Genomic DNA, 72,089 nt, shown 5'->3' with positions numbered 1-72,089 from the left:
GTGACAGTCCTGAGCACATCTGTCCATCATTGTCACTGACCTCCACTAGGTTATTCACTTTGTTCAGCTCAGAAATCACAAATAAATGTGTTCATTTGTGCCTCTCATCATATGCCCAAGACACTTGTAATGCTATAAAAACAGTATTTTTAAGCAGAAATCTCCTGTGCAATCTCATCACATCTGTTCTTTGGTGCATATATGTCTTTCTCCTTCCTTTTTTCTCCAAATGTTTTCAAACAAGCACAAACTACAAATACAGTGAAACTGGCAGTTCAAAAAAAGGTTACTGTTCTCAAAACATAAAGCAGATGATGACATTTCAGTAAACACTGCATTTTGTAGCTTAGAGCATCAGTTAGAAGTAATTCCTTCATAACATCTCATGTCAGGAAATCAGTTCAGCAAAAGCTATTTTCAGCTGATAACTCTGAAATAAGACATCAAAAATTATACTCTAAGTTCAAAAGCCCAATAACAGTAAAAAGATAGATTCATGTGGAGCTGGTCCAAACATTTTGGCTGTATGTGTTTTTTGTTGTTGAAAAAATGTCGCTGAGGAGCAAAAGGGTTTTTTGGGGGGGGGTTTTGTTTGTTTTTTGGCTTTGCATTAAACCAAATTACTTCAAAGATAAATAAATAAAGATATTGTACTCTTTTTTTTTTTTTTTTTTCTGCAAGACTAGAGCAGGCTAACTGGGCATGCAACCTTGCTTTTTTTTCTAACCAGCATCGAATCTTTAGAAAGATAATTTTTTATTGCCAGCTTTTTACCTCTTGAAACTGCCTTAGTTTTGCAACCATGTGTCCTCCTTCACAAAGCAGCAAATGGAAAATCTCAGTGGATTAAATGCTCTATTTTTTCTCCACATCAATATGTCATAAGTGAATTACACTGACCATGTTCCACTCTTCCTGCTCATTGTGCACAGACAGGCAGGCAGCAACAGGTCAGTACTCATCCCCCACGATGATGCGCATCAAGTAACACTGACATTACCTGGACCTTGCCAGCCCAAAATTGTATAATTTCTCACTTGTTTCCTGTTATTCTTAGCCTTCCCACTCTCTCCACTTACACAGCATTAAAAATGTAACACTTAAAGAAATGCAGCTTTTTGGAACCAAGGGGTTTCCAGCAGCGTATTTTGAGCAGTTGGCATTTAACGTCACGAAAACTGAAATAACCATCTCTTTCACTGCACTTTTCTCTGGAAATGGCAAAGTCTTCAAGGAAACATTACTCTCCTCAGTTTTCAGATGGGGAGAACGAAGCACCAATGGAAATGAGATTCAGCAGCTCTAGGAAGCGATGAAGTTGAAGGAAAAGTGCAGCACCCCCAACTCCTGCCCCAGCACTCTCTGCTGTGTCTGGGCTTCTCATGGGCACCACAAAGGTGACTCGCTGGAATATCAGGTGTACAAATTATGAAGAGCCCTGAGCATCAGCCTAATTTGGAAGAAGTGGAAATGGTCCTTTCTCCAAACTAGCAGTTTTGGGGAAAAACCACCAAAGGTAATAATGAACATATGATCCAGACATGGTTAAGAATAAGCAGGAATGCTGATGAGCATCTGAGGGCAGTTGTGGGAAGATACACACTTTCCTGGAGATATTTACATTGCATCTGGGTAAGACTTGCCAATGCAAAAGGTGTCACATGGAGATGGTCCTACTTTATGGAGCAAACACAGAAATCTCTGAAGCATAATCCTTAAAGGTCTGGATCTTTGAAAGACCCTTTTGGCACCATGAACTAAGCCAAAGCTGCAGGTCAGAGAACAGAAGTGCTCAGTTTCAGGGATAAGGAAAAAGCCAAGAGAAGCCCTAACACACAGGTGGTAAAAAAAAACACTTGCACATACACAGAGTAAAATTTTGTGAGATATTCTGTATGTAATTCAATCAAATTTTAAACTGCAGATATTATTATGAGACATTCACGTGAAACCACTGGAGGGCTGAGCCTGGACGATGGGACCCGAGTTTCCTCAAGACTCAGCTCAGGCAACTTGATAGAAAGAGGCAGCCTTGATCCAACTGTCCAGAAACAGAGTTTTAATAACGTAGAAACAACTAACAAGAAGGCATACACTGTATGAGGAATGAACTGAAAAAAAGCCAACAACAAGGGGCAAAAAGCAGAGGCACAGGGGTATTTATATATTCTGGTGTAAGGTGGAGTTAAGGCGGGGTCTGAGGGAAGGGTCCAATAGGGGAGAACAATTAGGAGTATTAAAATTTCTGCACCAAAAATCCACCTATGGTGACACAAAGAACTTAGGAACCTTCCAGCAATAATTTTCATACTTGAACTGAGGGAGTAAGCCCCTTGGATACTATACTTAGAAAGGGGTTTCCCAGGCCATTAAGCCGAGGTTTTCCTCTTCCCTGAGAAAAAAAAAAAACCAAAACACTCTCTACATTCATGCTTTCCAGAATGACATCTTTATTGCAGCTGTCACTGAAGCACAAGGTCTGGTCTTAAAGATAACAGTTGATGTCAGATCAAAGTAGCTGTCTTTGAGCAAAGCATGAACGTTTCCCTTCTTCTGTAACTTCTCCACAGTCTGTCTTCAAAGCAGAAATCACACACATTTTCCAACACTCCCAGGAATATGCAAAAAACTGATTAGCAAATCAAATTATCTTTCTCCCTGTTCTGCAGGCTGGGGAGTAGCTCTCAAGACAAGCTATTTTACTCCAGGATTGTTTTGTTTCCTTATCATCACTCTTCTTGTGGGACTTTGATCCCTGAACTGCATCCGATATCAATATAACCATTTACATAATATCACTGCAATTGCTAGGATGCTGAATAATACCAGGAGTCCACATCCTCACACCAAGGGTTGGATTTGCCATTTAATCCAGCAAAATATTTCAGTATCTGAGATTTATTTTTTCCCAAAGGTGCCTAATTAGCTTTCAATACTGTGAAATGAAAAACAGAGCAAAGATATTTTGTTCTGCATTTTGTGTTAGATTTAACCTTAGCAGCCTATCTGTTCTGCAAAAGCTCTGAAAAGCATACAAATTAATGACAGGATATGTACCAAAAAAGCTATCACAACTTCAGCATCTAATTAGCACAATGTGGCAACATTCACACTGATATCCTATTCACCACAATCTTCTTTGCAAGACTTTATTTTCCACTTCCAAAGTAACATTAAGGAAGACAGTTGCTCTCACATTCTACACATCAAGCCATAAACATTTATCAAAGTGTCAACAGAGAGCAACACTTCTGGGTTGTCAATATTTAATCTGCAGTAAAATTAAATCACGGGTCATTAGACCCAGTTCATCAAGTCAGGAGTTCAGTGCAGATGCTGGGCTGGATGTCAAGAAGCTTCTGAGCAAAGCATATGGAATCTTCTGCCACATTTGACCACGGAAATCTCACACAGTATCTGTATATGCACCTTACAGATGCACAGCCCACAGCATCCCTCTGTGTTTTTAGGAACGGGCTGCATCAGTGCTATCAGTCCTGAGGAATCACCACACTGCAATTGTGAACAGGCAGCCTTGACCCCTTCACTGATGTGGCAGAGTCCGGCACAGAACAAAGGGCTGTCATTAGCTTTCAGTAATAGAGTGATTTCCATGAGCTCTGTCCCAAAGAACTTCAAGCAACATGCCAAGAAAAACGACACCTTCTAAACTACCAAAAGGCTCTGCCCCTTGCTGCCCCTTCTCAAGGTCACTGGAAGACGAAAATGAAAGGACTTACGATCCTCTGTTAGAAACATGATGTGGTAGCCCTCCTCTTCATTAAATGACTGAAAATGGCACATCACTGTGTAACCCTGATTTCCTGCACCCTTTTCCTTTCCAAAGGAGGACCACAACCGTTTCTGGGTTATTATAAAAGTCTCAGCCATCAGCAGTGCAGAATAACAACACTCATTTGTCAGACTATTAGAACTTCTTCCATTTCAAAGACTTCTCCATGCTGTCTAAAGTTTAACAAACTCCGCTTGATAGAAGGTCCTTCCTCAGACCATGCTGGGAGAAGCACATAAAGAGAAAACCTGTCCTTGGGCTGACTATCAGCAGGGGTGCCTTCATACCCTTTGTGCAGCTCAAAAATGATGCACAAAGTGGTGAATGCTGAAGCAACTTGACCAGGTCTAAGAAGAGGACAGAGGCTCCTCTGCCTTATAGCTGTAGCCTTGCCACATGACTTCCCTTTACTCATTTAAGTAGTAATAGGTTATACACCAATTACTTTCACTAAAGGAAAATTTCCCAACCTACAGCCAAAAAATCCTTTTGCTTTCTCCACACATTCTTTGCAAATAAGAAAAAGAACACTGCAGTTCTTATACTAGCACAGACCTGAGGGCAGAATGTAACTGCATACAGTTCTTCATATTTCCTTGTTCCTCATATTTCCCATTGGTTTATGTTTGTTCCAGTTCTCTCTTTAATGGGCTATTTTCTTGCAAATTTTTCCCCTTCACAGCACATTACTGCTCTTAATGAGAGCATTCCTAAACAATTCCCATTCAAACTTCTGTTCACCACTGACAACTCACAGGGAGGTATCATCCACCACTGCCATCATCGGAAAGGTGTTTGGGGAGCTGTGATAATCTTTGGAAAGCCCTCTTGTCAGAATATCAGAATCAACTCTGCCTTTCAACTCTACGCCATTTCTTCCTTCTTGCAAAGTTGAAATTTTTCAAAGTAGTGTCATCAAAATAAAGTTTTTTAAGCATAATTAGGTGACTTAATTATTTCTGGGTATATTTTGCAGTGTACATGCGGTTGGATTGTAATTTTCACCTGCTTTAAATCACATAGAGTATGTACCTTCCAATTTGATTTTTTTTTTTTTTTTTTACCATGTCAAAAAAGGAAAGCCAGACTGGCTTTCTCTGCTTGTTCTGTTAATCTGCACCTACCCTACTTACTGCCCATGTGTCTAATTTGGCACAAGGAGACACACGTCCCTGGCATAGGCATTTACTTTTTTACATTATTATGGCTTGGAAAGTTATTTTTTGCTTAGATGTGTCCTTCTTAAATATGCTAATGGAGGAAATTTACTAATTTCACTACTCATTTTATCTCATGAACCTCAGTATGTTATAATTTGCTGTATCCATTTATGACATCTCTCCTTGTATCAGGCATGTCCTCTCTGGAAATGTTCTGCTTCTGAAACTTGTTTTATTCTGACTTATCCCTTTGAAACAGAGTCACATTCATTATCAAGACTTCCACACAACTCCAGCACTCAGAAGCAGCAGAAATGTAATTGCTTGTGAACTGTCTAACTAGTTGATGTGAGTAAGGCAGGGAGACAGCAGAGAGAGCATGGTTTGGGGGATTTAGATCTAATAGCTTTAAGCATGCTCCTGTACTGTGTTGGAATTTCAGAAAAATTATTCATATAATAAATATACCATTTAAAGAACCTTAAAATTATTGAGAACACTAATAGTACAAAGTGAACCTCACTCATATAAGCACCCCAAGTATCATCAACATTAAAGGGAATAGCTGGATTATTCCCTATAGTAGTTCTCAAAGCCTGGCAAATTCCACTGAAAAGGAGTAAGGGAGAAACAGACAGTGGCTTCCACTCTTATTCAGTCAATGAGATCCAGAGTCTTACACTTTTCAGAGACAAGTAAATGTGCTAAAATCTATATTCCGTAACAGGAGAACAGAGAATGGAAACCAAAGTAATAAAACCCCAAACAGATGTTCAAAGTATCTAGAAGGGGAAATGGGAATTTATACAGAAATGCAGTTTTATTACAAGTGCTCTGCTATTGCTACCATTTAAGTGTGTTAATGCAAAATGTATTTATTAAAGAAAGACTCAATTAAGAAAATTGTTTAAGTAACTCTCAGTAGTGCAAGCAACACAACTGTGAATGATGCTGCAGCTTTTACATTAAAAATATATATAGATAGATAAATAGTATGAAAGCCTACATATGAACTTGTAGGAAAAAAGAGCAGAAATGAAACAAAAAATTACTACTAAAATTCTATATAGGTATTTTTTAATTTGATGCTGGAGACCTGTGAACACTTCTGTGATTTCTTAGTTTAGTCCAAGAGAGTGTTCACTAACTGTGAGTGCAGTTCTCCAGTCAGTGCTGAGGAATTGGGAATTCTGCCTCTGATTTGAGCAGACTGAACCTGGCACATACAAGTTGCAGCTGCTGAAAGTTGGAGCAGGACAGAGGTGAAGTGCTTTGGAAAAAAAAGGCAGAGGAACAGCTTTGTTTTGATCATTTCACATATAAGGAAATCAAGGATCACAACTTTTTTTTTTTTTTTTTTTTTTTTTTTTCCCAGAATTATTGCTGTTTTATTGACTACGATCTCAGTTTCAAACATTTGCACAGAGACTTCTACTTAAGTAAGAAAAACATTAAAGACCTCTTGCGGGAGTATTAGCAGTATGTTGATCTCTTTATAGAAAGAATTAAGTCTCCACATTCACAGGGATGTTTAGACAAAGAATTAATGTAAAATATTTGAAAGGAAACAAATTTAAAATTTAAAATACATTTAAACGTCTTGATCACTATGACAAAAAAGATCATCAAACATAGCTGAAGTTAAAACAGCAGTAAAAGGGAGAATACTGTTTGTCCAGAGTTCATCCATTTGCTAATAAACTGAGGCACACACACACAGTTAGTAAGACCTGAGACAGTCAAGAAACTGTGCCAAACACACTGACGGATGGGCTGGAGCTCCAAGCTATGGCAGACAGTGTGGAGTTGCAGGACACGGCGGGCGGGAAGGTGTTCACAGCACCAGAAGGAGAAGGCGTCCAGGTGACAGCGCTGGCAATGCTGCATGCAAGCCTTTTAGCCAGAGACTAAGGCTTTTCCCACGAGGTTTTTTAAGTTGTCCTACGGCTTATTTTGGCTATTTTGTTTTGCTTCGGTTTCACTTCTTCACAAATTACTTTGAAGTCGACCCCACTGCTGTCCTGGCCCCGCTGTTGGCCCAGCACTCTAGTTCTGCCGGCGGTACGGCTCCCTGTGGGCCGCCCCGCTCTCCTCCGAGCCACCACCTCGACGCCTGCCGGACTGCCAGGACACGCCGGAGCCACAGCTCCCCGAGCCTCCTCCCCCGGCCTGCCTCGGCCCCTCACGGCGCTCCTCCAGTGCCCCGCTGGCGCCGGGGAAGGCGATAGCATGGCCGGCCTGCTGAGGGGCCGCGTAAAAGTGGCGCCGCGCCAGCTCCCCGCACTGCTCGGCGGCCACGTCGAGGAGGTGCCTGACGAAGGCGGCGGTCTGCCCCGCCAGGAGGGGCCGCAGCTCCCGCGCCAGCGCCTCCTCGTGCAGCCCGAAGCGGCACAGGCTGCCCACGATCCTGCCCTGCGCGAAGGCCACGTCCCACCAGCAGTCTCCGCACAGCACCTCGTTCAGCCACAGCTCCAGCGGCCGCAGGACCTCGCTGTGGTTGCGGAATAAAGCTGCCCAGGTCTCAGGAGGGAATCCCGCCACCTGGGCCTGGCGCTGGGGTCCCTCCCGCGGGGTGGTCCTGCGGGGTGTCGAGGGCTGCGGCACCGCCGTCTCCGCCAGGCCCTGGCTGGGCGCCGTCGGGTAGATGATGGTGTGCACGGTCTGCCGGCACAGCGGGCACGAGGGGTTCAGCCTGGCCCAGCGCACGATGCAGCCCCGGCAGAACTGGTGCAGGCAGGAGCCCACGTAGGCGATGTCGGCCGAGGCTTCGCGGCAGATGGGGCAGCTCCATTCTGACCCCGTGGCCATGCTGGGGATGGCTGAGCCACGGGAGCCGCTTGCCCTCGCACGCTGTGGGGAGGGAAGAGGCAGTGGTCACTGGCTGTCCCAGGGAGAGGAGGAAGGAATGGCCAGGCCCTTGGAGAAGCCACACTCTCCCGGCTCCCCGAGTCCCGTCACCCACCCGGGGGCTCAGCTCACCTCAGTTCCCTGACCCAGGAGCAAAGGCCCCGGGACTGGCACTGGAAGCTTCCAATGGCAACCACCCAGTGCAGGAGGAAGCCTCATTTTCTCTCCTTTTTCACTCCATTTTAATTCCAAATAAACAGCGTGAGGGTGAGGGAAGAGTGAGTGTAACATTTTACCAGGTGGAGGGATGTATGTCTGGCGTGGTGGGAGGCTGAGATTAGTGTTTTTTGGTTTGGCAGTGTACTGAAGCATACCGAAAAGCTTTTGCAGACGACTGGAACTAATGGCAAATCCACTCTTCAAAACAGCAATAATTTAAAAGTTTCGGGCTCAACCACAGGCCTGCAACAGGAAACAATGGTATTTTACTGGTTTTGCTGTGGTGGTGTGTTTTTGAGACAAGAGCCTCAGGGACAGGTAAAGTTTTGTGCATAGTGGTTTACAAAAGTGGCTAGTCCTAAAAAGGGAGCTAGACAACATATATATAGATACTGAAGGAGAGTTGTGCTTGAGTAAATAATTGCCAGAACCAGCGAATTCTACACTAACTTTGCTTCCTAAGCAGAAGTACTCATCAAAGGAAGTTCTTTCCTACTCTACTTTTGTGACCAAGCTGATAATTTTATGATTTCTAGTACGTGAATTAGCCTTAATAACATGTAATATGAGTTAAATTTCAGGATATGCTTGAGGCCTAGTGAGGATTCTGCTGAGATCACGGAAGACCTATGACCAGCATTAAATCAGCTGTCAAGCTGCCAAATCAAAACCTGTCCAAAGTTTTGTTTGGGCAACAATTTTCTCTTGGTAAACAGCCCTAAGTATTTTGTGCCTGGAAGTCTTATGTCAAATGTACATCGCACTGCCCTGAAAGCGCCTGTTTTAACTTCCTGAAGTAATCAGATTACCTAGGATAGACCCAAATCCTCCATGTGCAGGCCCTGAGAAAATACCAATTTAACTTCAGTCCTGGTACTGTACCTCTGAACCTTGGAGACGTATTTGCACATTACTTCTGTAAGCCCCTACAAAACATAGGCTATAATTACATTTCTCTTAAACAAGGCAGTAAACAAGCCATAGCAATGGCATTCTTGAAATCAGCTTTGTTCAACTAGAATCAAGAATGTAGTGTTGATTTAGAATTTTGAATTTAATGTAACCATGCTTCCATGTGGCTGCCTTTCAGCAATGGGACACAATTCCTAGAGAGAGATGAGGACCTTCTGCTCCTACAGTCACTGGCCTAGTGGAAAATAGTGGAAATACTGCCACATCCCTGACGGGTTCTCAGACAACTCGTCACTATCGTAAGAAATAATAAATGTCAAAGGTGTGTTTTTCATGAAAGACTACTGCCTATTACAAAAGTAACTCTCCATGTTCTGTTTAAAAACCAAATAGTTGCATTAAATTTACATAGAAGTACAAGTCCAGTATACACATAAGCACAGTTGATTCATGCTGGGTGGGTGTGTTGGTGTGATCACAAACCTGTAAGGGGAAGGAAGCATCTAAAAAAGGAGAAAAAAACCTCCACAACATCAAATGTAGAAACAATGTACAATGAACTAATCGTGACCCCCTTTCCCCATCACCCTGTGAGCACTGAGGGTCATGAAGGTAGAGAAATTTGGAATAAAATTAAGGTTGGGAAGAAGGTGGGAAGTGGTGGGAGGATTTTTAAGATTTGGTTCTAATTCTCATTATCCTACTCTGATTTGAATGGTAATAAATAAACAAATTCCCCAAGTTGAGTCTGTTTTGTCCATGAGATGATTGGTGAGTGATCTCTCTTTGCCTTTATCTTGACCTGTATTTTCTTTCCCCAGACCAGCTGAGGAGGGAACTTGATAGAGTGGCTCTGGTTTGCACCTCTGATCCAACCAAACTGGGGTGGTCAGTCCCCACCACTGGTTTTCACCAGTGAGCAGCCTTTTATCATTGCACATGGTATTGTACTGCACACGGCTGTAAGCACACCCACCGCAGCTGAAATGCTATTTTTGCACCAGTCCATAGCTTTTCTCTTCCCATGTGTCATGATGGTTTCTGCCAGACACTGAAATGTAATTGGTTTCTGAGTGCCCTAAGGCAGCAGAGGCATTTAAGGAAACTGAAAAAATTGGGAGCTGTTCTAAACTGAGAAACTTCCACATAAGCTTTGTTATTCATTGCACTGTCCTCCAGAACCAGCAAAAGCCCACAGAAATATGACAAACTAGCTGACATTAAAGGCTGTGTCAGGACCAGCTTCCTCAGTCCCTGTGATCCTGACATAAATTCACCAGAGTGCACCACGGTTCTCATAGCACCAGTGCCAAGACCTGCTGTTCTGCAGCAAATAAGGTAATTAAAAAATCCCTGTTGGAGGGAGGCTGTGGGTAAAATACTTGTTTAACATTTTCAACATGTTTCCCCTTGAGGGCTTTTTGATAGACTCTAATGTAAGATTGTCAATAAAAGCTTAGTGATATCTTTGTAAGGGGATTCACGAGAATGAATTCTACCCTACAAATCAATCCTATATACTTTTGCAGTTCCTATGAAAGCCAATAGAGAAATGCTTAACACAAGAATTGATTCATCACTAGATAGTTTTTTGAAGGGATGTGTTAATATACAGACCAAGACACCTCTGAAAATTCCCTGCATTGTGGGAGAGGTGATAAATATCAAATGAGCAGACAAAGCACAGTCAATGTGAAAAAGGATTTGAAAGTAAAAATCTGTTGAAATCCCCTGAAATACAAATGTGAACAGGAAATGTAGATGTTAGTAAGGACTGAAGGAAAAGTCTAAATGCTGTAAAATCTATGCTGTACTCACAAACTCAGATTAAGGAAAATTCAACATTTTCCCATGGAACTGAAAAGTGACAGAGGATATTAATGAGAATAAATATGTGATCTTTAAAGTTTTTCATTTAAAAATCAATAGTAATTAATAGTAACTATGTCTAAAATGCTATTAAGGCTGCAAAAACAAAATCACTACACTTTTTCTTCTAATACCCCAAATAAAGAAAGTCAAAGCTCATTTAAACTGACCAGATTTGAGGGTTTTTTTTCTTTTATCAGACACAATGTCACAGCAGGAGAGGAAAGATTCAGTTTCCAGTCCTTCCCCTCTCAAAATCAGTAAACTCAGCAGAGTATGGAGATAGGGACTGGCATTGTGCTGGTTTGTGTCAGGGAGGAGGCAGGAGAGTGTTGCCAGCAATCTCCACCTAGAATAAGCCTGAGAAGAAGCCCTTCCCAAATAAAATCTCATTGAAACCACTTGTAAAATGAGCTGGTCTACGTGAAGGAGAAAAAAAAAAAAAAAAAAAAAAAAAAAAAAAAAAAAAAAAAAAAAAAACCACCCCAAAAGGCCATTTTTCATAAGAAGCGTATCTGAGAACTCCCAGTTTTAACCTTAAGTCAGCTTTAATAACAGGCTGGTGAATTGCAGTGCCCTGCAGGACTTCAGGCTGCAGTACTGCAGCAGAAAGGAAAACAGGACTATATATAATTCAAAGAGAACCCCCTAAATTCTCTCTCTCTCAGCCTTTTTTAGAAGTGTTTCATCTCTACAGCAGAATTCAGCTATCAGGGGAATCCCTTTCATTATTTTTGAAATATGTTTGTCACTCGGCTCACTGGACACTTCCACAGTGGACACACTTGTCCTGCTGTGTATAGTCCCTGAAACAAAAGTGTGTAATATTATGGAGACTGAAAGCTGAGTTTTAATTTCACTTCCATGGGCTGTTCACTTAAAGGTTAGACTCAATGTGACCTTGTGGGTCACTTCCAACTCAGAACATTCTGTGATTCTTTAAAATAGTGGTAGACTTGAAAGAAGATGGCCTAGTGGTAAGAGATAAATAGCAAGTAACTGAAAAGGGACCAGTGTAAATATCTTGGTAGCTGATCCTTCTTTGACCAGATTAGGAGAGCTCCAGAGGTGCCATTCAGCCTCAAGGTTTTTTGATTCTATGTTAGCTTTCAAACAGGCAATAATTACGCCGTCCTATTAGTGTATAAGTGCAGGTTCTGTAGTGCAGTAACAGCTTTCAAAACCAAGTTTTCCTTAGTAAAATGCCTAAGGTCTGGCTCAACTGCTTGGCAAAACCAAAAGAGAAACATTTGCTGAAAATTATTCTTAAATTGCATAAATGAGAGGTGTGAGGCTTCTCTGCCTAAAGTTGTTCTGTTGCTGGTGTTAAACCTGAGTCCTCAGCAAGACCATTCACTTAAGTCTAAGGCTAAATCCTACCCACAAATACAAAACCAGAGCATGGAAAAATCTTCTCAGGCCTGAACATGATGTGCAATAGACTACATTAGATCGAGAGCACTCAGTTCAAGGCAGGATAGATTCAGACTGTTTGTGAAAATAATTTTGCCACATCTCTTCTTCTTTTTCCTGCACCAACATTTGCATAGCTGATGTGCTAGACCAGGGTTAATACTTTTTTTTTTGCTTTTTTGAATGAAGTTCATTTTTATGCCTGAGGATTTCTCTGAACTAGCTCAGCATGCGGTCATGAAAGGTGTATGAAAGGAACATGGCATCTAGAATGTTTTCCCAAGTCAAACAGGGAACAGAACTTCCACCTACTGTGTAGTCCCAGCACCAGGCAGGTGTCCTATCTATGTACTCTCCCTCCACTATTTTGTGCTTCTCTGCAAGAAACTGAGCAGGACAGCAGTAATTCCTTTACCCCACTCCTGTTAAAAATTCCCACTTGGAATTTTAATTTCTGTGTTGGCAGTTAATTGAAGATGAGCAGCAAAGTGGGATTTTCTCCTTTAATTGACATTAATTAATATGGGATTAATATGGGAATTAATATGCACTAGTGAATTCTGGGTTTAAGTTACCCCTTCTTCCGCCTTTCTTGAACCCATCCAAGGCTGACCAGGTAACTTGCTGACCTTATAAACGCCATGTCCAGCCTGCTCAGGTAGCAATTAAATAATGAGCAGATGATGGAAGAGTAATAAATTAACTGTGTAGAAAATCATCCTTTTCCACTCGGTTTTTTGATTATTCCTTCCTTGTGCTTCTGTGGTAGTTACAGAGTAGATCAGTGACCTCAGGATTGCTGGAACTGCTTATAGGTCCCTACAAAAGCCACTGCAGGAGGGGTGGCCACACCCTCACCTCAGGCAATCATTTTTGCAAAATAAATAAAACTACCAAAAAAAGGTGTCTTTTCTCCAGAAGCTAGACACATGTCTTGCTCTTTCTGCCCCCTGTTCCAGGACATCATGTTGCCTCGCTCCCCCTTTTCTGCTGCAACTGCATTGTAGACACCTCCACAAAGATCAGTCATGGTATAACTAATTACATTGTGAAATTGGTTGTGCTCATTTTCAGATTTTGCTAAAATAATATCCTTGTTGTAGGCATAGCAACCAGACTGAGAAATACGTTAGAAAGCCTGTTAGATAAGTTCACCTAAGGTGTAGCTAAAAGACTTAATGGTACACATCCAAGAAAATCTTCCAGCTAAAGTCTCAGAACAAGAAATGAAACACAGTCTGTTGGTTTTTGCAGCTGAAGGAAATCAGTAGCTAAGTGCAAGTTCCTGTTGCCATTTCACAATGAATAGCAGGAATGCAGGAGGAAGGATAATGTGCCTTTTGTTTATACACGCCCAGTGAAAGTCCATGGAAGTCACAGCCAATCTTTCCTCCACACAGCATCTTTGCCTGGCAATCACCCTGAGCTAGACATAATTTGTCTTCCTTTGTTACTGCTAGGGTAGATTGAGATATTCCTTTGCTTTTTCCACTGAACAAACAAAAAACCCAAGCAAACAAACAAACAAAAATGCAAAATAAAAAACTCCACACCAACAGTGACTGCCTTAAGGCTGAGGACCAGATGCTTAAACAGTGCCAGTCCTTTCTTTGGTGAAAGAATTGTTTGATGAAGTCTAGTATTATGTTTGTAGTGTACTCAGGGGATTATTTAATAGTAATATAAACCTGCAACATAGTATTTTAATACATTTGAAATGTATGGTGCCTTTTAAAATGAAAACATGACCATTGAGAACAAGAAGTAGGTTTTTAACCCACACCTCTAACACTTATTTTGTATACAAAATCAGGACAGCTTCAGGCTAAATTTTTCTCTCATTAGTATGATGGCTGTTTGAATATAAAATAAGTCAGTCTTTATGCTAAAATTCAGTGTTTTCCACAGTGTTAAAGGATTACAAATGGTATTTCTCAGGTATTCAAAAACCTAAAAATATAAACCCCGAAAATCGAATTCTATATTTTAAATCATGAATTGCAAACATTTGAATTTAAAACATTTTTATATCTATGATTCAAATAAATTAGATCTAGGAGAAACAATGATCATAACTGAGGGTGAAACAATTATCTTTCACCCAGAAGTGTGCATCATTTATTAACAGTAAAGGTAACAGGAAGGGAATATATTTTGTTGAGTTTCGGGGGGAGGTTTGTTTGGGTTTTTTTTTCCTATAAGGATGAAATAGTTTTCCTTCTTTTCTTTTTTTTTTTTTTTTTCCTCATTGCATACTAGCACTGAAACAATATTAATGCACTGAAAACTCCTTTGAAGTATTCCCCTTTAGGTATCAATAGATGATGTCACAGATTCCTTTCACTGAATAAAACACTGATTTAAAGAGATTCTATTACTGTAATAGAATTTTGTTCTGTTACATTAGTTTGTGATGCTTATATTCATACCTGTGTTTTAAAAGCTCAGTAACGCAGGAGGAATATGAAGCTGAAATAAAGGACAAATTGGATCATCAAGACAGGGGATCTAAATCTAAACTTCCATTTTGACTCAAGGAAACAACATTCTCTGGTTCAGGTAAACTTTGGACTCCAAACAGACACAAGTAGTATGAGAGTTGTGAATTCTTCTGGTGGAAGTCTTAAGAAAATCAAACCACCTGTAGTGAACCTAAAAAATACCTGCACAGGAAGCACACATAATACAACTGTATTGATATTTTTATGATAGTCATGTCCAACACGACATGGATAATTTTCTTTCTGGAGGAAGCAAACACAAAATCTTATACAAACTGCACAAAAAATGAGTTTTAGCTTGTTTATAAGATTTGTGCTACAAATGACTGACCTGCAGTGTGTCTCTATGGTAAAAGAAAGAACAAGTCTCCTTGTACAGAGGAATTGAAAGCTGGCTATTCTGCAGCTAATATGCAGAGTCAATTATTGGTTTAGTGACAATCCAGAGGTGAGATGCTTTCAGTTTCTATAGGTAGGGAGGAGAAGTGGGCATGGAATATGTGTCAGTAAGTCCAGCTCGCTATCTCATACATCACAAGCCTCCATGATCACTCAGCTCCTTCTGGTGCTGCGGTCCTTTAAGATGGCAGTGTAAGCATCCATCAAACATGTTAAAAAACGCAATTTCTTTAGAGTCTTCATCACTACATTACTAGCACTTATTAATACTTCATTCATTTGTGTTCCTAGGCAATTTATACCCATCTCTTACAAACATCTTGATGTCCTTTTGACTAGAGTTCTGTAATCAAAAATATATTACAAAAAAAAAAAAAAATTGTCCTTGCTCTGTTTTTAATAGCTTCTAAGTTATAGAAGGACTTAGGCTTTGAATTAAGGTCTGCTGATAGAATCTAAAGACTTTTAAGCTATTGTAACCAGTATGAATATTTGCTGAATCATAAGTAGGTTTCAAAGATCTATTTACACTTGCATTTTCCATCAGATTTCACTCCACTAGTATGGCATCTGCCCTTAAATTTGTCCTTACAACTGTGTGAGGGCACATATATCAATGCTTGAGGCTTTCCCCTCTACCCAAGAATGTTTGCAAAGCAGACAGCTATTGAACTACTGTGGATGCAATTTTTGTATTCTTCTGTAACAGCAGTCATCAATTGACTGTTGTAGATCACAGACTATAAAATTTGTTTATTACTAGAAAAGTTATAAGTGTAAGCACCATTTATCCAAACTCTAAATATTTCAACACAGAAAAAAATGAAGCTCCAAAGGAAACCCAGGCCATGGGAAGCACATCAGCCCCCTGACCTTACCAGAGAACTGTGTCAATTCTACTAGTCTCTCCTTTGTGCAACACCAACTCTCTGTCTCCTCAAGGCAGGACTGCACTATGGAGCATCTGAGTTCCTTAAAAAAAAAAAAAAAAAAAGTGCCAAAGTCAGAATAGGAAACATAAATCCCCCTTCTCTCAGTCTTGTTATATGAGATTTTGATGTCACTGTGGAAAAATCTTTGCATAGATTAATGCTATCAGGTGATTTTCTAAGTACCAGTAAGCTTTCCTGGATGCCCTCACTCATCAGAAGATGTTGTTTACTCTCATGGAATTCAGGCCACTGCTGTAGTTGCTAAATAACTCCTGTTGGGACATACATTGGTAACCTGGGATACTCTGTGTGATATGGAGGGAGGCAAGTAGAGTCCCACCATCCTGGTTGATTTAGTTCACTGTGCTCCTGTGTGAAAAATCTTCTGCTAGCTAGTTTACTGTGAAAGCATTCTGAGCTCAAGCCATGTTGAGGAAAAATGCAAGTAAAATCATTCATTGCATTCAGTATAGAAGCAGCTACAGAGACTTAAATGAAGACGGAAGGAAAAAGCACTTTTAAACTACTTATGGCTAAATTCAGTTAGAAGTGATATTGCTCCCCCACTGACTGACTCATCACTTTTCCTTACACTTTGCTAGAGAATCTCTTCTTACTCTTTTTAAGGAGAACAAGTCTTTTTTCTTATGGCACATTCTGCTTTGTACCAACGACCTCGCCTTCTGAAGACCTGTAGGGCTTAGACAGACTAGATCTTTCTTTACAAATCTTGGCCATTCCTTCATGTCCATGAAATGATCTGTCTTTTCCTCTCTGCTGAAATAGTTTCACTTCCTTCAGGGCGTCAAGTTTAACACAGGTGTTAATTTCTGTGTTTGGTTAATTAACTCTCACCCAAAAAATTGAAGTCTCACCTTTTAGTAACTCCTAGATCTTTACTTATGAAGTGCCTTTGCCGCTAAATCTCTTATGAATCACTCTGTGAAGACAATAGATTTGGGGTAATCCCCACCAACACCTCACATCTGAGCACACTGAATGCAACATCCACTCCATGGTGTCCTTTTGTCACCACATCTGATTTTTCTTTACAGAAATGAAAATAAAAAGTGGCAAAATATCACTGGTGAAGTACACTAATGGTTGCCTTCCAAAAGGTTCAAATTCAGCCAGCCAGAAGTTAAGGAGTCTTAGAAATAATACCTCCTTGTTATCTTCTATTTCTGGCTCTCCTTGTTTCTTACTAAATGGCACCTGTGCACTATCACATTTGTTATGATTTCTTGGCTTTGTGTTACTTTCTTTGTTATGAGAGTTACAATGTCCAGGTGTGTTAAAGGACATTGTGCTTCTATGGAAATACAACAATTTTAGCTGTAAAAGGAGCAGTGCCCCTGTCTTGAAGAATGTCATCTTTTATATCCTGCAGCTCCCATCTAATTAGTGTTCTTTTCCTATATCCATTTTCTTACCCTGAAAATTAATAGACTCCATAGTGCACTGGGTAGCTAGGAGGAAGCAGAGGGTCACTAAAAAGATGATCTGATATAGTCCAGCAAGCCCTTAGGACAAACTGCAGAGATGCTATTAATCACCATCAGCTTAAGAGGAGCAAAAAGCAACTCCCCAAAACAAGAGTTGAGTGTTTGCAACAATTCTGTTCTAAAAGTGAGGCAAAAAAAATAGAATAATGCAGTTTAAAACTAGGAGGTTAAGAGAAGTGAACAGCAAGCAGACTTATTCACTGTTTAGCCATTAGAAAAAGTTAATTCCTTTGACAGGGCACTTTGCCAGCTGTGACTTACCTGGCTGAGCCATTTTGGAGTAATTAGGACCATTTCAGAGTAGTCCTGTCCCACTGTTGCTGCTGCTCCTTGGAACAGCCAGCAGCTGAGAGTTTTGCAGGATGAATAATGAAAGAAAACTGCAAACCTGGTGGATTCTGTTGGTTCATATGCATGTTAAAGCACAGAGAACTGCACTAGGGTAGAAGTGGCATTTTCAGACATCAAACACAGAGGTAACTACTGTCAGGGGAAAAGGTGGCACTGCTTAGAACTGCCTGGTAGGAGAATTTAGGTGGAAATTATTAGATAGAAGTTATTAAGTGAGGAAAGAAAGAGGCATAGGAATTCTAAATTTACCAATCAAAGCAAATCAGTATTTTCAGAACATTTTGGGAGGAAAAACACTTGGATGATTTTTCATTAAGAACTTAATTTTTTTTTTTTTTGTTACAAAAGATTCACAAGTATTATTTGCTCTAGCTTGGCTCTAGTTTGACATACCTGGGCAGCTGCCACTACATGATTGTCCCACTTGGAAGAATAATGGGGAGTGGGGGGGGGAAACCTCAACAATCAAGTTATAGCAAATTACTGTCTTTTTCCTCAGCACACTCCTCTCCCACTCTCTCTGTCCCTGATAAGAGCAAAGATTTTTATATTCTCACAGCTGCTGCTCAGCACATCTTGACCTACAATGGCTGCTGCAAGTATTGGTACAGATCATTAAAAAACTTAAGCTAGAGATTTGGATGAAGCCCAAAAATTCCCAGCCTGTGAATTGTAGACAAATTTGTTGTGTGATTTTTTTTTTCCATTATGCCTTTAATCATTCTATTTGTATGCAACTTTACTCAGACATAACAATAGAATTGTGTTTATTATAGATTAACAAGAATTTTGTCAAACTTCAACAGAATGTGAAGCAATAGTGTCATCAGGCCCAGCATGAGCAGTTTCAAGTTCACTTTTAAAGTAAATTGTATAACAGCATAGCAAAAGACACATTTCTGCAGCCCAAAATTCTTTACAAGCATAGCAGTGCTTTTTCTCACAGTCTTCTCATGCTTGTCTCAAAAAACTTACACTGTCTGGAAAAGGAAACACTCTAAGGTATATGATTAGTCATTAATTTTAAAAGCTTCTAAAATTCCACAGTTCCTCCTGTTCAAGAACAAGCCTTTTACTTCAGTAATTCAGAGCTTTCTTTTGAGGGGGGAAAAAAGGAGAAAAGAAAAGAAAAAAACAGAACAACAACATCATCAAAGCAAAAAAAATCTAATTCAGAATTACTACGTTTCACATATTTCATATTGGTTTTAGCAAAACATCCTAATGAAATAATGATATAGCAGAATTAGAAGGAGACCCAGAAGAAGCAAAGATAACAAAAGGGGATTTTCACCTTTAAGAAAATTACCAAAAAGAATAAAAATTCACAGGAGTTCTAGACAGTTCCCATGGAGGATTCCTAGAATTACAGCAAAATCATGTTGCACAAAGGAGGGTTCAGAATATGGCAACATAGCAGAAGTCAGACTGATGGAGGGATGAAGAGATAAAGGATGAAGGTTTTTACAGATCATATTTGACCTAGAAAGTCTTTATGCAAAGCTGGGGCTGCAGGGAATTTTGCTAAATACCTGTTCTCCAGTGTGTTGAACTCCAACACCACAGCTATTTGGGTCCCAAGATCTTCATGTGTGGATGATCACATCTTGGTGCATAGAATTAGGAGATACAAGGGTGGCTTAGACATCGTGCAACTGGTTTGCAAAAGAAGCAGCCAACTGCAGACCTGATGCTGAAATGGTTTTCATGCCCTTACAACCCACGTAAGTTACAGTTCCCAGACCGTGCTATGCTTACTCAACGTACAAAAAAAGGAATAAGTACTGTGTTTGCCACAACTGTACGTACTTCTGATGACATTCTTCTGAAGACAACCTGGTACACTGAGTTCCAGTGAGGGCCTTGATACATAATACAAAAACATCCCAATGGTTTCTAAAGGCAACAGACAATTGAATCTTACGAGCTCAGAAACGAACAGGGGAAATCTAGAAAAACAATCCTTCAGCAAGTAATGCAGGGGGTTTGTGCCAACTGTAAGGACTCTGGAGATTGTGCTGAAATTCACAACAAGAATATTGTTGAGAGAATACTGAAAGAAATACTGAAAGACAAAGCTCAGCAAGAAGTGTCTGTGAGGGCAATAATTCACCAGAAACAAGATGTCTGCAGCCCTGGGAGCAGGGACACTGAGGGAGCTTGGTGTGCTGTTCTGAGAGAGGCAGAAAACAAGGGATGGAGTAACACAGAGGGGTTGTGGTCATGCTCTGCTTAAAACAATGCAGCCAATGGGAGCTAAGCCAAGGAAGGGTACAAACAGTGACCAGAAGTTGAACCTTGCTTCATTAACTGAAATATATATCTATTACTTTTCACACTCCCTCATATGCCAACAAAGTAAAGCCTACATATTCATTACATGTGTGAATAAAGTCCCTCAAACTCCACCTGGCCATGAAATGACATTAGTTAGAAATTTTCCTCTTTCCCATTCTCAAAGTAAACAATAGACATGTGACTTAAGAGGGAAAGGAGGTCAGAAGAGACTCCACCTTCCTGTTCTGGGGCCTTTGAAGGGCTGTGCCCATCTCCTCCCTCATAAGGAGACCTACAGAATAAGCTTCATTCTGTGGTGATACCACTGACTTACCCTTTCTGATACCAGTGCCATGGCAATTTCTGACCCATATTCTGTCAGAGCAATCAACAAATCAACACTGTTTGTGAAACACCATATTGAACATGACCAGACTTACAGCACTGAATTGGTTCTAATCAGAAACGGAGCCAAGCCATACCCAGCCCCTTTGATCTTTGAGTTGCAGCTGAAGTACAGGGCTAGTGTGGTATGTTCTGCCAAATTTCATACTCTAAAAAATATTATCTGTGAAGTATATTATTAAGTTCTTTCAGGTATTTGGACAGACAAATAAGGGGAAGATCTTGCTGCCTCTGGACCCACTATGTCTGCTTCAACTCTGCTCTGATGTTTTCTCAGGGAGTGGCTTTTTGGCCTCCTCAACTCTTCAGCTTTCCTTTCCACATGAGACAGAAGGTATATGTACAATCTGCACATTTTCAGTGTGGGCTCTGCCTCTTTCTGGAGGCAGGGAAAAGCAGAACCCTTTACAAAGGGAATACAGTTTTCCCTTCTCTCAGGTAGCAGCACAGCCCGACCAGGACAAGAGCATCACTTTGCAAAGCATGGCAATCACATGAGAGAAAAAGTTGTCATCACTCTGGGAACCAGCTGGTCACATAAATAAAGCAGAACACTGTCAGGAAACCACAAACATACAATCAGGCTTCATAAAGGAAGGGAAATCCATCTCCTTCGAACAGCTGAGAACTGCTCAAGGTTCACTGCAGATCCCACTCCCAAATTTGAGACTCTTCCAAAGACAAAGTGGGAAACTGAGATGGAAATTCCTTTCAGTTTTGGGGTGATTTCATCACTAAATAATCTTCCATTTTTCACAGAGCAACGTGGAGGTCACACCTCATGCAGATTTTTCTGGTCTTTTGGGTCTGTTCTAGACAGATCTATCTCACAACTGTCTCCAACGTGAAGCCCTATCACTGCTATTTTTTGACATCTGAATCCAGTTCCTCCAGGTACCCAAATCTGAGAAGATCTTGGCATCTACTGGTTTTATTAGGGCAATGATTATGCACATGTTGTTACACTTCTTTCAGACTTCATTTTCCAATGTTCAGTTTACTCGTCAAAATGAAAACAATGACACTCGCTGATAATACAGAACTCAAAACATCTAGAATGGAGGAAGAATGTGGTTTTCTGATTTATCTTTAGTACAATAAAACTACGCTGTTCATGGTTAGTTCAGTAGATTGTAAAACACTCATTTTCAAATGCAAACTTTGGGTATTACCCTGCTGGCTAAATTCATGCCCTGAGGTACTCAAGGGTTCTTACTTTGCCCAAATCTTAAATCTCACAGCCACAACTTAGAACTACAGTGAATTTAACAATTCAAAACAATGGCTGCACAAAATCACTGACAATGGGTAAATACACCAGGAAAAAGAAGTGATTCCAAATGGTTTTGTTGCATCCATAAATGAGCTACCTTTATAGAATTCTTTAATCTACTAAGCATTTCTAAATGGATTTAGTATAATTATCCTTCAAATCTTGAATTTATTATGACTTTAGTTGTAACGGACTTATTCACTGAATTCTGAGTGTTCTGAACAGATTCAACTAAAACATTTACTTCAAAAAAATGTAAATTATACACTGCAAACATACACTTTGTTTTCTTCATATTACACTGTTTTCAGTTTATTACAAAACAGACTTTTTCCCCTTGCTCTGCTATTTCAGTTTGTCTTTTATGGATATAGCTGATTAAACTTCAATAACTTAAGGATAGGGTTTACATTCTCCCTGTTGAGGCTTTATGTTTGATAAATTTCACAGTTATTTCCACTCTGCAGACAAATGCATTTTGTGCTTCAGTATTGTCGTCTAGTGTTTTCCATGCTCTTTACTTTTGTGTTACCACTACTAGTTGCTAACAGCTTTTAAAAAGAGAAACTGGTTTTTTATTTTCTTGATTGTAGGACTCAAAAATCTGGTTTATTGCTCTTTGAAAAAGCATCTTTTCTCTATGGCTCTGTGGGCTCTGTGCTAACCCATTCCATTAGTCCAGAAGAAAAAGATAATTATATTTTTATATTATTACTATATTATACATTTTTAATACTGAGTTGACAACCTGTGGATCTTCTCAGCTCTTTTCCAAACAATTCACCAAACAATCAGTGTCTGAGGGCCACAGCCATGTGACAATCAGTCAAGTCAGCACTTTTTAAAGATCAAAATTTTCTGCGTAGCCCAAATAAAAGCTGTGACTTCCAGTACTGCATTACAGGGGTTTTGTTTTCAAACAGGAGCATCAATGCTCTAAATATCTGTGGATAAACTAGTAAGGGCTTTACAAGGACTGACTCCTGATAAGATGACCTGTCTCTCCATCCCTCCTGCTGCCTGGACTGTCCAAGAAGCTGTGGAGCTTCTCAGGAAAGGGACATTTTGGCTTGTGAATCAAAGAGGTGTTCAGGCACCACAGCTGCATTCTCAATTGCTCTGTGCTCAGCCACTTCTGGTCCAGTCTGGCAAGGACCCAGATATAGGCTATGATTGATGAAGCCTGAATTTCAGGAAAGCATTGAAGATTTTTCACCTAAACTAACATTTTGGAAACAGAGACATTAGCAGAGCACAGCTGCCTGAAACTTTGGCTCTTTCTGTGATGTTTTATATCCTGGTAGCCAGAGAACACTAGACAGAGCTAAACAGAAATTATTTTGTTTCTGAATGAAAGCTGAAATTAGGGAATACCACTTAAGAGGAATCAGTTATGGTATCTACATGTTCCATTCATGAAATCAGAATAGCCTGAAGGAAGAATGAGAAAAACCGGGGAATTACCATAGGAAGATGAAGAAATTCCTTTCTTCTATGTCCTCAATTAACCTTAGATGGATCACTAGCTGCAGGCTGTGGTTTGTCACCTTTGAATTATTTATCATTTGTTGTTTTTTTAAAAAAATATATAGCTACTATTTGACAAATATCTTCTGGACAGGGACTCCTCAATCTTTGCATGCTCAGAAGTTTCCATAGCAACAAGAAAGTTCTTGGCCTCAAAAGAATAGTTAAAGGTAAACAGTTTTTTGTATGTATGGGATGCTTCCACTGACAGAGCTTCAAAAGAAAAAGTGGATCCTCTCAATTACCTGTCCTTCATAAAAGTCTCATAAGAAACAATTAACAGACAGAAAAGAAGAGCTTTTTGTTCAGAATTTCCAGCCAGTTTTACATGTTATGTTTAAGCACAAGGATAAACAATTCTTCACAAGCCAGAACCCCACGATTCTAAAGACTGTCTCTAAAATAGGCCCTGAAGAGGATGAATATCGTGCAAAACTGAGCAATTAAATGCCTTTCACTTAATTCTGAAAACAGTATACATGCTCTTACTCAGTTGTAAAAGTGGCAAGGTTTTAAATATCCCATTGAAGAATTGGAGAACAGACTTTCCTTTTTCCCCCCTTTTAGTCCTAACAAGTGCAGAAATGAAACTGTGAAATGGGGAAAGAGTTCCTGCCAGACCAGGGTTTCATTTTCATCTAATTCCTGGTGTAAATGGAACTGGTTGAATTTTCTATCTCTGCTCCCCATCTAACCATTATCAGTGTTCAGCTGTCCAAGCTGTCAGATCTCCTCTCCAGGCAGCATTCCTGCAACGCATATCCGCAGTACCTCATCATCAGACTCAGGAGTGGCTGGTGACTGAGACAACACAAGGATTTAGTTAATAATGTGCAGAAAAGCTCTTCAGACACATTGTTTAAAGCCTTGTTTAAAATTACCTAAAGTTGCATGCTTTGAGTGACAACTAACAAAGACTTCTCCAAGATGCACGCATAACCTGGTCAAATCAAATGTAAAGAGAGAGGAGCACTTTTGCGAAACAAATCCTAAAACTAGGTATCCTAGAGCAAGGATGCTCTGAGAAGGTCTCTAGATCAGTTAAGCAGCTGAAAAACTGTTAAAAAAGTCATCAAGGAGCATGACAAGTAACACATGGGAATTGTGATAAATTTGGGGTAAAAATTCGTGTATGAAATAATAATCCGATGTGTAATAAGAACAATATTAATGAAATGTAAAATCCAGTAGGAGGCAAATAGTTTCCCCTCCAGCCTGCCAGTTTCAGTTGCAAAGACAGGACAAGAATCATCAGACGAGACAAAGACGCTAGCCAGCCCCCGTAAGAATCACTTCCTCGCCAATGCAAGGAGAAATTCCTTCTTGACGATGCAGATTTCATCAACTCCCTGGCACCACAAGCAAAATGAAATCAACATAAGACTGACCTGTGAAATTGACATAAGAAAAGAACCTTCCCAGAATGGAACAACGGGGCTTGACAAGATCCAGGAAGGCCATCGAAAAGAAATTCGGACTATTCAGCCCACCCTGGACACCTGGACTGCCTAAGGGCAGAAAAATCCTATAAAACGGTGGACTGAAAGCTGCACAGGCGTGGATTTGGGCGTCTTGCACCCTGGTGTGCAGACCCCTGTCCACCCAGCGCGGCGCTGATATTCTCCTATTTTGTGGTTTTCTCATTTTTCTGGTGTTTGATATTCTGTTATTAATAAATTGTCTTTTATTAATTCGATATTTGCCGTTGCACTTATAACAGGAATAAAACAGAGAAGCAGGCGTAACTGGAAGAAGATCATTTGTTCTCCGTGGCTCCTAAACATTATTACAACAAAAATCATAAATTTTCACAGCAAGAGAAGGGCCTGCTCCATTGTCTTGGGCATTTCAAACCCTGGAGGAATGGGTGTCTCATTTCAGCAGAGATGACTGCTGCAGCAGTTTGAGTGATCTTTAGAAATGCCCTTTAGAGGACCATGGAAAAGGCAGCAATTTCTACTGTTTGTTAAGGATTATCCCATGTTTATTTATGACAAACATAAAATATGCAAAATCCTCTGGAGACCAACCAGAAGAGGGGAACTTTATTTCAAACAAAATTTAAAATCCTGGTGAATTTCCGGTGCTTGGTCTCTGTTTAAATTTGTCAGGCATTCTGAGGGATGTAGAACTACATAGTCAGAACAATTGACACTTGCTTTCCCTCTTTATCAATTTCGGTATTTTAAGGTAATCTTTTGTGGCCCAAACGAAATGCATTTAACTTTCTGCTGTGAGTTAAAACCGTTATTGCTAAGTTGGTCTGTCCTTCTTACTGCTCACAAGACACGTGACTGTTTTGTTTGTGTCATCCAGCTAGAGGCCATCAAAAAGACTCTGATCACACCAGAATGAAAGAAAAAATTTCTTCCACAGTGAACTCTCATAATTTTCTTTGTTAAATATGGGGTATCATATTGCCTGAATTTGTTTTATCAATGAACCCTAAATCCCTAGCTACCTTGCTTATGAGTTCCAAAAGACATTGGAGGAGAAAGTAATAAACAATGTTATTGAAATCAGGCTGTTAACTCCAAGTTACTCTTTAAGAGTGATTATTTATCACTATATCAAATATCAAGAAAATATTAAACAGTAACTGAGTCAATGAGATGTAAGTGCATCGTGGGAGTTAGATTTCTTCCTTTTTTACTTACAGAATTTTTTCCCGTAAGTTGCTAGGAAACTAACTACTGGGTACTTATGTGTATTAAACAAAACAAAAGAAGAGAGCAGGGTAGCACCTGGCTACACTTCTTTTGTCTCTGGGAGTTTCTCTCCGAAGGAAGACATACTGTAAAATTTGGGGGGCAGGTAAAGGACGAGGCTGGGGGCAGCTGCTCTCGTGCTCAGTATTGGAAGGAGGAGGGTGAAGCTGTTGGTTACTGTAGGGAGAATCCTGATCTGCCTTTCCCTGCCCTGCTGGAGCCGCCGCTGTCCCGGCCCCGCCGCTTCTCCACCCTGCCCGGGGCCTTTGCCCCGCTGTAGCCCCGCAGCCCCTGCCCTGCCGGGACATCCCCACGGCTCCAGCTGCCCCCCAGGAGCTTCTGATCCATCTCATCCCCCGGCTGGGACTGCTGCTCATTCCTGCCCTTCCAGCTGGGGGCTCCTCAGAGCCCTGCAGGGGCACAGGGCTCAGGCTGCCCCAGGGTTTGTGGGGCAAAGCCTCTCCCCCATCCCCTCCCGTCTCGCCGTGAAGGCCCTCACGGGGTTCCTGCTTCTGTTTTGGTGTTAGTGCCATAGTGATTGTTGCTTGTTTGCCTTGTTACACTAGTAAATAACTGTTATTCCTACCCTCATATCCTTGCCTGAGAGCCCCTTAATTTCAAAATGATGATAAGTCAGAGGGAGGGTGTTTTACATTCTCCATTCTAAAGGAGCCTTCTGCCTTCTGCAACAGACACCTGTCTTTCAAACTAAGACAGTGCAATAAGAATTTGAACTGTAGGAACTGAAGATTTTGATCATTCAGCATGCCAATCTCAACGCTGCTCTCCAGTTTTTATGTTTGCACTTCACATAACCTAAGAAAAATAATCCTTGTCAAACAAAGACATTAGCAAATTTCACTGTGAACTTGAATATATCCCCCCATAATAATTTTTCTTGCATTACTTGAACTGAAGCATTTACACTGCTAGCATCAGCTACCAACTGTGTGCCCTGTGGCAGCACATCAAGGAATTGAGGCCATCATTGATTCCTCACGCTCAGCTCCATTCAAACCTGAATGAAATTGCAGTGCATACTCGGAAGTCTGCACATTTTAAATCATAAGAGCTTTTCCATTACTTTTGATGTTCAAGTAGCTGATCCTTGGTCTTCTTTTTAGATATTTTCAGGTTTATACCAGCACGGAGCAAGGGTCTGACTGACCAAAGTGACTGGAGAGAGAAACAAGGATATGTTTTAATTAATTTTAACATTTTATCCACATCACACTTTTCAAAGGGTTGTTCTGCACACTTAAGATCATAGTTTTGTAGCTTTAAAGACAATTACTGATTGATGCAGCTGTACCAAAGTCATTCAGTGAAAACTGGGGGTGGTTCTGCAGACATAAAGGACTGTCCTGCCCTACAAACTAATCTATGCAAAGTATGGTCATGCAGCTGAAAAGGTTTTCTTGTGAGGCACCTAAAAAAGAATGAAAATTTTTAAACTGACCTTGACCTCAGAGCATGGCAATTCACAAATTATCCAGGAGACACTGGCTTGTAAAGATGCAGGGTCAGTGATCAGCCTGCAGAAAACAGATCAATCTACTTCAAGTTCTTTATGAAAAAAATTGCCAAGAGCCATCTGATTGTTTGCAAGTGCTAGGAGTGAGCTAAAAAGCATTCATGTAGCAACACCAGGCATTCCACCCATACTCAGTAGCATTCAGTGTTAGTCAAAATTAGGAAGCCTTTTCAATAAGGAAAAGCTGGAGAAGTCAGAGATCACCTGTGCTGAAGTGGAGAAATGTTGGTGTAGTCAGGGAAAAAAGGCTGAAATAATATCAAGGTATTAGGAAAATAACCAATGCAGATAAAAGATAAAAAAAAAAAAACTGATTCAAATGTGATTCTTACTGATTGTTTTTTACTAATGAGCTTTCTTCCTAATCTTTTTTGTTGGGTTGTGGGGGACATATTTGGTTTTTTGGTGTTTCTTTTTTGTTTGTTTGTTTGGGTTTTTCTGTTTGTTCATTTTCGTGGGGTTTTGTTTGGCCTAGTTTGTTTTTTTTTTTTTTTTCAACTAAATGGTTTTTACTAATATAGTTTGAAGAAATCATGAAAGATATGAAAGTTAAAAAAAAAATTAAAAAATTAAAAAATTGAACAGTTTTAGGGTAACTGAAACCAGGTCAGAGAAACCCTGGGGAAGGTTATCCAACTGAAAGCTAAGAACCTAGCAAATGATTCTGAGGACATTATGACAAACCAGTAACTAGAGACATTTCTTCTGGAATGACTTTTTTTTAAAAAGCCCTGACGTGTATACCCCACAAACTTTATTAGCAGAGACATGCTAACCCTCTGCTATTACCAAAACTATTGCAAGAGCCAGCAGCATCACAACAGGGTTTTCTTTTCAGAGCATTTGATTTGAGCCAACCCAATGTTTCCTGTAGACTTTCATTTACAAACTAAAAATCTTTATAAGGCATTGGGATACAGGTTGCAAATACTGTATGGGACATCTGTTTTTTGGGACTGTGTTTTGCTTGTTGTTGTCACTTTTGACTTACCAGACCCACAGATGTTTGCCCTGGCAGAGAAGCAAATCAGGTGACAGATTCCCAGTGCATCAGGATGCTCAGAAAATCTGGAGCAGTGGGTATGAACTGCACATCCTTGGTTCTTCTGAAAAGGACCAGTGGCTCAGACAAGCTGCAGGGTTTCATGTCCTTAAATGCTGGTTTCGTGAAACATAGATCCTACAATTGTCTCAGTGTAAGTACTAATTGAATATCTGATTTTCCAAGAAGTCAGTTGAAACTTCCAATTTATTCTCAGTAAGTACTAATTAAGTTTCTAAATTCCTCAGCAAGCTTGATAAGTAACGCTTGGGGAGTGTGAAAGTTGTTAAAATACCCTTCTCTTCTCTCTAGCCCAGAAAAAAACATTATCTGATGATGATACAATAGACTTCAGATGAAGACAGTGAATTGTGCATGAAAGCCATCATGTGACACTGAAGAGGGCATCACCTCCCTCTCAGCTCTGGCTTCAGCTTCCCTCATCCAGGCCTGAGGGAAAGCATCACTCAGTCCCACTCAGGACTCTGATAAATGGAAAATAATTATTTTTCATTTGAATCTTACTACAGCCGGTGGATGGCACAGGCACCAGAGGCATGCCATCATGGAGCTGTGTGTTTCTGCAAAGCAACACCGAGCAGTTAATGAGTATTTCTCACAGCTCACTAATGAAGTGCTGGCAATTACATTGATCTCTCCCTCTTTTCCTTGTCAAAGCTGAAACTTCACTGGTACAAATCACAAGAGCAGCCTCAGTTCTCACACAGCCAAGGGTTGTCTTTTCAAAGACAACCTGACTTTGCCCCATCTTCTCCCCCTATGTTTTGATTTATGCCACTTCATCCTTGTAGGAAACTACTCGCAGTTTTCCTCTGGCTGGACTTTCAGGGGCTGCAGAGCAGCGTCCTGTCAGCTACACTGGTGGTGGCAGGGAGCATGTGTCAGAGAAATTATGAGAAACATTAATCAAAAAGTCAGGCAATGGCCTACCACAGAAACTGTTATCCTAGTTAGTGTGGGGACTGAAAATTAGTTTTTTTCCAGACTGGCCATGTCCTCTCTGACCCCCTAATGGTCATTTTTCATTGGATTTGCAAAATAAATGGAGGAAAGACTTCTCAGCAATGCCCAATCTCTTGATTACTATCATAACAGATGAATGGCCAATTCAGAATGACAGTCTGGCATCCTTTTCTTGTACCACAGAGATCATTTGGAGAGGGCAGAGGACACTGCAGAACTTTCTATGTCTTATGGCAGTTTCAACTTCAAGTAAACATGATCCTAAAATACCAGAGTGATAAAAAATACTGCTGAGAGAAACACAAATAAGTCACCATGTCATAGTATGTAGTCATCACTTTGTGCAATGTTCATTGACTTGAACAATATGATGAAACTTTATTCCCTGGTGAGAAGTTGAAGTAGTGCAAGCATATTTATAGCCCACGAACACAAAACGAAAACCTGTCAATCTGTACATTGCAACTTCCATCTCGCCTTTCAGTTGTTGTGAATATTTTTGGTTACAGAAGGCAGAAATAGATGGCAAACTAATTAACTCACTGACTTGGTTCTCCCATTCAAAATGTTGCCATCTCTAGGAAAGAGCAGAGGACACAGAGGTCATCCCTTATGGCAGAACTCACTGTATTGCACATATTTTGGGTTACACTTCAGTTGAACTGGGTGGCTTTTCCTTTTACAAAAATATGCCTATTAATGCAATACATAAAATAATCTTCTGCTCCCAAAAGTTTATGTTTAACTCATGCAAATATTTAATCCACTATTACATAAAACATGAGCTGACACTGCACTTATTGTCATAGGCACTTCATTAAACACACTCTTGATCATGTATAATGTAGTAGAAATTGTTTGCTAAAGGAGGAGATCAGTTTGCATATATTGGCTTACACTTTGAATCCCCCCTAGTCAGGCCATGAAAATAATTTTCAGTCTGCTGGTCAGACGTAAAAAATGGGAGGAAAAACTTGGAGATATAGCAGAGTTACTCTTGAGCAAATTATTGCCCAAATTTCAATTGGCAATGTTGAAATATCAATTTTAAGATGTACTTGCAGATGATTAATTCATCAAATTTGATTAATCGTATACCTGAAAATGACAACAACAATTTTGTGCAGCTTAATAAACTAATACTTTTTACTTTTCCTCAAGACAGTCATCCAGCTGAGCAGTCACACAATTCTCCCAAGGGTTTCATTAGAGTGATTCTTGTTTCTCCAGGCTGCAAAAAGATAATTTCCCAACTGCTCTCTCTCTTTAAATTACTCAGGAAAAAACCTCTGGATTCTGAAGAAATCCTTCTTCAGACTAATTAAGACTAATTTCTATATGGTTTAGTTAAAGTATAGTTAAAGTATTGCTTAGTTAAATTATGGTTTTTTTTTTTCTGCTAAGTTTGGCCCAGTTAAGTTTAAGTTAAATCTAAGCTTAAGTTTTATAAAGTTAAGTGCTAATATATTTATATCCTATTGATTTAAAGACTTTAAAAAGCTCGCTCTGCATTCCTCCAACTCTGTGAGGAAGGCTTGGAAATTCACAGGTGTGTCAGCACTCCAGCCAAAGCAGAGGTTCGCCTGCAAATCACAGAAGTACCAATCTGCATAAAATTAATGTCATTTTGGCTTGAACTTGGATAGAAGTGTAGCAGAATGGAATAACAATAGGATCCAAGGTTTCTCTAATCCTGGAAGGCAGTTTTAGATAAGGATGTGACTGGTGCGATCATTCCAAAAGGCAACAGTGGGTGAATTTACACAAGAAAGTTGAGTGTGAAGAAAAAAATCCAAATAAATGGAAGAGTGAGCAGAAGAGAAACCTTCCCCCCATGGACAGGGAGGACAGAGTAAATACAGGTATGAGGAAGGAGAACCTGAGAAGAAGGAAATCAAATTCAGCTTAGTTCTGATTTTTCTCCTTGAAAATTGACAGCACTCTCAACCCCACTCATCTCGATTTCAGGGCAAGCACCCACAAAGGACTCCAGCCCTCTGGGCTCCCTGTTTGGCATCAGCTCCACAACACTGTAAGTGCCACAGATAATTTAGAGTACAATTGCTTAATTTACTGGTTCAGTGTATAATAAGTGGTGATTAACATGGTGTGAGAACTGGCCACCAGCAACAAGGGCATTGTTAATTAATTAGTTCAATAAAGCTTAAAACTGGCCTGATTGGTCAGTTTTCTAAAAACTCCCATCACAGCAATCCCAAATTCCCTGAGATAGATAGATAGACAGACAGACAGACATACAGATATGTACACATATATTTTGTTGCAACACTATACATAGAAATAGATATTTTAGAATGCACACACAGTTTCTCCCCCCAAAAAGAGAACCAGTGTGAAAAATTTTGGGTTCAGTCTGCCTAAGGCAAAGCTGTTTTTCTGATAAATCTCATATGAGAGAGAAGACCCAGTGATCTTCTTCTGCCAATAGATCCTGACTCTGAAATAATGATTGGATTTCTCTCTTCCCTAAATGCATTGAAAGTGATCCTTCCAATTCTTATATATAATTATAACATACAGTTGATTTAAAATTATCTGTGAAAGCAAAGAAAACAGACACAGACCTTTCAAGAGCACCTAAGCTAGTTAAAACTGGGCAAAAAACTTGCAGCTTCCAGATGCAGTCCTCTTCAATAATCCAAGACAGAGTTAAGACTGCAAGTCATTGTGTAAAGACAGATCATATCAAACTTCCTGTGGTAATCTCACTTGCATATTTCCTTTCAATTGTTTAGCTTTCTACCTACAAGGAGAAAAAACCCCAAATCTCAAATAATTTCTAGCAATGACACTTGAAAAGAAAAGAAGAAAGAATGTTTAGAAACACATTTCAGGATTTCAGGAGGTAGGCCTCAGCACTTCTCACATTTAACAGATCCTAATGTAGTTTGCACAATATTTTAAACAAAAGTATAAAATAAAATCTGCTCTGAATTGGGTTTGATAATTTTTCAAATTATGCTTAGAGCAAAGGTTTTTTCTGTATGTAGACTTATAACCATGGGATTTTTTTCAGCACATGTAATTCACTCATGGATCTTCTGAAGTCTTTTCTATTCCAGCCTCTAAATAAATGTACAGTCTACCATCCAAGCATGACCATCTCTCAGAAAGAAAAATGTGACGACACTTCTACCTCAGGTCTTCTCACATATGTGAAATAACGAGGTCCAAAGACTCTGAGGTTGGCAGGCTGCTTTACTGCAGTTCAGGATTTGGTCCTATTGGCCATGACAAGGTGCAATCAGTGAAGCTGTTAGCTAACAATTGGCTGTCCCACTTAAGAAATCAAGCAGTAACTCTGCATTTTCTCACCTCATATGCCGTTAGAAATAACATTTTTTTCCAAATGTACAGGAAGCTAACTCGCCTGGATCTCCCCATGATTTCACAGGAAAATCTCCGGAGGCTTGGACTGTGTCTGGTTTTCCACCTCCCCTGCAGCTGAGCCCGCAGCCACTTCTGGCCTGGGGGCAGATCACTGGCAGTTGCTCACCAGCGGAATAGTGAGAAAATGGCACAACTTAACCTTAATCACAAAGTCAAGGTTCCTCGTCACCTCCAACAGAGAAATTCTACTGAATTTCACTCAGCATTTAGCCTGTGCACTTTGTTTTTTGGCAAGCAATGTTCATTCTGACACACCCTCGCTGTGTGAGTACACAAGTGAATATATATTTGCTTTAAAGCAAAGCCTTGGCTTAGAACAATATATAGTGTGCTGGGAATGTAACTTGTGGGAAGAAGATTCAATGTCTTTTTAATGAAATCTGTAGATTCAGGGAGTGTGTTTCTCTTACAAAGCCTTACAAAGCTGTGAGAGGAGAAATTCTCCACACAAACTATGTACTTCAATAAGAGGCAACAATTCTTCCTTAACTTTTTCCATCCTTCTATCTCCTCCTTGTAAATGAATGTAATATACTTTTGCAAATTACAAAGGAGGAAGTAATTTAATTTACTATCAACAGAAAATGTTGTATTTCTTAATGCTACATAAGCTCCTCTTAACATTGAGTAATCCCACCCCCATGAAATAGAGTTAGCAAATACCTACTACCTCCTTTTATGTGTCCCTATTCATTTCATAATTGAGCTCTAAACTTAACTATTATTGGAAGCAGAAGCGGAAATAAATACACACCAGTAAATGTCTGTACACACCCCCAAAAAAGTTGATTTTACTTGTGAAACCATAGTCACAAAACTCTGATGTTCAGATTTAGCAACAATAACTGAGCAGCTGAGACTCAAATATGACTACTGCTGTGTGATACCCCACATGCCATTAATATGTGCCAGTCATGTGAAACCTCCATTAAATTTCTCCATTAAAAAATTAATGTTACGGCACAGCAGGAATACACATCTCAAGAATATCCTGGACCCACTGCTGTGTTGGACTTGTAGTTACAAATGGAAGCCAATCAAGTCCTGGAGCAATGCAGTTTTACACTCCATTACCAACCCAGAGGCATTGAGAACACCTAAGCTGGTTATTTATCTAAGTGGGTTTTTATTGGCAATAAAAATTTCAAACTCTAACTTGTACATTATTGACTATTTTCTTCTCATTTGTTAATTGCTTAATCATTGAGTCCAAACAGGTGGAGCAACAACAAAGAAACATGCTTCTAACCTTCTGTATGTTCACTGTGAGTTACTAGAATACACAGTCTCAATATCTTAGAATTCCAGCAAATGTGCAGAAGAGGTCAGATTTCATTAAAACCCCATGGGGTTTAGGGAAAGTAATTTAGGAAAGTAGAAAAAGGTAAGTATTCTTTCTACATCGATGCAAACAGCTTAAAGAGAAACAGACGAGGCAGAACACTTGGTGTCAAGAGAGACTATGTAAAGAGGTGTTTCCAACTCATTGAAGGGTGACAGTAATAAGTAAATTTTTCAAGACAAATAGATTTGATAATGAAATGGCTGCTTTTAAAACCAGTCAATCTGGCAGGAAGACTATGCAGTGGAAATTCAGCTTTCTGGGCAGTCAGTGGAGACAGGCAATTTCAAAAGGGTGAACCTTCTGAACAGCACAGAAAAGAGCAGCACCTGTCTTCTGGCAGCTTCTGAATATGCACTTTGTTCAGAAGCACTACTGTGATCCAGAAGGATGTGTTTTCAAAGAGGCGTCTCATATCAGGCATTCAAAACCTGTCCTTCCCTCCAAGTGTTTTAATATTCTTGGAAAAGAGGAACTTTGGTGAAAACAAAGCTTACAAATATGTAATTATTTTTTACTTCTTTTTTTACTCTCATATTCTGTTTAAAATTGTAGTTAGAAGCTACAGATAAATATTATAGGAGCCTTTCTGAAATGAAGTGTGTTTTGCAGACTGACAGCATGATACCTTGATGCTCACAGGGAAGAAGGGGCTTATAGAGGAATTCAGCAGACAAGATGAGTGTGAACTGTCATCACATCCTTCTTGCCAGGACTGACTAAAGAAACTTCACAGGACCTGCTGTATTCCTGAGAATCTCACTGTTTCCTGTGAGCTGCCTCCCTTTGGTCAGACACTGTCAGCATATTGAGTCCTTTGAATCACAACAAAGCGTGTCATTCTAACTCCTTTGACAGCAGTTCTGAGCCAGGCATTCCAAACAATGCTTGGGTAAGGCCATTAGGTGTTCATTGACACTTTAAATAATTGAATTTTTGAAAAATTTTTTGAATTATTTTTTAACAATTGAATTTTAAACTTCCACTCAATAAGGCTCTTCCAACTTGCTTGTGGTTTGGATTCTTGCAGAGTGCAAGAAACTTCTTATGCATTGAAGCCTGTCTGCTTCTTTTCCTAAAAACACTGTTTTTTTAATCAAAGACTAGAACAGCAACCCATTAAATAAAATGCTTAGATGTAGCATTTCTCCACAGCAGGCATATTATCTCAGTGCTTTAAGGAAGAGGACTTTGTACGTGCCAGATTTATCACTGACTGGCCTATAAGGCAATAAGTAATTAATTTATCAGAATCAGAAAGAGGTTGTAGGTTTACTCAAACATTGCAGCAAACAACTCAAAATCCATTTTTGCAAGAGATGTGCAACATCAGGTCTCTTTTTGCTCAAAATAATTAATGAGCTTCAAGTTCACAGTTCTTTTTCATCTGCATCTGTTGCAGTGCCTGCACTACAAAATGTTTTACTTACACCCTGTGTGCTTAATTAAACCTTAGTGACTATTCTACCAGTTAATTAGGAGTAATTTAGAGGGTACCTGTAAAATGAATTAGTAGAACAACAGTATTAGCTTGGCCACAGTTCTCTCTAAACCACTGCTGCTGCTGTAGCACCTCTGTCATAACAATTCTGACAAAATAGTAATGTTATCAGGAAGTCAATAATAAGCTGCTCAAAGCTGGTGATTTTGTACTTTATATTAATTTCCTCTGCTTTACACTCCCTTTTCTTCCCTCTCTCCTTTCCTACCCATCTTGTCTTTTGATCCCCTTTCACCACTGTCTCACCCTTCCCTCTCCTTTTTCCATTACTTCCTTTCTCTCTCCCTCCTGACTCATGAAATTTGAAAATTCTTTAAACAGAATCTGAGAAACACAAATTCCAAGACAGTAAAAATAATTTTAAAAGCCTGAGTGTTTAACAACCTATTAAATTTTCACACCAGCATATCAGGTGGGTGAATCACTTTGTTCTTTCAGATAAGTCTCACAGATTCAAGCCTGTCCTGCAGGAGGATTTGGTGCTGTGACTGCCCTGTCCTTTAACCCAGTTTACACATCCTAAGTGCCCCATCAGTTGTCCATGGACTGAATCAACCCTCCCATGTGCAGGATCAGGAAACAGCAGCTCCTGAGTCCATCTCTGAAATGCCTTGGGGGAAGTTCACTGTCTCTGCTAACTCTGAGTGAGAATCCAGCATCTTAATTTGTCCTCCTAAGAAAAGGTCTAAAACCTTCTCTTTCTGGCCTTTCTCCCCTTTTCCCTCACGGGCTGATCATGCTGGGAGTGGGCACATCTTTAATCTCCAGGGTGGAAGCTTGTAACATTCCACCTCACAAATTAGGATTTGCTCCAACAATACGTCATGTTGCTGTTTTAAAATAAAGCTTCCTATTTCATGGGTGGCAAATACTCAGGTAATGTGAAAATAGAAACATTGATGGGTAGTTTATGGGGTGGGTTCTCTTTAATATCTTTAGTGAAACAAGGTCAACTTAATAGGTTTTCTTGAATGGGACAGAACATTTTTTAACTGTAATTTTCTCCATTGCCAGGGAATCTACAAGAAGACCAGAATCTTCTTTTTCTTCTATAGATTTATCTGACTTATGCACATTGCAGGTCTGCTTTTGATCAGAAATAGTTTGTTGACTTTTTATTGTATTTTTGTTTGATAATATAAATGCAAATTATCCTTTATGTACCAAAGACGGGGAAAAAGTGATTTATATTTTAAAAAGCTCCTAGAGGAAAACATTAAAATTTATTATTGTAGGAAAAAAAGTGTAAGTTTTCCTAGAGGGCTAAAGGTTGCTCTTGAGCTAATTATTTTCAAACTGGACATCTATTTTCTAGTGCATTGTTTCATGAATGTTTAATATACTGAGTTTGCCCATGCTAAAATTAATTACCATCCTTTGATAATCTACAAAACATTATAGTGGATACTAATCTTGTTAGCAAAGGAGTGTTGGAAGCATAATGTTGAGTCATATGTGTTTAGTTTATTCACAGCCAAAACAGAGAATTACAGGCCCATAGAATCAAGTGAGATTGGAAAAGCCATTTAAGACCATTGAGTTCAACTTGACCATCTAATACTGAAAATTTAATGGTGCAAATCCTTGGTTCACGTATGAGTAAATACTGAAAAAAGGCATGAAAATACTTCAGCTAACATTCTGCTGAAATAGTCAGTGTAGCAATATCACCTGCAAGGTTTAAGCTTTTAAAAATAATTTAACATCTCTCTACCAGATTTCCTAACTTCATTTTAAAAATACTTTTCCAACCATTGAAGTAAAGTGATTATCAAAATGTTTAAAATGCAGAGCACTGACATGTTCCTTGATATCATGGCTTAGAGGAGTAAAAAATATTCATTAAACCTAAAAAAAGCTAATGCCAGAATATTTTAAAATCCGCAGGATTTTGCAGGGGATTGATAATAATCAGATTGTAATAATTTTCTCAGCTGCTCAGTGATTATTCATAAGGAAAAAGACTGCAGCCATCTACTTAAGGACACGACCTATAAGAGATGTCTTCTGCTTCACTAATTTTGAGAGCTGCAATCAGTCTGTGAAGACTTTTTTTTCTATACAGGTACATAATTCTACTTATATGCAAGATTTTTCCTCATGCAAAAACATGTATGACCTGGCTTTTCTTATTACTCTAAAGCCAGACAAAAAAACCCCAGGTACATTCTAACTGTCCAGGGTACATGAAAGAGCACAAAACTGGATTCACTAGGATGAGACGTAGGGGAACTGTCTGGGCCTGGCTTGGGAAAAATTCTTTATCCTAAAATGTTTCATATTTCAGCAGTTAGTTTGCTTCACTCTTGAATAAAATCCAGAGGTTTTCATTATGTCTAAAACAAATTAATCAAAAACAGCTGCAGGCACAGCTGCAAGGTTTTTCACTGTCGATACAATCACAAGTTTAAATGTGGGTATTTTTACAGTTGATTCAAGCAATAAATGAGGCAGTTTAAACATCCCAGTGACTAAAGCAGGTTCTCAACCCTCACTTAGAAATGACTGTTCTAAGTTCCTTGTCCCCCACCAATGCTTGGTTTAGATAAAGTAATCAAAATTACAGAAAAAATTTTTCCTTGTCCCCAAGATGCCTGACAATTATGATACGAAAAACAATCCATGTGCTAATGAAAATAAAATAAATGAGTGTGAAAAGCAGGTTTATTAAAAAAAATAATAATAAAAAAATAAAATAAAAAAAGGTCTGAAGGTTTTATGGCAAAACATTCTACTCTCTTCACTGAGTCACCCTCCTGTAACCCACATGGTTACAAAACAAAGCTCTTAAGGGCATCACTTAGTGCACAATGATTGCACAACATGTTTTTTGCTTCTACTGGGACGTGGAGCAGAAGTGAGCCAAAATCTGACAAAGGTAACAAGGAAAGGAAACCTGTTAGCACGTTGTGATAAAATGCTGTGAAATGGTCAACATGATGTCTGTATTTGAAAGTGCAAAGACAATGTATCTGGGAAAGGATGGAAGTTGTTCTTTTTTTTGTGTATAAAATATCATCTAAATGAGTAAAAAAATTATAAATAGGAGAAATTAGAGAGAATGCATTATTTTCAGAAACACAATTTACAAAAAAGAAATTATTTTATAAAAAGGATGGTATTTATAAGGCTTTTAATGCATCACTACAATGAGACTAATAAGAATCCATATGCAGCAAAATCTGTGGAAAGTTTATGCAATTTACACTGAGTTTTTCTTCAATGTAAAGTTTTAAGCAAATGTCAAACAGTAAGTGCTACAAATTTACCCACAGAAAACTCTGTAAGAAAAAACATAGACCCTTTTTAAAAGCCTTGATGATGTCTACAGTTAGCAAACACTTTAAGGGCAGACTCATGCTTCTAATGATAGTAACAAACCACTATTTTTCTCCATGTCATAATGCCCAGAACATCACATTTGTCCATCTCCCAGGGCTGGATCAATAGTTGTTAGTGTGAGATGTGGCATGGGAAAAAGAGAAAAGAGAGAGAAGTGTGTTTCTGTCCCCTTTTGCCACACAGATCATCAGGCTGCCCCTGCAGGGAACGTACCCTGCCACAACCCTGTAAACCCTCTTGGGTTACCTGTGTGACACATGGTGCTCTGTTCAGCCAGCTCCACATGTACACAGTCCATGAGAGAGAAAAACATTTCCAAAAAACTAATTATGGCTTCATTTATATTTTTCTATAAGTACTCACTAACTCCGTTTGAAACACTCCCTTTGCTCTTTGGATTTATCCACAAGCAACTGAAGCAGAATTTTACCATGGGCACCCTTGACTTATTGATAAATTCAAAACAAAATAGAACTAAAAACTACCCAGATGAGAAGGAAAACTTAAGCAGCTTTCATTATAAAGAATAATTAAACCAGAATCGTATGTGAAGGCAGCCTTCACAAATGCAACCACAGCTGTGTGTTCACTGTCTGTGGCTGGGAACAACATCCATTTTTAAGTTTGTTTAAATAAAATAGTAAATTAAAAGCTAGCATGTCTCCAGACACTGGTCTGTGCTGCTCCGTTTCCAAGGTCTTCTACATTTCATACCACCCATCCTCCATTCCTTTCCTTTCTGGGATTTGTTACCCTCTATTTATACAAAGAGCTGCTTCTGCCTCAGGAGTCCTTGGGAGCCACCAGTCAGCTGCCTGAGGAAATCCCCAAGTTTCTTGATGAATTCACTCTCCTCTAGTTTTTGTCAAGCCATCCAGTCCCCAGGGCTCCATCTTCCTCAAGCAAGTAAATTTGCTGCTGACAAAGCTACCCTGGGAAACAAACCTGCCCTCTGCCATGAGCCTTGTCCTCAGCACTGTCTTTTAATTCCATGCCCCAGGCTCCCGTCCTAAATCCAAGTCCTTCAAGATGTTTTTTGCAGACATTTACAAAACAGAAAGAGAGAGCATGCAATCAACATCCATTTTTGTAATACCACCCTTTCAGGGTGAAGACAGTTTGAAATCAAACCAGCTGGAGCTTGACTTGTCAGTCGAACCAACTTGTGAAGAGCTGTGTTACTTGACTGACACGTATCTCTGCCATGGATCAGCACCAAGGTACATCAGCTGTCAGGGAAGTGTGAGGCTCTTGAGGCTCTCAGATAAATCCATTCTGCTAAAATCAGTCCACACAATCCACACGTCAAGGTCTCATTTTCACCTACACTGTTAATGGTGTGTGGTTTGGGGTTTGCCTTCATAACAAGCATAAGCTTTACTTCTTTGTGTATATTTAGCATTTCTGAAGACACAACAGGTCAGCTTCTTAGCTATTATGAAATGTGTGCAATGCCAAAAGGGGCTATATCCTGACCTGGCTGTCTATGTAAGAAACCTTGGATAATTATCTGGTTGACAAAAGCACATGGAAAACTGTGACTTCAGATGTTGAAAATTTAAGCTGCTCATCACACATATCTTGTATCAGAAAAGAGTATCAACCACTAGAACACTAGTAGGTGGAATGGCCATGGAGAATATCCCATTGCCTGATCCTTTGAAAAAAACAAGTGTTTTTCTGTAACATATGCTCCAGTTCCAGTAAAGGTCATCAGGCTTGACACAGGAATCATCATCTACTGAAATTCTAAGGTTCATTTTACATGGGAAGAGAGGAAATTATTACAGTAATGGCCCATTCTCTCTCTAAAATCTATGAAATTATTAAGTCTGTGGAGCAATACCAGCTTATATCCACCTGCTAATGTGAATTTGAAGACAGTCCTATAGTGGGGCTGTGCCTCATCAGCTCTAAGAGTCTCTGTAATGTGTTCCTCAGTTGGTGGATGCAAACACAAACTCAGCTGTTCAGGTCACTTTACAGAGAGTAGCATTTTTTAAGGGGACAACTAGGGAGGAAAAAAAAAAAAGTATATACTATTCTAAAATCAGATCTGAAAACCTTAAGAGAGAGCCTCCCAGAAAGGGCAAGGACCACTTATGTAGAAGACACATGGGAAAGAAAACAGGATTTTCTTGCCCCCTTACAGTGGGTGTCCAGGGTTTCAGAAGAGCACTTTCAGAAGAAACTCCTGCGAAAGTCCTGCCTCACATTAGGCTGTGATGTGTCAGAAATCTCACTTCAATGTGTGTGAGCAGCACATGGTGACACACCTGGCACAGCGAGGAACAACCCTCTTCTCCTCCACACTGAAGTTCCCAAAGCCCAGACTGCTGGTCTTTGCTAGAAATCCAGTGTGACATTCTAATAACTTTAATTTCTCCAGCTTGTGCAAGCTGATTATACCACACAAATGAATGGATCACTGCAATAAAATAACACTCAATGGCAGAAAAGGTTAAAATACAGTTTTTAACCTGTATTTGCTGATTATAAAGCACAGCAAATAAAAATTGCATTCAGAGATGCATTGCTACATAATTTTTGTGACACTTGATGGTGCCTTTAATACTACTCATGTCCATGAAGTGTTCATAAAAGGAACCTGTTGTAAAGTAGTTTCATGGTAGCCTGACTTCAATCAGCTTTGAATGACAGATTGGAGCATTGTTAAATGCAAATAACTCTCATCTTCCCTTAAGGTGTAAAATAAAAACTAGGAACTTCTGTACAGTGCACAGGAATTATACCACACTGTTCTTTTGCTTAAAGTAATTTCAACTCCTGATATTCTCAAAACTATTTTGACCCTTTGCTTTTAGCAAGAAGAATTTCCCTCACACCTTTTTTATCTTTAATGACTTGACAAGAAGTCCTGGTCTGATGCCACTCTGAGTAGACTTGAGCTACACACCTCTATTTTCTCATAGGCACTGAGCCTTTTATTGTGCTGGAAACAAAACTCAGTAGCCTTTAGGATGCTAAAGAAAACCTGACCTGTTCTTACAAACATTCTGATGCAAACATACCCAACATCTAAACATTATTTCATTCCATCTTCTTTTCAGCCATGTGGCAGCTCTGCACATAAAAGCCTGTCCTATGCACACACTGCACTCAATTCCTGAAAATAAAGGACACACTAAAGTTGCTTCTTGTCAGAGCTCATGGAAGCTCTTGGTCTATAACTCTGCATATCTTTGAACCATGTAAAGCAAATATCTTCCCACAGTAATTTTACATATAATGATATAATAATAAAATACATCAAATGAAAGAGGATATGACTTATCTGCTCCAAAGGTCATAAATGAGGATTTTAATGATGTGAATTGTAATATCTGAGCTTGCAGGCATCAGGAGGAGCATTTAATTGATGAAGTATTTATGAAGTATCAAGCATCATTTACTGAAAATGCTTTTATTTATGACTGATATAAAATCCAACTTCCTAAATAGGTTAACAATTACAGCAATTCTGTAGGAGATACTGCTGCTGCCAGCCCCTCTCTGCAGATTCAGCTGCAGGGTTTGCAGTCTGTTATTTCATCTCTTCTGGGGGAAAATAAGAATTATCTTCTGATCCTCTCTTGAATCTGAATGGTGCCAAGGCTAACTAGAAAAGCAATTAATGCACAAGTGATATGCCATGAAAATACCATCTCCCAAGGCAAGGTATTCACACACTGCCATGCCCCAAATCTTTGGGAAGACAGGAGTGAAGGCATTCACCTGGGCCACCAATTCCATTTCTTCCCAGTCAGAGGCAGCAGCACAGAACACAGTGCATGTTCTAAGAACAAGCCTCCAGCATGAGCTGATTGCAGATTTAAGGCTGTGGAGGGTGAGAGAACATCCATCCATCCATCCATCCATCCATCCATCCATCCATCCATCCACTCTCAGCAGGATGAAGGGAAGTGTGATGGGAGGGCCTGTGGGACCAGAGAGCTGCAAGGATTTTGCCAGCCAGGTGCTGCTGTAGGTGAGTCCAGCTAGACTTCATAAAGAGAAGTTTAATTTACTACAGGTTAAAACCAAAGCAGGTTTTAACAAAGACAAAACACACCCCAGCACCTTTTCCTCAGGGCCTCCTCAGGGCTTCCCCAGGGCCCAATGTCCCCCGAGGCCCCTCAGCTGGAGCCCTGCAGGGACAGGTCACCCTCAGCCCTCTCCCGTGTAGCTCCTTCTTCCAATGTTCTCACCAGACACAGCACACCTGCCCCAGTTCCAGGCTGCTTGGCACTGGCTTGCCCATTTGTGCTCTTCCTTCCACTTTCTGCCCTATCCTTGCTTTTCCTCACTCCTTTACTCACCCAGAAGTTCCCACTTTCACTCAGCCCCACCTGTGGCTGAGGGACTCAGTCAGGCTTGGCTGATGGCAAGATAGAATTGTGTGGAACAGACCCTGGGCATCCCCTGGCAAAAAAAAAAAAATTACTTTCCACCTGCTCTGTCTCTTTAAATTACTTGGGAATGAACTTCTGAATTCTGAATAAATCCTTCTGCTCTCTCTGCATTCCTCCAGCTCTGTGAGGAAGGCTTGGATATTCACAGGTGTGTCAGCACTCCAGCCAAAGCAGAGGCTCACCTGCAAATCACAGAAGTACCAATCTGCATAAAATTAATGTCATTTTGGCTTGAACTTGGATAGAAGTGTAGCAGAATGGAATAACAATAGGATCCAAGGTTTCTCTAATCCTGGAAGCCAGGCACAGGTTTAGATAAGGATGTGACTGGTGTGATCATTCCAAAAGGCAACAGTGGGTGAATTTACACAAGAAAGTTGAGTGTGAAGAAAAAACAAATACATGGAAGAGTGAGCAGAAGAGAAACCTTCTCCCTGTGGACAGGGAGGACAGTGTAAATACAGGTATGAGGAAGGAGAATCTGAGAAGAAGGAAATCAAATTCAGCTTAGTTCTGATTTTTCTCCTTCAAGATTGACAGCTCTCTCAGCCCCACTCATCTTGATTTCAGGGCAAGTACCCACAAAGGACTCCAGCCCTCTGGGCTCCCTGTTTGGCATCAGCTCCACAACACTGTAAGAGCCACAGATAATTTAGAGCACAATTGCTTAATTTACTGGTTCAGTGTATAATAAGTGCTGATTAACATGGTGTGAGAACTGGCCACCAGCAACAAGGGCATTGTTAATTAATTAGTTCAATAAAGCTTAAAACTGGCCTGGTTGGTCAGTCTTCTAAACACTCTCATCACAGTAAGCCTGATTTCTTCAAGCCCACAGGCAGGAACATGGTGAGCCTCTTGGCATTTGGAGGAAATTGGAGTCACATGTGGGACTTCAGCATCTCAACAAGCTGCCCTGGACATCCCATAAAGGACATTGACCGTTTCAAGAGACTAATGAAAATTTAGGAATTTGAAATGTTATAGAATCATAGAATCACTAAAGTTGGAAAATATCTTTGAGATTATTGTGTCCAATCAATGGGCTGGTGCTGTGGGAGACGTAATTGGTGTTCCTACAATAAACTACAACAGTGCGTAAGTGCTTTGACAGCCCAGGAGGAAATAAGGTGAAAGTGTAGAATAGCTGAGCAAAGAAAGGGGGAAAAATGGGAGAAAGGAAGGTAAAAATGAAGTATTTCCAAAACCAAGCTTTCTCCACTTCAGAAATAATCTAAACACATGAATGACCAAAGTTTCTTGCTGGAAAAATAGAGTAAAAAGAAAATTGATGGGATTTATTATTACAAAACCATCTGCAATCTCTCTTCTTTTTACATACATGAAATAATGGCAAATATGCAGAACATCTGCATATCCATAGGGAGTGGGAAGAAATACCACCAAGAAACAGTGTCCAGGAAGGATTTTTCAGGGAAAAGGAATTTTGTCCATGTGTTAAGGAATTTTGTCCATGTGTTGAGAACTTCCTTCTTACCTCCTTCTCTATGTATAACGTAGTAGGCATAATATAATAATAAATCAGCTATGGCATAATAAATCAGCCCTGAAGAATTTTATTGGGATGATTTCAGAAGTAGCCACCTGTAACTGGACAACTGACCCTTTGCTGAACTCCTCCAGCCACCTGGGCTACAGCCACCTCCTCTCTTTTGTGACCCTCCTGAGCAGACAGCAACTCACTGCTCAGTTCCTCCTTATTGTGGGGACTGATGGTCCTTCCTTGCCATGAGGTGATGTACTCACATGGTTGGAGCCCTGCAGGTTACTTGGACAGGACTTTCCTTTTCACCCCCAGCAAGTCTGGACCTAGCTCCTTGGACACAACAGTGCAGAAGTCACTGTTGTAAGCAGAAATATCAGTGCTCTGGATCATGGCAACCCCTACTGACACCTAAAGTGTGACATTTTGGAATATATCACCACTTACTTTTCATTACCAGCCCAGAGTGTTGCCCAGTTGTCTTCTGAGCACTTCTCCAGTGAGGCTTGGTTACTCCTGTGACATTATCCCGGTTTGTGGAAGGAGCAAAGGAAGCTTGGGGTGTTCCTGTTGTTTCCTACATGCTCTCATCAGGAATTCCCCTTTTACAGAATGAACATGAACTATAATTTAGGCTCTACCTCAAAAATTAGGCCTACATCCTCAACATTCTTCTGTCATTATAGGGAAAAAAAAACCCCAACAGATGTAAGAACTCAGTAGGACCTTTTTTTTTTATGCAGAGAGGATGAAATGGAAAGAGTCAGAGCAGTAAAAGGCTTCTCCTAACTGGCTGAAAATCTTCTCAGTGACAGCATGCAATTTGTAAAAGTTACTGACAAACTGCAAAACAATTACATAGTACTAAAAGCATTCAGAGTTGCTAAGGAGCTAAGGCCTGCAGAAAGTAGAATAAACAAGCTCCAGCAAAAGATCACACTTTCCTCTTAACTCAATGTTTTGTTGCAAACTCTAGTTTAAATTCAGCTACCAGGTCCAGACAGGCCAATAAAGTTTGTGGCTGGAAACATTTTGCCATTTCAGCACACTAAGTGTTCCTGCAGCTACTGGCTGTTTGGAAGGGAACAGGAGAGAGAGGAACAAAGATGTGTGATGGAATCCTGGAATCAAGGGCAATAAAATCAGGTAAAAGTTTTCTTATACCATAGTGTAAGAGGAAAAATATATAAAAGGGGGTTCAGACAAAGGAATAACTTGACTGGCTTAGATAGACTAAATCAGAATGGCTGTGATGGTATTCAAACAGATTACAGGCTAAAAAAATTCTTGTTTTAGAAGGGACAGGAAATATACAAAATGGGAAAGAATGGGCACATTTCTCTTTTATTTAAATACCTCCAGCTCCATTCAGCCTATTCCTAGCATCATGTCCAAGAAAAATGTCTCTGTCATCAATTGCACGGGCAGCAATGACAACATTCCCATTCCTCCCCCTGATCCTCCAATTCCCAGTCACTGGCAAATACTGATTTGTATTTTGTGCAGCAGTTGGGGTGTTTTCTTTTGCAATCTCCTATGAATGTAAATATGCCCTGAAAATTCACACCAAGATGCACATTCATTTTACCTAACTGTTGATTTATTCTAACTGCCACAATGGTTATTTGTATTTTGAAATGGAGAGTTTCCCAGTTCCTTTTTGTTTGTCAAAAAGTTCTCTTTTCAAAAAGTAAGTTTTTTTCTCTTTTTGTTTTATTTTTACATCCATCACGTAACAATCATCTCTTTTTTCTTAACTGCTGCATCTTTTTTTGTTCTCTTCACATCCTATTTTCACATCAAAAAGCTTTGGTCATTTCTGTGTTTGAATTAATTCTGAAAACAGAGGAAGTTTTTATTTGCAAACACCACTTCATTTTTACCTTCCCTTCACCTGTTTTTCCTTTCCTTGTTCAACTATCGTACACTCCATCTTGCTCCCTACTCTCCAGGAGCAAAGTAGAGAATGTTGTTTATAGGAAGCTGAATCATGAACCTGTCCTCCAGAGAGATGTGCCTGTCCCCTCTCTGACTTTTACAGGTTTGCCAAGGGTGAGAAAGTTGGTCACCTGGGAACTTGTGTTCTGAGATGATTTAGTAAGCACAGGAATGCAGCAGAGGGGAAGAAAAATAGAGCTAAAGCTGACTGACTATTCAATTATTAATCCTATTCATAAAAAATTTAACCTCTGTTTTGTTTAGCAAATAGTTTGGAAACTTGTCCATTCCTCCCCTATGTGAAGTATTTGCTATTTGAAATGTCTGAAAAACGTTTTTCAGATTGAATGTTTGTCTACACTTTCATCCTTCATCATTTGGTTTTGGTGTAGCATTGTACATAGACAATTGGTTCAGGCAACAATCAAGACACCATGGCCAGAAAATTTTAAATGGAATTGTATCATTGAGGGTGAAGGCAATACTCCAAAACTTTTTTCAAGATCGCTTTTGCAAATTTCCAGCCATGGCAAAAATTATGAGCTGACTGAATTCACCCACATTTAATACAGGTAAGTAAATTCAGAGAAAGCTCAGGACCACACAACATCCAGACATGTCTTGAAAAACCTCCTGAGATAGGGCCATCACAGCTGCCTTGGGTCCCTGCTCCTCTGCCAGGCTCACTACATTGTAGTTCCTTTTATCTTTTTTCAAATCAGAATCTTCCCCTTTTCAGATTATAACTATTGCTGCTTGTCATAAAACAAACCAAATCAGATTTTCTAATCATCAGGTGTCACAGAACCAATAGGGTGGCCCTGGCTGGAAGGGACCACAGTGGGTCATCTGGTGCCACCTCTCTGCCCTAGCAGGGCCATCCCAGAGCATGTTTTTGTCCTGATGGTTCAAGAATTTCCTCAGTGAGGGAAATTCCACAGTCTCTCTAGGCAACCCCATCCTTGAAGCTAATCTCATCTCCAGGTGTCCTATAAAGCATTGGGCCTATTGAAAAATCTGGCTTGTGTTTTCACTCTTTACAGGTGCAATTTAAAACTGGGTCAGTTAAACCTCACTTAAAACTATTTAGATATGGGATGTATGCAAATTCCCCTCCTTTCTGGCAGTTTTAAGGAGCCAATTTTACAATAAGCTAATAAGAAGGAAGACCTCACATAATGGTGAGTTGTTCCAGAATATTTCTCATTACATTTCCTGACCCTAAGACCACTTGCTGTGACTTCTCCCTAAAAGTGTGCACACATACACACTACAATTCCACATATCCACAAGCTTTTCTATGGAGACAATAATAAATGAGCAGTAGAAAGGAAGAGCAAGTAAATCACTTATGTGATACAATTAACCTCTTTGAGTGAGTAAGATAATCAACTGAATAAATTAATCTAAGGAATTACTGACCAGTCAATAGCTCTGTAAAAGGGGTCTTAATTTGTTTGAGAATGTATCAGCAAAGGTCTGCTGCTCCAAAACAAGGAAGCAAAACAGTGGATCACACAAACTAAACTGGCCACACAATGCAGAGAAAACTATACCTGGAAGCCTAGGAGTCCAGAAAAAATAATAAAACCCTTGGTATTTACTACATAAAAATTGAAAAAAAACCAAACTAGAGTCACTTAGATTAAGAACGGAATAACAGTCTTAAAGCATGGAAGAACTGTTCCAGAGTTGTGCAGATGAGCAATTATCTTAAACTGCATCATGATGTTGATTTTTTTTTTCTCTTGAACTCAGATAATTAGCTTTTATCCTGGAACATGAGAAGCATCTTATCTCATGGTCTTGCCTTCTTTGTTAATGATCTTTAGCTAATTAGAATTTGGGAAATTAGAAGCTGAAAATGTACTCAGAGACCAATTGACACAGAAGTCATCTGCATGACTGAGAGAATAAGTCCAGGCTGGTCATAGCCTGTAAATCATTCCCTTGCTGCAAAACTCCAGCAGCAATGAAGATAAACAATTACACTTTGCAAAACAACAGCTACGTTGTTCCTCCCTATATCAGGGAGCCCTATTTTATAAGCCTGGTACTAAAACTCAAGGCTCAGCTTTTATCTCAGTGCGGAGTGAACCCTAATTGCTGCTCCCAGAAGGTGTGGAGAGCCACATCTCTGGATGTATAGTCTGAAAAGCTCTCTTAAAGCCATAAACTGGTTGGTTTTTTTTCACTATTGAGCATACTGCTTTCTCCAGAAAAATGTCTTATATCAAAGCTTTTGTCAGTATTCCTATTAAAACCAATTCTCAACGTTTACCTGTTTAATTTGTTTTCATTTTCTTGCTCTTATTCTCATTCTTGGCCTCTTTTGTCTTCATCTATTTTAAAATATTAATATTTTAAAATACTAACTAAATAACCTGCTAGTGACAAGGCATTCTAATAATATCATACTGTATGTCCAGAGCAAGATAAAAGTTATGAGGAAAGCTGAATGGCAAAATAAATTCTCAGCCCACTAATTCACCTAAAAAGCAAAATGTGGATATCTTTTATAGTGATAAAGATCCTTCTGGACTGTAATCTCTAAAAGCTGATTTTCACAAATGGTGTTTCCATAAATGCTGTCACAAAGTTATACCCAAAAGTCAAACTCAGCTGCTGCACAGTCTGCAGCTTATTTAACAGTACACAGGGAAACTCTAATCACTAATTTGTCAGAACATAGCAAAACAATGGTGCAGAAAGTGGCTTCACATAATCTGCCTTTAGGCACCAAAATCAGGAAATCAGATAAGGGGGTAACTAAATCATTAGTTACTAAATAATTACTAAATCAATTGGGTAGGTAGGATGGAAAACAGGGCTCCTCTCTACTGATGAAAGGAAATTTCAAGTCCTGGAGCTTTTCCCTTTTTATTTGGACACTGAGCATAAAAGCATTCTCAGAAAATTTCTGTCTGAAAAATGGAATAGCAATATCCTCTGCTCTTCCTTCAAGGACTATGGTCACTAAAAGCAAACAAACAAACAAACAAGCAAAACTAAACAAAAAGCCCCAACACTCAAATTCCCAGTTTTTCAGCCAAGGACCTTGCTATTTTCACCCCTGAGGCAACACTAAGGTAAACATAAGATGCAGCAAGGTGGTAATTATTGTCTGACTCTGTGTCATAATTATTCCCACGAATTTTGTGTCCAGTTTTACAACCCTTTGGGAAGTGGTGACCGTTTATTTTAACAGTACTGCTGTGGAGTTGCTGACCCTCCCCATTCTGGGAATGCAAAATGGAGCATCCCCTGGTGAGACTCACAGCTGCTTGGGCAGCCTGAACTTCATCTTTTGCTTGTGTTCAGCCCCAGAAATACAGAACCTGTAATTTCAAACACTTAACGAAGAAAACAGTGGATAAGGAAAGAAAATTTATTTTAAATAGTGAGTACCAATTTTCATTGTCTGTTTTTCTTCAAACCCATCAGAATTTATTTTGTCTAAGCTGTACATTTATTTAACAAATGGCTATGTCAGAACTGTTTATTGTTTAAAAACAGCATAAAAAGATGTCATACCCTATATATCATGATGGATAAAGTAGTTGCGGCATCAAATGTAAATTTTTGATGTTGTCTCAATTTCTCCTAATCCAAATTAATTTGTAAAGCTTATAAAGCCAAAATTGTACTGCAGCTAAATCCTACCACAATGCTGTTTCTAAGCAAACAGTTCCTTTTCCCTTGGTAAAACTGAGGCTCAGTCAGCCTTATTCAGTAAAACTGCAGCATATTTGGTGGTGCATGTTATAGCCAGTGGGACCTGAAACAACAATAATATGTATTCCCAAACGTAGGCAACAGTGATTTAATGCTTTGAATAAAGCACAGTAAAAAAAAAAATCAGAGATCTGTAAAACTTTCATGTCACATGATCACAGTTGATCAAGCTTTTTGCCACCTGGTGTCGTCCTGGGAAGACTTTACAGGCTCTTGCACTTAGAAGACTCCTTTTTTTCAAGCTTGTTCTGAAAACATCACTAGAGCAGGGACTCATGCTGGAGAGCTGGGTAGTAAGGGGCATCCCAGATGTCAGCATATCTTAGTAAAGCTGGTATAAATCCATTAATAAAGTAATTCCTGCATGGCAGGAGACACATAAAACTCTAGTACCTTCCTTACTCTGGGGAACAACTGATAAGGAGAAACAAGGGCAATTATACCTTCAAGAAGTCCTTGTTATCACTGATATGATAAAACTGCCTTATTTTCTCCAAGGAAGTTCTAAATAGCCAAGAAAGAGCAGACAGAAAAATTAAAATCTTCCCTTAGAATATGCCCTAAAGGTGATAGTTTGCTTTATTAATTTGCTTTAACTCACTTACATTGCAAATTTCTTAGTCTGAACTTCTCAGGACAGAATGAGAGACTCAAACAAGAACATTTTGCTTTCTTTTCTGTAAACTATCAGTTTTTTGAGTTAACAGGTCATTTATGACCATACTTTATGCAAAGGGCCACAAATGGAGAATCTTGTTCAGCTATGTCATTCTAACATGTAAAAAAAATAAGATGTTCTGCATTTTCATGGCTTCTATATTTAGCTCAGTTCAAGCTCATAGAAACTACACTGTCTCTGATATTTGACCTCCTAATTGCTCTACTAAAAACTGGTTTAAAATTGATCTCCTGAATGATAGTCTGCCAAAGGCATAACAGCTTTTCTGTCAATCTTTAAAAGAGACGACAACATAAGGCCTCTCCAGAACAAAAATTCTGAATGAGAGGAAAAAAAAAAATATAGTTACCATTACTAAAAAACTCAAAATTATTCCACCAGCTTTTTAGCGAAGAATACTTTCATTGTTTGTGACACTGGAAAGAACATATCTAAAATACAAAGTTAAGATTATCTGCATGCTTCCTATAGTAAAAGTTTTGAGGGATAATATCTTTTTTATTATTATCATTTTGTATAGTACAGGTGAAAAAACTTAAAATCTGAGTCATTAAGTTCTTGCCATGGGTTCTCAAGGGAAGAGCTGCACAGATACGAAAAAAGTGAGAGAGAGGTGGGGTAAAAAGCCCTGTTGTGATTGACTGCAGTAATTTACTTCATCTTGCTCTACACAGATCTCCTGTGATTTTGATTTGCCACTCACCAATTGCTTTATTATGATAGTTATCAACTATCACACATATCAACAACAGACTTAGGTTTTAGCTGGAGCTAGATGGCCAATACAGTGATCCAGGGAAGAACCTATTTAAAAAAAAAAAAAGGTTTTTCTTCCAGGTTATGTTGTGAAGGATTGCAGACAGAGGCAGTTGACATGGCAAGGACACCTGAAGTATATTAAAACTGTTTACAGCAATGTATTGATGGCATACAGTCAGTGATGGTCCCTGAAAGGAAGCAATTAATACCTGGGCTTCAAATTCAATCTTTGTGCAATTATTTCACACTTGCTTAGCTGGCATTTCTGCCAGGTGTGTTATCCTGAATGTAGCTTGCTGCTAATGCTTCAGGGAACCCAAATTTCATACTCATTTACTCAGTAATTTTTTAGTGGGCTTGCATAGGTCCCCTTCAAGAAATGTCCTAAATCCAGGTCTTGCTGAGGCTGGGAGAATGGGAGGGTTATCCCAGATACTGGGGAGAGGTGACCTGGCCACACAACAACCTGAGGAGTTTGCCTAAGCTCCAACTCACCAAACTCGTCTGCACTGAAAGTTTGTAAGTAATTTTCAGCAAAATTACCCTATATTCCAGTTTATGGTTAGTTTCATACACTTTCCCCAGACTAAACACAGTGTCCTCTGTAAAATACCTTCTTTATGTATGACAGAAATTTTTAACTGGAGCTGCAAGTAACATCATCACATTTATTCATGTACTCTATGTTAGTCAAGCTTCCAGTTTTCCAAGCAAAATTTTTCCCTTCTCCCCTCCTGTTGTTTTACAAAGCCTTGTTGAATGGGGAAATGGTAGAAGAAAGTAATGAAAAATTCTGGAGGTTTTGATGGAGACCTTTTTTTTTTTCCCCATAAGAGTCCCCCTTCCATTTATATGGGCAGATAATGAATCAGCTGGTAAGTGTCTGAAGTTTTAACCCTGAACTGAATAAATAACCCAGGAAATAATGATTTTGTTCAGTTAGATGATACATGTGTAGTCCCTGTTCTTTAATTTCTAGATTTTTCATTTTCTTTTACTTTACTGGCTATCCAACAGGACAGTGGTGAATGTAAAGCATTGATGCCATTGACATTTGACCTGCTATAAGGCAAATGTAACAGTGTTAAAATTATCTACATGATGTAGACAAGCATATATGAACTTCTATGTGAAAGCATTCCCAACCTTTAGTTATTTTTCTCTCAAAGAGAAATCTGTCTTTTAAAGACTCCTATATAACAAAATATTGTTTAACTATTCAATATCATTTCTAGCAGAAGTTATTCTCAAATATTTCCAGATTACTTGATGATTAAATAGAATCTTTTCTTTGCTACCCAAATTTCTGTCTTGGGGAAGAGTGTACAGTATTCCTAAGGGACTTTGTCTCTGTGGTGTTCTCCAAGAGCACAAAAGGAAATAAATAGTCATTAGAATGATCATTTATAAAGACAGTGGAAACTATTTCTGACAAAATAATCAGTATTGTATTCTAGTTGCTAGGACTGTTGATTGTACCACAGGAAGAACACAGAAGAAAATCTCATCACAAAGGCAGACTTATATCATTCTGGGGAAAAAAATTATGTCTTTGCAATGCTATGCTTGTTTTTAATCTAAAGCTACTTTAGAGTTCCATTCAACTTGTGTAAGCTTGATTTAGGAGTGCAGCTCTAGGTCAAAGAAGACTAACAGTATCCAAGCAACATGATTAAATAAATTATACATTTCAAGTTTTCTTACAGAAGAAGAAGGTTTACCTAGCAAAAGTGAGAATAAGTGAAGGGAGAACACAACAGCTCAACTCAAATTCTACATGTATCACGTTCCATCTAAATTTGTTTTGGATTTTTTTGATTTGTTTGTTTTTTGATTTTGTTTTGGTTTGGTGTGGTTTGGTTTGGTGGTTTTTTTTTCTTTTGGTTTGTTTTTTTGGGGTTTTTTTTTGGGGGGGGGTGGTTTGGGGGGGGTGTTTGTGGTTTTGTTTTTGGGTTTGTGCAGTTGTTTGTTTGGTTTTTTTCCCCATATTTTCCAAATGTTTGATGGTCCAGAACACCAAGTTTCCCAAAGTATTCAGAGCAGGTAAAGAGTTCATCAGGAGAGGTAAAAGGTACTGCACAGAATGATCTGGAGTGAAAAGGGTACAGAGTTCTCATTATTATTCAAATTCTAATATCACTTGTAGAAGTTGTCATTACATCATAATCTTCTTATCTGCCCCGTGGTATATATAACAGTGCATCTGCTGAATATACCCATCTGGTTTTTAACATTCTGCACACCCAAAAAACATTAAACCAAATTAGAATTTAATTTATCATCATTGAACATATTTTTATTTTACCTTTTGTCTCACCTGAATTCTGTAAGAGGGAGGCCTCCTTATTCTCAGAAATGCCCTTCTACAGGAACTTTTTTTTTTTTCTGGATACAACTTCGTTCCTGTTTGAAATGCAAATATATATTTTTAATTTTCAGTGACCTGAAAATTCCACAGATAATTTCTGATGGAAATACCAGCACAAAACACTTCAGTTTCTGCAGCTTTATGCTTAGATTCTGGAAGTATAAAAAGACTGGTGATCCTTGAAAAGGTAAGAAAATTGTTTGCACTGAATCAAGCAATAGGCAATTATATGGGGAAACAAAATAAGAGGAAGAAATTAACAGTTACTTCAGTTCTGTGTCTCATGAATTATAGCTGGGACCCCTAAACTCTGAATTAAATGCTATGGGAAGAAAAAGAAGATTAGTAAACACAGATTCTCCCTACCCCATGTTCCAGTTTTTGGTTTTTTGGTTGTTTTGTTTTGTTTTGTTTTGTTTTGTTTTGTTTTGTTTTGTTTTGTTTTGTTGGTTTGGTGAGGTTTTGTTTGCTTGTGTTTGGGGGGTTGTTTGGTTGGTTGGTTTGTTTTGTTTTTTTTGTTTTGGTTTGGGATTTTTTTTTTGGTGGTGGGATTTTTTGGAAGGGGAGGGCGTTGGGGGTTGGTTGGTTGGGTATTTTTGGGTTTATTTTGTTTTGGGTTTTTTGGGAGGGTGAGATTTTTTTTGTTCGGTTTTTTGTTTATTTGTTTGTTGTTTGGTTGGTTTTGGTTTTTTGGGGGTGTTTTTAGAGCACAGATCTCTTGCAAGCACATCCACAATCTGGAACAGCCCAGCCCTGCTTTTGCACAGATGGTCTGTTGAGTGCTACCAGCTCTACACATATATCACTTCTCATTCAGACAGTTTACTGGAGTTGAAGGCACTTAATAAGATAATTTTGGACACTCCTGTTTTCTTGGCAAATCTAGAGGGGAAAAAAAAGTGCTTGGTTTAATGGGCATGACAGAAGTTTAAGTTGCATGCCTGGAGTTTAGAAACAGCACCTGTGTGCAATAAAAAGAAAGTGCAAGGCAAAACAAGTTCATAACTGTAATATCATGCAGAACCTAGGAATTAAGCCCAAGGAAGAAAAGCCACACACCTGATCCCTGAAATAATCAAAGAAGAAGGACAAAGGCAGATCAGTGTGAGAAGAAAAGAGTATTTTCCTTTGAGACCAGCCAGGTGCTCAGAAAATACCTGCATTAGGCATCACTGCCTGTTCTTTTAGCACAGTGACATCTAAGGGTGCCTGTGCTAATGCCTAGGGAGAAATCCTTCCTCATGCCCTCTTGTACTGCTGAGATCTTAAACCCCCTGCAACTCACAGGAGAGCAAGGGAACTGCTGCACTTTTATCATGTAATTTTTGTGCTCCAATATGGACCCTTAGCTGGTTTGACACCAGTTATCTCTGTGACTGTTACTCTCATCTGAACCAGACAGTACAGAAAACTTTGACAGTTTTATAGTGCAATGTGATTTAATGTGATTTGAGCTTCTTACTTTCCCCCCACCTTCAGTAAGTAAATCCAGCCCTGTTTTTTCATCATGGTATAGCATGCAGAGTCCATTGTCTTGGCTAAAAATGTAAATTAATATTATTATTTTCTTCAATCAGAATAAGCTCTCTTACACATAAATTGACCTTCTGAGGGTGACTGAAGCTATGTTCACTAACTATGTAACATGGTTATGCTATATATTAGAACATAATTAAACTTTGCAGTAATACTAGTTATGCATTGCAGTAAAAACTGGCATTTTGTCTCATGTCATGGTGCCAACTCAAAGTGTATAGGGCAATAGCTCAATGGAAATCAGATTCTTCGAATCGGCATGATTTTATCCTTCTGTAATAGGCAAGAGGAGTATTTGGAATGTAAAAGTATTCTCTTTAATAACATGCAGGTATTTGCAATCTTTGGATATTGTAGGTATTGCCTTATCTGAAATTTACAGTGTGCTATCACAAAATTGTACATAATCAGGCAAAGTGTAACCATCTTCCCACTATCATAAAAATCCCTCAAAGTTGTATTTTAACTTACACCCTCACTTTTCAAGGGTTCCTACAAATAATAGCTGTTCACTTCAGACAGCAAATATTTAGGGGTCCGGGGAGAATTTCGTGCACCTCTCAACCAATCTTCCACATAAATTTTGAGCAATATTTCCTGTCTGTGACCCTTCCCAGCTGACTATGAATACTTTAATCTCTCCTGCAAATATTCTCCAGCTCACAAACATGGAATAAAGTATTACCTCTCTCCTCTTACGGGAAAGAAGATTTTTGGGTTTTTTTCTCCCATTTTTGTCCACTTTCCTGCAAACTTCTGGACAAAGTTCTTTTCAACAGCTTCTCTATTTTATTATATGTGACCTTAATCAGTTTCTTTAAGGAAACTGCAAATTAGTTGTCACCGGACAAAAATGTTATGTATTAGGCAAGTATTTATCCAAGTAATTTAACCTGTAAATTTTACTAGTTGTTTTTGCTGTGCAAGGGCACAGCAAATTTTAGGTTGAGCTGTGTATTCTACTCCCTTGAAAATCTAGTACTATATGCAACTTAAGGAAAATTAAAACTTCACGTCAAAATGGATGTGGAATTCTGTCACAGAATGAGCTGCCTTCAAGAGACAGAACTCCTGGCCGTACACAGACATATTTCATGATACCAGTAAAGCTCAAATGATGCAAAGCAGGCCAGGCTTGCACAGTTTCAAAGGAAATTTAAGCAGACCCTAAAAGATACTTGCTCAAAGTTTTTGCAGCAGAACAGTAATTTTAATAACTGATATTTCCATGTATTAGGCAAAGTCTCTGTATCTGAAATGTCCTGTAACAGAAGAAAATGCTCCAAGCAGGAGACTTATTAGAGCTATTGTTAGAGGTAGGGGAATGGACAATGGACAAAAGGTTTTTTTCTATGCTCTACATCACTCGAAAGGTATGTCTCCTCTTTTTTCTTTTTTTTTTTTTTTCTTTTTTTTTAAACTAGTGTTGTGATAAGAGTATAGAACTTTAGCAGGAAAAAAAAAAAGTCAACCCTCCATTCCAGCTGGTCCTCAGAGATCAGAGGGGCTGGGAGCTGGGCTTTGTTTCTCTTTTCATCTTATGTGGCACTATCATCCTGGTCACTTTCATTAAGAACTTCTGTGATCGCAGACTCACAAATAGTGCACCAGCTTCTGATGCCATGAGTGAGTTCATAAAGAACCTGCACTACCCAGAATCATGAACTTTCATGTGAATTCACATGAATTTGACAAAAAATTAATGGATCATTTCATTGAAACAACAGAGGGCAGATTCAGAACTACCGATGAGAGGTGCAGTAGCAACAGAGTGCCAAAGTGTAGTAATAGAGATCTATTAGAGGGATATAGATAATATTATATATATATAATTTTATACATATATATATATATATCTGTGTGTATATACATGGGTATATAAATAATCTACAGATACATACATATATATATATTATATTTTTATAAATTTTATATATTTATATATTTATATATAATACAATCTGTCTATAGACACAGATAATAAACATTCCCACACCTGCTCCAACACAGCTGGAAGCACAGAACTTACCCAAAGGTGAGCCTTCAGGAAAACAAGAGAAGAGACAGGACCTGTGGACTGATCCCAAGCGAGCAGCAGTGTTTCCCCCTCTCCCTTTTCTCCACCAACACACCTTTTATAGTATAATTTTTGCCCTTCCCAAAGGGGTGGAATGGTCACTTGTAATAGGATGGAATGTTGGTGACTGTGGTCATACGTGTAAGGCATGTTATCCTTTTTTCTTCATTTGCATTCTTAGGGGAGTGAAAACTAATGCGTAAATGAAAGCCTCAGTTGGTTTTGGTCAGAATTATAGTTGATACAAAAGGTAAAATAAACACTTGGGTCCTCCTCCACTCTCTGAGGCAGCAGTAGAGGCTCTCTGACCTTCAACAGAGGAATTTCTCATTATCTCCTTAACAAACCAGATTTATAACAAGGCTTGTTTCTTACAGTGAAGGGGGAGTGAGGCCAGAGGCTAGAGCTGAGATGCAGATGTTGTCCTGTGCCTCACTGAAAGATCAGCTGAGAGGACTCACTTCACTCCAGATATATTTCAGTCTTCAGGCCTTGCCTGAGCCAGGTGCAAGATAAGCACAAGGCCTAGCTCATGTTATTCTTCATCAATTCTTCCCCAAATTAAGGCAACTCTGAGGCAAATCTGAAAATTTACCACAATCTGCCAGCTATTATGTAGCGCAGACATTCACAATTACTTGTTTAAGCAATTTTTTTAACTTAATTGCTTGATTACATTCAAACTTACTTAAGGATATTTACCCTTAAAATAGGTCTTTTTCAAAATAGGGGTAAACTCATACAACATTTACTCCAAGGAAGGACAATTTGCACAATATAAAACTGTTTTAAGTTTTTAGGCTAAAGGTATCAAAAGAAATTCAAAGCATTAAAATAAATCAGTCACTTGAAAGTGTAATAATAATTAACAGTTCTACAGAAAAGTTGTCAAACCTGTATTACTAAAATCATTTAGGAACATGTTAAACTAACAGATTTTAAAGCACAGATATTTTTGTTCATGCCTCAGAAAAGGCAGAAAGATCAATGTGAGACAATGTGTTGATAGGCAGCAGTCACTATTTTCTAGGATTTAACAAAAAACAGGATTATCATAGTTCTAGCTATCCAAGCTATAGTGTCTTGGTAGATTGTCAAAACTGGAAATACAGCCACATTCCCAATTTTCTTTTTAAAAGGGTTTTCAAAGGTGTGACTTTGATTAGAAATATGCAGGACAGGGAGTAAAGGAGGTGCAAAGTATCCCCTACTGAGATTTAAGAAGGAAAGCACCTTTTACACCAGTTTCATCACTAAATTCATGTGAGAAAAGAATACCCAGTCAGAAGAAAACAGAGTGCTCTTGGATGAAAAAGGGGCACAAAAAGATTTTAGGAACTAAAATGGGTAACTTGGTGGAAGGCCGGTTCACTTGGCATTTTGCAGACCCCTGTGAGGAGATTGGCACCCTATCCAGTGTCTGTGTAAGCTCAGCACAGGAGGAATCAGAAAAAAAGAGATACTTATGCAGAAAAGACTTGTGGCCACACAAAAATATAGTTATGACAACAAGGACCAATATACCTTTTTTTAAGCAGATGAACTGCCTGCAAATGTAATTCTGATTCCTAGGAAAAATTTTGGTGTGAAAATGCATCTGGCTTTCTTCAACCTCCTTTGTAACCAATCCAAAAAGAAAGACAGATGCCTCAAAAATACTGCAATTTGCAAGTGTTCTACAATGGGCAGTGAGCATTGAGAACCTGACTCACTCTTCTAATGAGGGGAGCAGGGGGAACCACAGGAGACACCCTGTGGGACACTACAGAACCCTCACAGAGGTGCACACCTGTGGTCTTGCTCTTCAGGAAGCAAATACACTATTTTCTGTAAAGCATATCACATCCTCTTTTTTTTCTATAAACAAGGAGGATTGAGGAAATCAAGGACTGATTGTCTGCAAGCACTTCAGCTGCAGAAAACAATCCCCTATCTGCTGTTAGCTGTTTCTAGCTCCCCAAGAAGATGCAGCAGGACACAGGCCTGTGCAGTTCTCATTTTCTAGACAAAGGAGAGTAGCATGGTATTCCTTTCCTAATCCTGTGGAGAGGGAAAAACAAAACATATTTTTCCAATAAAACATATTTTTCCCACAAAACACCTTAAACTCTTGAATTTTGTTACCTGATAAAAGCTGCCTTTCAAATATATGCTGTTCAAACATCTCCAGAGAATCATAAGAAAGAAGAAAAGGAAAAGAAGGAAAAAGGAAAAGGAAAAAAAAAAAGCCATAACAATAAAATAAAATCTTAAAAATTTTTAAAAGACTATTCCTTATGCTGGAGAAAAAAGGGACAACCGAAAAGCATGGGAATCACAGAAGTTCAATATAAAAACCTAAGAATTAACAAGATAAATATTTTTCTATTTAAAAGCTTGTGCTTACACCCTGAACAAGTCACAGTTTTAATTCAAATTCTTGAAAGCCCACCTTTGTATTTGCTTTTTCAACCAAATTCTTCTAACTGCCTGGTGAGGAATGCCTGTCTCCTAAATAATGTGCAGAAGTAACTGCAAGCCAATCAAACTTATGTGAATAAAGTTTTTGTGCCTTTCTTTTTATTAATTTAACAAAAAGGATTCTAATTCTTGCATTTAGAATATACCCATTTCTGCTATCATCAATGTTATTCTATCATAGATACAAACTGAAATACAAAAAAACCCATTTTTAAATTTTAAGGGAAAAAAACAAGAAATCTACACTTTTATTACAGAGAGACTGGGAAAACCCTGGAGCAGGATTTGTAGAGTTTCCATCCTTGAAGATGTTCAAAACCCAGCCAGACCTGACTGTGAGAAATCTGCTCCTCCTCTGTCTGGTTTGTGGGGTTGAGCAGATGATCTGCAGAGCTGCCTTCCCACCTCAATTACTCTGATACAGGAAAAAGAATGTACCAGAAAGGGAAGGAGATTCTGAAACAGATGCAGCTGCTCACAAACAAATCCTTTGTTTCAGAAGGAAAGAAGAACAGTGGTAAAATACAGTGTATTTTACAACCATCTGGTGCTTTCTGAGGTTTTTATGTGTGCTGCCTGTCTTGATTGCAATTCCCTATGAAGAGTCCAATAGTCTGATGTATAAGATAAGCAGATCTACTTTACACAGAGTAGGCTATGTGATGGAAAGTCAAATTAGAGTATAGAAAAAGACTAAAAGGATAGAAGAAAGGAAGAAAGCATTTGTAAAAATACTAAGTTTTCCCAGTGGTAAATAAATATAATTGTGATTAAAGGGTCAAAGTTCTTTCCCACTGTCCTGTTTCAGGTATGTTTGTGCACTCTAACACATTACAATCTTTTTGTTTGCTAGTTTTCACCTAGGTTTGTATGCAACAATAATTTACTTAATTGCCACAAGAACAAGATTCTTTTAAATTGACAAAAAATGTTCAGTCTGAGCTGGCAAAAATTTTAAAGCAATAACTTTCTGGAAGTGTTACTGCACTTGCTTTCTTGCTTACTGAGTGTTCCCCGTTGTTTTTGTGTGCTTTTGAGAAGCTTTTGTGCGCTTTTGAGAAAGTGGCACCTTCCAAACTGACCTCCCCCATCACAGCAACCACTTCCAACAGCCAGCTTTCTGACAAACAAATTTTCTGATGGTAAAGACACTTAGAGACTAAACACAAGTCGACTTTTATTAGTCAAGGCCACAAGTAAAGCTGACACAGGTGACAGGATGACACCTGGGATAAGGATGGCCAGAAACCATTCCATCCCCCCTCCTCCTCTTATTTTCCCAAGATCAGCTGGTTACTCAAGTGCTTCAATTTCAAATCACCATCTGTTAACAGCATCCACACGAATGCCTCTGGGAAATTTGTAATGTTAGAGTCAGTTGCCCTGGAAATGTCCTTCAGTTTCACAGTAAATGAGGAGCTGTAAAAGCTAAGGCATAGTACTGGAAAGTTTAAAAGGCAAAACAATGTCGGACCTCTGCAGTCCAGCAGAAGGAATATTTAAGCTTTGCAAACATCTGTCTTTTTCTGAAGTTTGTCTTTAATGGCCTCGCAGAAAGACTAAATTCTCTCACTATTCAGAAAATCATTCTTTAAGAAGTCATTAAGAGAAAAGGGAGATAATTTGGTCCTAGTTAATTAAAAACTCTCCTGGCTATGTTAAGGATGGGTTTGTGTACCTTTTTGTGAATACCTAAGTATTCTAGGGGATGTGATGGAACTTAGGTCTTCTTAAAATTTAATAATCTTGGAAGGAGACTATTGGGCAACACAGCTAGGGATGTAAGTGCTAGAGGTTAAAAAAAAAATGAAACAAAATACTTTGAAAAGCAATATTCTCAGGTTGAAGGCATAAGCTTCTCCTGACCTGCCAAGAATTTTGGTGTGGTCTCCCTTCTGTGCTCTAGAGGAAACATGAAAAGGGTTACTTAGCAGTAACAGAGAAGCAAAGAGGTTACTGAGGCCTACAGAACTTCAGTATTATCCACTGGGATACCTGTACAGATAATGACATAAACCTGTAATTAAAATCTTTCAATTTTCTTTTATTTTAAATCTAGCTAGGATAATAAAAACAAAACACAATAACCTTAGTTCTAAGCTATCTCCGTTATCCCAGCTAGCAAATGCAAATTTCATGTTTGACCTGAACAACATTCTGGCTAGCTAGTGAGGAATTTCAGTGAGTTATGAGCACAATTAAAAGCTCATCTCAAATCCTGTGATGACTTTTAGTTTTATGACTGCTATGCTGTAAAGATATATAAGACCCATCATTACCTGTAATATCTGAGCCATAAAGACTTCTCTATGTGCAAACTAAAGATTTTAAAGTCTCTTAGTTCTTAACTGATCTGGTAAGGAAAATAAAACACAGGAGAGTCCAAGTATGAGAAAGCAGCTACAAAATACTTAAGCTAAAACTGTAACTTCTTGTTTCAGGATGAGAATGTTTTAGAGGAATTAAATCTCAGGAATGACTAGAAGATATTGAGTGTACCAGAGTCAGTAAATAACAGTAAAAGTTAAGATAGCAAGAGACGTACTCAGTAACAGCCCTAAGTGCAGTATTTTACCATAATTGAGACAGATAGAAGTGGCAATTATTCTTGTCACTTTCTTCTTCATCATCCTTTCCTTTTTATGAACATGTTAAGATTAAAATCTCATTTTGACCAACACCATCTTGTCCCACATAGGGTGTAAAGAATTTTTAGCTGTAATCTTCAGCTGGCAGAAGGATGCCTCTAACCAGGTCTGTTAAAAACCTCCATGTGAGAAACAATACTCACTTTTAAAATTTTAAAGGTTTATTAAATCTTAACAAAATACAACAAAAGACTGAATAAGAAAAAATTGCAGCCCTAGGAGCTTTGTGACCACCACGTGCTTGTCTACAAAACGGATGCCTTTTATACCCCTGGCCCCAACTAAAATCTTGTCAGTCTTCACCATCCACTGATGGAGATGACTTTCTTCTAACTTGATTGGAGTTGCCATGCTGTGCCTCCTAGTAACAAGCCTTTCCTCCTCCCAAATGTCCCAACTACCAAGGCCATCCAGTGACAACAATACAAAGGTGAGGGGAAAGAAGACTTTGGGGAAAACATACCACAATAACTTAATTATACAGCAATAAAACTTCTCTTAACATATACATAGTATTTGTCCCTTAATTGTGAGAGGCAACCATCACATTACCCATCTATAACATTCATCTCAAGGGTAGATGTTGTTAAGTGCTGGCAATTTGGGGCAGAAAAAGTGCCACTTCAGTCTGTGGAGAAACACTGAAAGACAAAGCTCAGCAAGAAGAGTCTGTGTGGACAATAATTCACCAGAAACAAAAAGTCTGCAGCCTCAGGAACAGGGACAATGAGGGAGCTTGTTGTGCTGCCCTGAGAGAGGCAGGAAACAAAGGATGGAGTAGCCTAATCATGAGTGAAAGCTGAAGTTTGCTTCATTAATTCAAAAATATAGATTGCTTTTCATGCTCTGCATCCTCCAGTGAAGTAAAACTTGTAAATACTTTATACATATGACTGAAGTCACTCCAACCCTGATCATGAAATGACATCAACTTTACCTTGCCCTCACCCTTAAAGGAAATAATATAAGTGTAATTTCAGAAAGGAGGTGTGTCACCCTTCAGTCCTGGGACTGCTGACAGGCTGTACCCATCTCTCCCCATAAGGATTCCTATCAGGTAAACTTTATTCCATGGCAACCAGTGTGCTCATGAATAGTAATTTCTGAATACATGTCAATAAAATGCACCATTTGTGACTCTGTGATTCATCAGTGTTCCCAGACCTAGTCTAAACCACACTGTGAACCTGTGGTTGTGAAAGTTCATATTGAAAATGAGCAGATTTATTGTGTCAAATTGGTTACTCTACAAGATTATCTGTGACTCTGCATCACAAAGGTCTTGCAAGGACTTGGAAGACATAAATTTCAGACTAAGAAGGTCAAGGTCTAGTCAGCCCTGAGCCCAGTAATCTGCGGATAACCTGGAAAGCAAGTGGGTGTTTCTTTCCTAAAACCTTCCCTGGTGTGGTCCCATCATGCCTTAGACTGCAAACAGCAGAGCCCATTCTGTGTCACATTAATTTCTTCCTACCAGCTGCAAGAGACAGATTCCTTCTGGAAACAGCACAAGCTGTAGATCATCTTAAAATGTTCTGTCACAGATTTTGCAGGTGCTGCTCCTTTGCTGAGGGCCATGTGAGAACACAGAGAGGGCCTTTACTGGCTCACTTCACTCTCCTTCAATGACTTTGAAGAAAGATACTGTGGTACAGAAACACAACCAGCTTAGAAAATGAACTTTCAAAGGCAGCAAGTTTAGAAGCATTTCTCTGGTTACCCCTTCCCTGACTTCACCTTGCCCTCTACTGAGCAGGAGGGAATTTTCTTTTAAAGTGGCATTCCTGATCAAAAAAGGGTGAATATATTGGTGATCTACTGCCACAGTTTTATCTCTCAACAAATTCTTTTAAAGTATCATGTATCTTTGAGCAATAGTATCATGTGAGACAGTCTTTCTCTCCTCTTCTTGTTGTCCATAAGTTTTTGCAGAAACATGCAGCAATCAATATCTATCTCTACTGGGCAATATAAATTCTGTTAAGCTTGCCTGAATCAATCATCCATAAGGCCTGATTTAATTGGTCTCAAACTTCTTACAACAGGGTAGACTCAAGATTAATTCAGTTCTGGGCAGAGAAGAGCAGAATTCAGGGTACAAAATCCCCTTTGTTCCCTTTTTTGTACAGCCTGCTGCCAATAAATGTCAGGGTTATCAAAAGGAAAACAAATTTTCTGTCTCTCCTTGTAAGTTATTTCTTCCATTAAGTCACTCTCTAACTTGAGGGAGAAGATTGAGACACACAACAGACAACCAGATGGAGAACAAAGAGGTATAGTTATCAGAAAAGTTAGGGGTGACTCTGACTGCATAGACTTTTCATTAAATACTCCAAGAATCTTGTTGAGTCGTTGAATCTTGGGTTGATGGAAGCATCCAGCCTGGAACTGCAGCAGTTCAGTGAAACTCAAACTTCAGAAATTAGTCCCTGTGCTGAACAGCCTGCACTAATAAGCACGAAGTAACATAGAAGGAGGCACAAATATTTAAAATTTACCTTATTGATTTCAACTTCAGTTCTTCCACTGAGTCTGGGTAACTTTCCATGCCCAACTGTACTACCTCAGGCAAATACTGGTACTCAATTAATTGATCTCTTGCAGTGAATTTTAATGGGAAACTAATGTAATAGATCACATTCATTTCACACTAGGCATTGATGGAAAGTTGATGGGTAGAAGTATGCACTTCTGAAATACTTGACAAAGAACAAGATGTTATGAACCTAGAAACTGTATGGAACTGTGAGTCATTCTGACCAATTACATATGTTAATACTCCACTTTTTTATATCCTTATTGTCTTTGATGCAGAGGAGATCACAGCTTCTGTCAGCCATGGAATCAAAGGTTTCTGAAACTGAAGTGATGGAAAGTTCTTCAGAGGGTGTTGACAACAAGTAAAGACCACCAAATCAGTTGCCATTGGATGCAGATCAAGGCAAATATGGGCCAGAAAGATGCTCTCAGTTTTGATGCCCTGCTAGTAACATCAGGGGAGCACCAAGGACGGATGGGGGTCTGAGCAAGTACTTTGTATTAAATCTTCTGGAAACATGACTGAGTGCATAGAATAAAGCAGTTTGATGCCAACTGGGTCTGTGAGTCATTTGATATTGGATTATGCAACATCTGCAAAACACTGATATCCTTCTTCCTTGTATGTGTAAACAAGACTGAAACTCTTCACTAGAATAAAGCAGAACTAAAATTCTACTTCTTTCTTAGTCAAATGGTTGACTCTGCAAGCAAATAGGCAAGGAATGGTTAGAAGGTTGTCAAAGTTGGGTGCTTTGCAAATGTAGTGAAGGTGCTGCTGTTGAGCATGTGTTCTTGACAACAAACTGGTATATTAAATATTCAAGTTAGAATGTGGCTTGTATTTGATGAAATTTAGTGGAATTATTAATTAACATCCCATATCTTACTTTAGTTTTTCCAGATAGAAAGATGCTGTTTCTCCTGCACCTTGTCCAGAAAAACTCCAGACTGACCACTGAGGAATTTTTGTCATGCAACGAATCATACCCTAAAATACAGCTTTTAGTGACACCAACCAATATTTCAGCCCTGGTTAATTTCTTAGCACTAGGGAGCCATTAGAACATGTTAGTGAGTTATATTATTCTTTATAATTCTATCAATTCCTGCAGGGGTTTTTTAGGTTGTCTGCTGCTTTATAATAATTACTATATCTGTGCCCTTATATCAACAACGGAGTTTACAAAAGCTTGCTTCAGCCTCATAAGGATGGAAATTTTGGAACAATCAGAACCTTCCTCCATCTTGTCATTATCCTCTCCATGCCAGATGTCTCCATGCCATTATTTTGGTGTCTGCACAGTTTTCCACTTTTTGGCTTTCTTTAGTTAAACCAAGGATGGCAACAGGTCCAGTAAGAGGCCTAATTTTTCCTGCAGTTGTTTTTCTCAGTTTTCAGCTGCAGACAATACCTTTTCAAATTCCTTATTCCCTGTTCTTAGGTTTTGGGTTTCAGTCATGAGGACATCTACTCATCTATTGAGCTTTTCTTAGTACTCTCTTTCAAAAGTCAATAATGTTTTCAAAACTTCATTTTTGGATTTAAAAGCAGTATATTCTAAATCCGGAATTTTTGTGGGGAGACAATACACTTTTATTTTCTTTTGTGCACAAAATAAGTTAGTCTCTAACACTGTGCAAATAATTTTTTGTCATTACATTTTAATTTTTTACACACACTTCTATAGATTTTTATCTACTGTACCACTTTATGCTCATTTTCCCAAAATTTTTGCGCCCATTCTATTCCTTCTCAGAATTATGCACCATTACATTTTTGCAGCAGTTCATCCATGGCAATCCTGCTGACTAAACTTTTTTTTTTTTTCTTGTTGCATTAGAGGATGAAATTTGGCAGAAAATAAACCCAGTTGCATTCCACCTGGTACTCAGAGATCAGAGTGGCTGGGTATGGCTGGGCTTCCTTTTTGATTATGACCAATTTGGCACTGTAAGTCTGGTTTCATTCCATAAGGACTTCACAGTTGCTGATTCATGAGTAGTGTTGTTTACTGAAGCAACAGATTATGCAGATTCAGAATTTCTGTGGCTAAATGCACTTACTCTGTTAGCACTAAATATACTGAGGCCAGTGACTAACTAAATTCTGTTTGCTAAGCTTAACTCCAGCCTTTATTATGCTTAGTTTCACCTGAGTGTTCTCTGATGCAGTCAGAGGCACAAATCATCAAAAAGGGTCATAAAAGAAAAAGTCCCACCTAGTGCTATTCTATGATCAGGCAGAGTTTCAGTGACTTTGTGACATCTGTGAAGCATGTGCAGGTTTTCCTTCATTAACATATGAAAGGGTAGTCACTGGGTTGGAAAGGCAATGCATATTTTTGAGTTAATAAAGCAAAATTCAGGTTTCAGGGACCAGTTGGGCTCTTCCTTTGCCTTAGTTCCCATTGTATTAAACAGAGCATGGCCACAACACCTCGGTGCTGCTCCATCCTTTGTTTCCTGCCTCTCTCAGGCACCACCCCAAGCTCCCTCAGTGTCCCTGCTCCTGTGTCCCTGCAGTTTGTTTCTGGTCAACAGTTGCTCAAATGGAGATGTCTCCTTTCTGAGCTTTTTCTTTCAGTATTTCCCCACAGGAGCCACCAGAGTTCCATGGTGAAAAACAAGTTTGGAACAGCACAAGAGAAACATTTTCCCAGCTTCACCCATTTCCTGAGCAAGGGACCATGTAAGATTTTCAAACGGTCTTGAAGTTCAAGCCTTTTGGTTCCAGATTAACTAGAAAATATAATAATTTCAGGAGTTCCTAGATCTGCCTGTATATGGATTGTACGTGGATAATTGAGCGGCTGACACTCTTTGCTTGCTAATGACAGGTTTTCCAAATTTGGCATAAGAAATAATTTCTGTCCCACCATCTCCATCCCCACCACCAAGGTCTAGTTTGATCAGTTAAAGAAATTTGTCAGCAGTAAACTGATTACAATGCCTTTGACAGCTTTGAAGAAGGATGAGGAAGAAGGCAGCCAGATACCACCAACAGCATTTGGACTTGATAATGCAAAATGTTAAGCATGCTCCTTCTCTGCAGAGAATCAGGAATAGTCAGAAGAGCCAAATATAAATTCTCTTAGCTTACATAGAATTGACTGGCTCATGACTAGTTTAGTAGACCTAGAAATTATCTAAGAGATAAGCCAATATTTTTATGCAAGGCTTGTTTTCCTTGTCTGCAGCCTTAACTCTGTAAGTAAGTACCCTGGTAGACAGACACTCATTAAACTGCAGATACCTTTGTGACAAGATTGATACAGAGATAAAAAGGTAAGAGGGAAGAGTTTCACTTTGGTGCTTCAGCAGGAGTTCCTGCAGTTTGAGGAAGATCATATATGCAGTTTTTAGATCTTCTTCCTCTATACTAATTTTTTTTCATTATAAAAACATCCAGAATATTTATATCCTGCCTAGATAAATAGGCTAAATCTGTGCTCTCAGTCAACACAACACTAAGCACCTAAAATGAGATTAGTCTAACCTTTCTGTTACGAATTATTTATTGATCTTCTGGAACAAATCCCATAACTTGCCTTAAAATATTCTATTTTGGAAATGCTCTGGATAACAGTCCTGCTTCAGAGTAAATACCCTTTGCATTCCCAAATGGCTGCCTGCAAAAGTAGCTCCCTTTCTTCTTGAGGAAAGGCTGTAGATCTCCAGAAAAGCATCCAAGCTTCTTCTGGCTCATGCATTGACAGGATCATCATCTCTAGACAACTCATAATGTGTCCCATTTTCTCAACCCATTGTTCAATAAACCAGCAGCTTTAGGCTATTTCTGTTACCTTATCTGTTTGAGATCAAAAACATTCAGTACTAAGAGCAGTAAGCTCCTCCTCTGCCCTACATCCAACACCAGGATATGGAGAGGAGAGACAAAAAGTAAAACCTGTGGCAGGAAAAAGAGAATGGAATTTGTACCTCTGTTTTCTCTCTTGCTTGCAATTGCAGCTGACTTGACAATAGGTGTATGGAAAAGTTTGGCAAAATTCCCTTTGCTCCTCATTTATTTTCCTCAGAACAATCTATAAACTCTTTGTATGGTACAGTGTATTAAGAGTTTGAGAGAGAAAATCTAACCATCTGAGGTGCTGTTCCAAGAGGAAGAGTGCACACCTGGGGTCCTGTAGCCCCTTGTGGGAGAGGGTTTGCATCTCCCCTCCACAAGGACTCTGTTCTTCCAGGAACAAAATTCTGAGTAGAGAGACTGGCAGGTCTGACTGCTGTCTCATTATGGTCTTCTTTGAAAAAGAGTACTTCATTGTAACTTGAAGTTGTCTTTCATTCCATTGTTTGAACCTTTCCTCATTTCTGATTTCTCCTCATTTGTCCTTTTTTTGCTGTTTGACCTTATCTTTTACGCCCTTCAAAAAAAAACAGGTTAATGTGATGCCTTTCAGTTAATATTTCTGTTCTGCTGCCACAGGCTCAGTCTTCTGCAGAGTCAGTCTCTTGATGTAGGAGTCTCCTCAGATTGCTTGATACAAAGTATATCTGTGCTGAAAACAACTCTTTTCTCCAACATCCATTCATAATGGATTATGTTATGTTCCACTTTCAGCTTCTAACAGGACTCATCCTAGCTGAGCAGAGAAATGTTAACCTTGCTGTTTTAAGAGGCTCAGTCAGCTTCTGTGCCATCACTAGCTGTCAAAAAGGGTCAGCTGTGCTTTCCCTATATTGTTCCTATCAGCATTTATACATAAAATATCCCCAAGACCAAATATAGTACTAAAGTAAAAGAAGTTATGGGACAAAGAGCAGTGATACCCTCCTGTCTGTCTGTCTGTCTCCAGCATGTGATTGCTATGACACATCCCATGACTGAACACAAAACCCTTCCCCAAATTTGGCTCTTTCTTTTCTGCAACCTTTTTCTTTATGGCAATTCCATAGCTGGAGAATGTGTAAAGAACACTGAGAAAACAAACATTACTGTTGTGAAAGTTCCACACAAAATGCCTTTTTTTTTTTTTTTTTTTTTTTTTTTTTTTTTCTGAAATTATATCTTGGAAATGGTTAGCATTCATCCTTTCCTGACTCCCTTATCATGGTGGTGTATCCTTGAAAATGTTTTTATCTGCTCATAACTGCATGAGAGTGTTTAGTCCTGTAAAATAAAAAACCAGAAATTTGTATGTTAGAGATTCTTCTTGAAAGTTTGTTTTGGTTTGCTGATTTGTTGTTGGTTGGGTTTTTTGTTGGTTTTTTGGGGTGGTTTTTGTTGATTATTTGTTTTTGTTTTGTTGTTTCTTTGAGTTTGGGGTTTGGTTTTTGTTGTTGTTGTTGTTTTTTACACAACTTTGCTCCAATATTGGTATCTAGTGTTTTACCCAGATTTGAATCATTACATAGTACAGCTCAGGGGGACACAGATTCTTTAATTAATAGTGAAGCTTGCACTGTCAGATATGGGCTACGAAGTGTCAGAATGCTAATTTATCCCTTCTCCATGTATGCAAGTTATTCTGGTTTTAATCAGAAGATCATCTTTTTCTGTAAACTCTTCCCTGTCAGCTTCTATGCAATCACTAGCTGACTTTCCAAAATTAGGAATAGTAGCAGTGTTACATAAAGATAAATGCAGAGTCACTTTCATTTGCTGCAGGGGTCAGGTTATCATCAAACTGTGGGACAAATGGATCCAATGGGAAAAAACTGTCAAATTTATATTGGGTTTTCTCTTTTTGTGGGTTGGTTTGTTTGTTTTGTGAACTGATGGATGTTGCCTCACATTCTGGTTCATAACCTTGATTGACCAATAATCTATTTTTAAGATTCTGTTATGCCTCACCTCTAAAGTGAAGATAATAAAATTTGAATGTCTTGAACATCCTGGAAGCTAAACACTTTAGTATTTCATGATACTCAGACTACTGTGACACAGCATCAGAAAGTAGTATAAGGAATCAAGACTGTTTTCAGAAAGAGGTTATAAAAGATGTAAAAAATAAATTGCTTTCCATAAATTCCAAGTCCTCCAGCTCGTCATCCCAGTCCATGGCCTCTTGTGAAGAGAGACCTTCAGATGCAGCTTTGTGCTCACCACTCCATCAAGCAGTTCTACAATTCTTTTTAATGCCTGAGAAAGTCTTTTCCACTGTGGCCTAGAGCCTTTCACAGTATCTGTTTAGGTACTGAGGGAGGCCCAGAAGAGATTTATGAAG

At 39.0% G+C, this 72,089-nt stretch overlaps 1 long non-coding RNA gene across 1 annotated transcript; it reads left to right on the top strand.

The window, feature by feature from the left end:
• The first annotated feature begins 46,145 nt into the window (after positions 1-46,145).
• Positions 46,146-66,418, top strand: LOC310923012. The gene is made up of 3 exons (XR_014592530.1): positions 46,146-46,309; positions 54,714-54,829; positions 66,178-66,418. It is a non-coding gene; the product is annotated as an uncharacterized lncRNA (long non-coding RNA).
• Positions 66,419-72,089: the final 5,671 nt, after the last annotated feature.

Source organism: Zosterops lateralis (genome assembly GCF_965231275.1).
Source record: "Zosterops lateralis genome assembly, chromosome: Z".
Taxonomy (NCBI): Eukaryota; Metazoa; Chordata; class Aves; order Passeriformes; family Zosteropidae; genus Zosterops; species Zosterops lateralis.
Note: the sequence above shows the minus strand (reverse complement) of the source record. Positions and strands in the feature narration are given on the sequence as shown.